The following is a 72,089-nucleotide window of genomic DNA, read 5'->3' on the forward strand; positions in this document are numbered from 1 at the left end:
GGACATAATAATAGCAAGAAAAAAAGGGGAAGTCAAAGTAGGCTGAAACGTTAGTAGGCCTAGGTTAGGCTATAGAGCCTATCCCTCTCAGCTAAAGGAAAATAAATATAGATTGGGCGGCTATAATGACATTTAGCAGGGCGGGTGGGTCTTTGGATATCGGCTATATGTTGTCTTACCTCCTTTAGTAATAGCATTAATCACATTTAGTCATTGGTCTGTTTCTCATTGACCAGGATTGTCTTTCAAAAAACGTTTTGCCTCTTCGGGAGTTTTGAAGTGTCGCAGGGCTTCTTGGTGAAGAATCCTGAGCTCGTTTGGGTATTTGAATCCGGTGAAGATGCCTCGGTCAATGGAGTATTTCTTCACCTCGTCAAACTCTCGGGGCTTTCGGCGTATTCCAGCTGACAGGTCCTGGTGTAAAGTGAGTTTGGCGTTTCCCACTGTGATGGTGTTGGTTTTCGCCGCCTGTAGAACTCGTTCCTTGTCGGTGAATCTCAGGAAACGTGTGGTGATTGGGCGCGATTGTTGTCTGGCTGCTGGTGGGGGCCTCAGTGCTCTGTGAGCTCTCTCGAGTTCTATGGGCCTGTCGGTGGACAGGTGGAGCCACTCGGGAAGTTTGTCTTGCAGGTAGCGGATCAGTGGCATGTATCCCTCTTCTTTTTCGCCCAGATTTAATAGAACACAATTATTCCTTCGCCCCCCGTTTTCCAGGTCCTCTGTTTTCTCTTCCAGATGCTCTATTTTCTTTTTAGCATATGCTATTGTTTCCATGGCATCTGTCAATAAGTTTTCCATGGATAGGATTCGCCCCTCTGCCTCGTCCAGGCGCCCTACGTTTATGGTTATCTTGATGTTGATGTCAGGCAAAGCGTTTTCCAGGATTGTCACCTTGCCCCCTATCGCACTGAGATGAGAGTTAATGGCATCTAATTTAATGTTGAGTTCTGTACGTTGGGATCTCAACTCAGAAAGGATGTCTTCGACAGTGCAAGGTTGGCATTCGTTGGGCCTCGGGAGGGAACAGTTAAAAACACATAGTAATAGAGCAAAAATGGGATTCTCTATCATATGATTTCTTACAATAAAAATCTGTAAAAAGTTATGGCTTTTTCAGGCATTGCAGGATCTTTATATACATCCAGCATACAGACAATGTTAAAACAACAGTTTATTTGTTACATTGAAAATTCCATAGTAATTTTTGGTACTAAAAGCAGTTTTATTTTGCTACAAATTGTAAAACTTGTTTTTGTAGTCTGTGACAGTGGGGATATCTTTCACTGCTGCTGAAGGTATCTGACATCAGAGTACACTGCATCCTCTCTGCTGGTCTTCTTTCTCGCTGTTCTAGAGGAGGACTTCTTCTTGGGGGTGAAACTGACAGCTGCGTAGTTCAACACGTCACTGTCTTGATTCTGAGGGGGGTGGAGCCATGAGAAAATACATTATGATGACAGCATGATCTACTATATAATGTTTCTATTCTCCTGTGGAAGAAAACACTCTACAAAATACATGACTGTTCAGACTGTACACCCACTACAATGACCTGACAGTCAGTGGAACAGAGACAGAAGTTCCATGGAAAAATGAACAACAATCACAAAGATCATAAGGCTTCATCTAGTACAGTGACTTGTTACTTCCAAGAAAGCTTAATAACACAACATGCATAAATAAGCTGAACACTAGCTGTAAGGAAAGTTAAATGGCAGTTTCTTGTAAAAACTAAAAAACATACTATATTTATAAATGTTGACAAATTTACCTGATTGCCCTGGGACGTTGGGACATCAGTCCTCCCTTCATAGAGATTGAAATAGAGGAAGGCCAGCTATTATTTTTTATGACAATCTATCTATTTTTAACCTCATGCAGTTAATTAACAGTGCTTATATGATGGACATTTAATGGATATTTACAGAATGTACATTGCATAGAGATGCATGAAACTTTAGATACATCACCTATAACATCACATACATTAGATATAAAGTAATACCTCTGCTATCTCTGTTCTTGCACAGTGGCCAGACAAGTAGAAGGGTCACTATCCCCAGAAAGATGTTGGAGATGACCAAGGCCAGAACAGTAGGACTCAGATCAAATGGAGAATGATGTTCTGGAACTGTGGAAAGGGTATCAGTGAATTCATATTGTATTCATGAGCACTTAGGAAGATCATCAAACAGTAAAATATAGAATCAAAAGCTGATGGTGATATTGTATAGCTTGTTGAGACAAGATAATGAGGTCATTTGGAGGTAGGCTGTTTGCACGAATATACTGTATTGTTGGGGATATTTACAGATTAAATGGGATTTACCTTGAATGTCCAGCTTGGTCCCGTTCCCAAACAGAATCTCCCCACATGAGGCCACAGCACAGTAGTAAGTCCCAGCATCAGAGAGGCTGAGGTTCCTCTTGGGGAGGTTGTAGACACAGCTCTGTGTAGGAGACCAAGCCTCAGGGCTCTTCTCACACTGATCACTCCTGTTTCCATGGGTGTAAATGATTCCTGGAAGGGATTCTCCTGAGGCATGTCTGAACCAATAGACACTGTGTTCTCCTGCACAGGTCTCAGTGTGTATTGTACAGTTCAGAGTCACAGAGTCTCCTGGCTGGACTGACTCAGACACAGGGTGCTGGAGTACAGATATGTTTCTGGACCCTGATCCTGACAAGAAGATCAATAAACCCATTGAATCTCTAGAATATTACTGTAGACTGTGTTCAAACTCAACATTTTCTAAATAAAAATCTAATCTGATTAAGATATTAACCATATATCTGTATATTTTCACCATATATCTGTAAATGTACCTTTTACTATGAGAATGGCTCCTTCTCCCAACTCCACCTTGTTGCCATAAGAGCTTCCACAGTAGTATGTGCCTGAATCAGAGAGCTGCATGTCTGAGATCTTTAGGTGATTCTTTTCTTGGCCGTTTTCCACTGAGAATCGAGGGTTATCCTTAAACTCATGGTAAAAGGTTGCGTTCCTGTCAAACTTATAGACAGTTGAGAAGAGTTGAAGCTTATCTCCAAAGGGTTGCTTGTACCAGGAGAAATGCATGGCTATGTGGCCTTTATAGAAGCAGTGCACAATCATTGCGTCTCCAACGTTGGCTGATGTGAAACCACTGTCCTGAAGTATGGATGAGGACCCAGTACCAGTTACCACATCTATTAAAGAACATGAACAATACAGTATATTTTCTGTTACTTACCCGAAACACAACTTAGAATATTCAAAGTGTCTGTAAAGTATTACATGTGATATCTCAAGCATCCAAATCAAGGGCGGACATCTCAAAAGCAGAGAAATATAAAAGTTGGACTTACCCATCTCTACAAGAAGTGGAAATATCAGACACAGTGTGATCCTCTTTGAAGTTGTCATCCTCCCTTCAACTTGTCTTGAGTGGAAAAAGTCCACCTATGTAGACAACACTTCAACAATGGAGTTACAGGTGATTGGTCGAACTGGACGCATCATTTTTGTTGACGCTTTATTCAGGAAGGACAATCTTCTTCACATTGTACAGAGTCACAGGCTGGACTGAATCAGACATACAAAGAGTGTATTATATTCTTATCATTATATATTTAGTAAAAATGCTGTATTAATCATTCAAATTTGCCAGCCCTCATTCTTAATCACTACATCTACTGTTGTCTATGTCAAGAGACCCATAGTTGTGAATTTGTTGGGAGCACGCATAGAATGACACTGTCATCCACTAGGGCTTCTGTCACCACACAGTCACTTCACCTCACTAAAAAACATCAATGGAAAAAAGTCTCTCATTCAGAATTTACACTCATTTGGATTGGATGGATTGAATCCATTCTCATGATGTTGTTATTGAGGAGAAAGATTCCTCTAGGCCTATAGGTGATGATAATACTTCACTAAACTGGGTTTTTTGGCTACAGATCTAGAACTACAGATCTAGTTGAAATAACCAAAAAAGTAGCTTATTGTCTTTTTTCACAGATTTCAGTCGACTATGTATAGAACAGCTGCCTCATCAAAAGAGTTGGTTTACTGTTGTTAAAATGGTCAACTTGAAGAGCAAGTAGTATAGTATACAGAATGAGAGAGCTAAGAGTTCTGAGACATCCGGCTGAAAACCACAGAAAGAAAGAAACAGAGAAAGAGAGAGAGAGAGAGGGACAGAGAGAGAAAGAGAAAGAGAGAGCAAGAGAGAGAGAGAAAAATAAAGAAGAGAGAGGGAGACAGAGGAGAGACAGAGAGAGATTGCAGGGAGAAGTAGAGAGAGAGAGATCAGAGAGAGAGAGGAGAGAAAGAGAAGAGCAGAGAAAAAGAGGGGGAGCAGAGGGTCCTGTGTACAAAGCCAACAGGCCCTAACAAAGCTCAGATACATCCTCATCTCGTGTTCATCACAAACCACAGAGTAACTGTAAATATGTTGCTGTGTGTTTGAGGGTGTGTTAGTGGCATGAGAACGGTTTAACACTACAAATTAAAGCTGTAATACGTCACTTTATTTGGCAACCTGACCAAATTCACATAGACATGTGAGTTATAGATATGTCATTCTCATTGCAAGCAAGTCTATGAAGCGGTAGTTCTGTTCTATGTGCGCTATTTCTATGCTTTCCGTTCTTAAAGCAACAATGTGTAACTTTCGTGCGACCCAACAAAATTCACATCGAAATTTGAGTTATAGATCTTTCTTTACTGACATTTTCAACCTGTCCCTGGCCAAGTCTGTAATACCTACATGTTTCAAGCAGAACACCATAGTCCCTGTGCCCAATAACTCCATGTTAACCTGCTTAAATGACTACCAACACGTAGCACTCACGTCTGAGGCCATGAAGTGCTTTGAAAGGCTGGTCATGGCTCACATCAACACCATCTTCCCAGAAATCCTAGAACCACTCGAATTTGCATACCGCTCCAACAGATCCACAGATGACACAATCTCTATTGCACTCAGCATTGCCCTTTCCCACCTGGACAAAAGGAAGACCTACGTGAGAATGCTGTTCATTGACAACAGCTCAGCGTTCAACACCATAGTGCCCTCAAATCTCATCACTAAGCTAAGGACCCTGGGACTAAACACCTCCCTCTGCAACTGGATCCTGGACTTCCTGATGGTCCGCCCCCAGGTGGTAAAGGTAGGCAACAACACATCTGCCTCGCTGATCCTAAACATGGGGGCCACTCAGGGGTGCGTGCTTAGTCCCCTCCTGTACTCCCTGTTCACCCATGACTGCATGGCCAACCATGACTCCAACACCATCATTAAGTTTGCCGACGACACAACAGTGGTAGGCCTGATCACCGACAATGATGAGATAACCTACAGGGAGGAGGTCATAGACCAGGAAGTGTGGTGCCAGGACAACAACCTCTCCCTCAACGTGATCAAGACAAAGGAGATGATCGTGGACTACAGGTAAAGGAGGGCCAAGCATGCCCCCATTCTCATCGACAGGGCTGTAGTGGAGCAGGTTGAGAGCTTCAAGTTCCTTGTTGGTGAAGGGCTTGTGAGTAAGCATTTCACGGTTGTATTTGGCGCATGTGACAAATAAAAATGTATTTGATTTGATTAGTTCTCAATTAACGCAAGTCAAAGAAATGGTAGACCTGTTCTATGGTCTCTATTTCTAAGCTTCCCGTTCTTAAGTCTAGTTTTTGCGTATTTTTCATTGGTTTTGTACACCAGCTTTAAACAGCTGAAAATACAATATTTGGGGTTATTGAAAATATATTTCAAAGGAGTTTAGATGGTACAATGATTCTCTACACATGCATTGATGGCTCTGTCACATAAACTGAAACTAGGTGAACTATTAGAATTTTTGCAACCAGGAAATGGCGTAGTGATTTCTGCATATTGCACCTTTAAAGATTCCTGAGTTTGGTCTAAACAAATACATTCAACTTCCTTTGTCTTGACTGTTGTTAAATGCTTTATTCATCTTGTCACAAGCAAGTCCATTTAAAATGAGTTTGGCAGAGAAGCAATGCACTTAATTCAAGTAGCTATAGTAATTATATGTTACAGTAATACAGATAATAATGTTAATAAAGTGGGAGTTGATAAAAAGAGAATTCAATGGACTGTTTCATTCATCCAGTTCTAATGTCTGATCCCAGCATACACCACTGTCTCCATGTGACCTCTCTGTCTTCTAGACCTGTTCTTCTTGTTGCTCAGATTCAGAGCTACGTAATGGAGACTGTCACCATCTGGGTTCTGTGAGAAACAATTATAAAGGTGGGAGGGGGAAACAATTCCATATGTTATTATTTAACATAAACATTTCCATACATATTTCTATGGTAATACAAAATGTAAGGAATTATACTTACCCCTGCATCTGTAGAAGAGACTGCTGGACATGGTGTCAGAGAGACGGATCCTGAAAAGAAACACCTCAAAGATAAAGATGCAACTCCTTCTTCCCATGCAGATACTGTATACTGTAGACGGTAATGTTAAAGAAGAGCAACTTCTAAAAGGTTGTCACTTACCTCTGCACTGCAGACACTTTCTCTGGTTCATCTTGTACATGACGCAAGCAAGGACAATGATCAGGATTAACAAGAAAGTCAATCCTATACCCAGGCAGTACACCAAGAGAAGAATATCTGCCCTATTGCCTGTGGACATTCAAATATAGATAGAGGACACTCAGAAGAGCAAGTAAATTAATATTCTACACTGTAGATTAGTAAAACATATCAAAAGTTGCAAGCCGTATCACCTACCTTGAATGTCCAGCTTGGTCCCATTCCCAAACAGTATCTCCCCACATGAGGCCACAGCACAGTAGTAAGTCCCAGCATCAGAGAGGCTGAGGTTCCTCTTGGGGAGGTTGTAGACACATCTCTGTGTAGGAGACCCAGCCTCAGTGCTCTTCACACACTGATCACTCTTGTCTCCATGGGTGTAAATTATTCCTGGATGGGATTCTCCTGAGCCATGTCTGAACCAATAGACACTGTGTCCTCCTGCACAGGTCTGAGTGTGAATTGTACAGTTCAGAGCCACAGAGTCTCCTGGCTGGACTGACTCAGACACAGGCTGCTGGAACACAGTCATGTCTCTTGACCATGAACCTGACAAGAGGATTTATAAGTCAGTAAATATGTTCCCAATGTTATGTCCCAAGTTAACATTGTTGAAATCATACACAGTAATTTCTGATTATGGGAATACAGCATAATTAAGCCATTGTATCCAAAACATAAAGTGGGAAAAAACAAAAGATTGTAGTTGTAGAACATAAGATACTATTTCCTTTGTTTGTAGAATGTTTATAAGTCAGTACAACTGTCCCCAATGTTGTGTCCCAAGTTAACATTGTTGAAATCATACACAGTCATATCTGATTATGCAAATACAGCATAATTAAGCCATTGTATCCAAAACATAATGTGGAAAAATCCCTTAACATTATACGTTCAGAAAATGAGTTACTATTTCCTTTGTTTGTAAATTCAGATGTTGTACCTTTCACAGTGAGAATGACTCCTGCTCCAAACTCCACCTGGTTGGCATACGAGTTCCCACAGTAATATGTGGCTGAATCAGAGAGTTGCATGTCTGAGATCTTTAGGTGATTCATTCCTTCACCGCTTTGCACTGAGAAGCGAGTGTTACCCTTAAATTCATGGTAAAATGTTGCATTCTTGTTATACTTGTAAAAGACTGATAAGAGTTGAGGATTGTCACCAATTGTTTGCTTGTACCACATAAGGTACAGTGCCAGGTTGCCTTTATAGAAGCAGTGCAAAGTCACAGTCTCTCCAACATTGGCCATAATAAGATGCATTTCCAAGGATTGTGCAGCAGCTAAAATACACACAGAGACATGATCCATTACTTACACAAGTCCTTAATATACACAAAAAAATACCTATATGAATTGCATCAATTAAGCACCTGAGTCTACATCCCTTAAGCAGAGAAATATCAAAGTTGGACTTACCCATCTCTACAAGAAGTGCCAGTATCAGACACAGTGCCATCATCTTTGACGATGTCCTCTTCACAACCTGTGTGTTGAGTGGAAAAAGTCCACCTACTGTATGTAGACAACACTTCAACTATGGGGTTATTGGTGATTGGTCGAACTGGACGCGTCATTTTTGTTAACACCTTTTTCAGCCAACCATGGTCTTCGTAACTGAAAATCACTCATATAATCCATGCAAAGTGAACCAATGCTTACTGTGTAGGATTTTGTGTAGAGGGTGGGTGAAGCATACACACTTTGTGGTGTCTAGATGATAATTATATATATTTTTTCAACTTTGTATAGTTTGCTATTTAGGCACCAGTTGAATCAAAGATGTCCAATACTGAGGCAATGTTTAAAGAGAATATATGAATATGATTCATTTAATTGGATGAAAAGTATAATATTATCTGGTAAGTATGCAGTACATTTTCAAGCATACATTACACATACATATACCTGTATCCTCTTGTTGTCAACCTCAGTTGTGTGCCTAAGATAGATTTAGCCCCTCCCCATGTACCAGTTACAGGCAGTACTCCTGATGACCTATAGGGATAGAACATATCCTGACATGAAGGGTGAACAGGGGTGGAGCATTACTGTGAGGGTATGTGGAGGAAACACCTACAGAATGAAAGTCAGTCTCATCCCTGTCATTCAGGTACTAACTCAAGTGTAGGCTACTAGTTGAGTTTTTAGTAGGGGTGTACCTCATGGATAGGCCTCTTCACTGTAGCCTAGTATACATTAACAAACAAAAAATAACTCAGTAAACAAATGATTGTAGTTTGAATTAATTTAACCTATGACCTTGTAAGTGACAAGATATAGGCTACATGACATACAGTATATAAGTGGACTGCGTTGCTTATTGTCATGGTTGTGAACAACATTGAAAGAATGAGAGAAAACAGAGTGACACCACATAGACATCCTGCTGAAAACCACATAGAGGCACAGAGTGTGTAAAAGGCCAGCAGGCCTGTCCAAAGCGTAGAGATGGCCTTGTTTTGTGCTCACAGCAGACCGCAGTGTGCAGGTACCTGTGAACATCTCGCTGTGTGAGTGCATGCATGGGTGGGTTTAGCATTTATCAGTAGGTTGGGTAAGCAGAAGCCCTCTGCACACATTATACAGACATACTTTATGTACAGAACACAAGAGAAGGAACAAGTCTATTTTATTCAGTATCAGTTGCTAAAATGTATATTTATTAATGCTATAAGAAGCAACATATACAGGGAATTTCAGAAGAGTATTTAACCAACTGACATCCAACTTTTTAAACAAGGTCACAGGCCATTAATAAAAAAATGCAATATGAAACAACTCAGCAATCTCAACAAATACAAATGTTCAATACATAGTGATGATATTTCTGACTTTTACTGCAAAAGTCCATCGACATTGTCTTAGATTGATGTATTTCCTGGTGGTGTAGATGATGATGAAGATGGTCAGACAGCAGAGGAGAACTCCAGTTCTTATGACAGAGAGAAGGACCAGGATTCTCATCTGTGGATCATCAGAGTGACCACACTCAACATCCAGCTTGATCCCATTCCCAAACAGTATCTCCCCACGTGGCCAAAGCACAGAAGTAAGTCCCAGCATCAGAGAGGCTTACCCATCTCTACAAGAAATGCCAGTATCAGACACAGTGCCATCATCTTTGAAGACGTCCTCTTCACAACCTGTGTGTTGAATGGAAAAAGTCCACCCATGTAGACAACACTTCAACTATGGGGTTATTGGTGATTGGTCGAACTGGACGCGTCATTTTTGTTAACACCTCAGGTGTGTAGAGGGTGCATGTAGAGGGTGGGTGAAGCATACACACTTTGTGGTGTCTTGAGGATGTTTTTTTTGTTTTTATACATTGTATAGTTTGCTATTTAGGCACCAGTTGAATCAAAGATGTCCAATACTGAGGCAGTGTTTAAAGAGAATATATGAATATGATTAATTTAATTGGATGAAAAGTATAATATTATCTGGTAAGTATGCAGTACATTTTCAAGCATACATTACACATACCCGCCCTGTATCCTCTTGTTATTAAACTCAGTTGTGTACCTAAAATAGATTTAGCCCCTCCCCATGTACCAGTTACAGGCAGTACTCCTGATGACCTATAGGGATAGAACATATCCTGACATGAAGGGTGAACAGGGGTGGAGCATTACTGTGAGGGTATGTGGAGGAAACACCTACAGAATGAAAATCAGTCTTATCTCTGTCATGCATGTACTAACTCATGTGTAGGCTGTGTAGTTGAGAGTTTAGTAGGTGTGTAGGCTTCTTCGCTGTAGCCTAGTATACATTGATACAATTTCTACTTTAATCTCTGTAAACAAATGATTGTGGTTTGAATGAATTAAACCTATGATCTTGTAAGTGGCAATACATAGGCTACATGACATACAGTACATATGTGGAATGTGTTGCTTATTGTCATGGTTGTGAACAACATTGAAAGAATGAGAGAAAACAGAGTGACACCACATAGACATCCTGCTGAAAACAACATAGAGACACAGAGTGTGTAAAAGGCCAGCAGGCCTGTCCAAAGCTTAGAGACGGTCTTGTTTTGTGCTCACAGCAGACCGCAGTGTATTATAGATGTATTCTCATAACTCAGGACCCATAGTTGAATAAACCCTGCACAGTTTAGGGTTTGAAAAATGGTTTGTATTCTTTACATACTTTGCACATATAAATGAGCAGCAGGGGTCTGGTGTTTACGGGGAGAGAGAGAGAGAGAGAGAGAGAGAGAGAGAGAGAGAGAGAGAGAGAGAGAGAGAGAGAGAGAGAGAGAGAGAGAGAGAGAGAGAGAGAGAGAGAGAGAGAGAGAGAGAGAGAGAGAGAGAGAGAGAGAGAGAGAGAGAGAGAGAGAGAGAGAGAGAGATTTCATCCCCCAGTGTCAGTTCACCTCAGCAGGTCTCACTTTACACTGAGCTGCTCCTTCCTGTCACTCACACCACAGGAAATGATGCGTACCTTCACTGGCCCCTCCTCTACCTCAGACCTCAATCAGATTCTCCTTATAAGGTGCTTCACGGAATAGGGGGCTGTGATCAGTGCAATGCCAAGACAGGAAATACTAAGGGGGGAATAACATCATGATAAAGGCAATTTTGGTTTAACTCTTTATTTGTCTTTAGAAGTGATCAGTATAATGCAATAGTCTACTGCTGGGTTCTTTGCCCCTCGGGGTCATCCTATAAAAAAATGACCAAATCACTAACAGACACAACAGAGACCTAAGTTAAGAGAGGCCAAAAGAGGCAACTACTCCTCTGCAGCCATTAAACAGTTGTTACTTCACTGGGTCTCAACCCCGCCCTGTGCAATTGGGTCCTGGACTTCCTGACGGGCCGCTCCCAGGTGGTGAAGGTAGGAAACAACATCTCCACTTTGCTGATCCTCAAAACTGGTCCCCACAAATGTATGTGCTCAGCCCACTCCTGTACTCCATGTTCATCCAAGACTGCGTGGCCATGCACGCCTCCATCTCAATCATGAAGTTTGCAGATGACACAACAGTAGTGGGCTTAATTACCAACAACGACGAGACAACCTACAGGGAGGAGGTGGGGGCACTCGGAGTGTGGTGTCAGGAAAACAACCTCTCACTCAACATCAACAAAACAAAGGAGATTATCGTGGACTTCAGGAAACAGCAGAGGGAGCACCCCCCTATTGACATTGACGGGACAGCAGTGGAGAAGGTGAAAAGTTCCTCTGCATACACATCACGGACAAACTGAAATGGTCCACCCACACAGACAGTGTGGTGAAGAATGTGCAACAGTGCCTCTTCAACCTCAGGAAGCTGAATAAATTTGGCTTGTCACCTAAAACCCTCACAAACTTTTACAGATGCACAACTGAGAGCATCCTGTCGGTCTGTATCACCGCCTGGTACGACAACTGCACCCCAACAACCGCAGGGTTGTCCAAAGGGTGGTGCAGTCTGCACATCGCATCACCGGGGGCAAACTACCCGCCCTCCAGGACAACCTACAGCACCCGATGTCACAGGAAGGTCAAAAAGATCATCAAGGACAACAACCACCCGTGCCACTGCCTGTTTACCCCGTTACCATCCAGAGGCCGAGGTCAGTCCAGGTGCATCAAAGCTGGGACCGAAAGACTGAAAAACAGCTTCTATCAGACTGTTAAACAGCCATCACTAACACAGTGAGGCTGCTGCCAACATACAGACTTGAAATCATTGACCTCTTTAATAAATGGATCACTAGTCACTTGCATTACTCATCTCATTGTATTTAATACAATCTATTGCATTTTCTTTATGCCGCTCGGTCATCGCTCATCCTTATATTTATATGTACAGTATATATTCTTATTCCATCCCTTAACTTAGATGTGTGCGTATTAGGTACAGTAGTTGTTGTGAAATTGTTAGATTACTTGTTAGATATTGCTGCACTGTCAAAGCTAGAAGCACAAGCATTTCGCTACACTTGCAATAACATCAGCTGACCATGTGTATGTGGCCAATGAAATTGGATTTGATTTGATGTGATTTGATTTATAATTCCTCATCTCTAACCACACCCTGTACCACTGAGCTGTGTGGCCTAACTACTTTGCAGAAGGCCTAAGGTACAACTAACAAAGTAACACTACAGAGATTGATTTACATTTCAATAGATTTAACTTAACTACACAGATACAATACAGCAAGATTTAAACATGTATTCTAAGATATGGCAAATCAATGTATTCAAAGATATGGACAACTTATTGTCCTCCTCTTCCACTTTATCATCTTGTAGCAGCATACACTACATGGGGGTCCAGCTCCTTCTCTCTTCTCCTCTCCATCATCCTCTTCTTGGATGTGAAATTCAGGGCGGCATAATTCAATAGATCTGGATCGTGGTTTTGTAGATTTGCAAACACCATGACATAACCAACATATGTTATTTCCACGATTTCTGAACTGCTAATATTTCAGTATTTAATCATGCAGTATTTACCTGATCATTGTGTGATTGCCTTTGAAAATCAGGTCCTAAATATGATATAAAAGAGAGACGAGAGAACGTTCCAATGGATCATTCCATTCTAGTGTACACACTGACTCTGATCATCAGTGAACAGTTTGTCATGGGAAAAACATCCACATTTGAAGTGTAGTTCACAGGTCCCATATTATCATGAAATGGGCTTCTACCTGCGTTGTGTCTGTTTGTGTCTCGTCTGATCTTGAGGACCAGGAGGAGGATGACTATCAGTAGAACAGCAGTCACAACACCCAGGATCACAACCAGGGGAAGGAGGTACATGGTTCCATCATCATCCTCTCCTACTAGACAGATAGTTCCATTACAGTGTCCTATTAGATGACATTTTATTAAATCACTTGGTGATCCTTTAATGACAGACTAAAAAAATGTTGCGTTATTGTTTCTTAATTATTCTTTTTTTTTTTTAAATCTACATGAGAAAGAAAGATAAACTCACTCTCTTTAGATGACTCTGGTATTTCCTCACCTCCATTGTGCCCTATAACATTGAGATGAGTAAAAAATAAAGAAATATTTTTTTCTCAAAAATATAATATTAAAAAAAGATGTCCACCAACGGTTTGCCTTTGTTTCATGATAACTCCTGACAAGGCTCTATAAACATGTTCAAATCCAACAAAAGACAGATAAAAAGCTGAACACTTAACCTGAATTCTTTAGAACTGTTGCATTGACAAAGAGCACGTGACTATGTGGATACAATCCACAGAAACACAGGCCACAATCAGTTATTTCAAATTCAGTAATTTTGAGAAAGAAAGTGGTCTTGTTGGTGCTGTTGCTGAACATTTCAAAATGGCTCCTTTGAAACCATTGTGGAGATCAGGTGTTGAATTAATGCCATACATAGACGAGATACACACAGGCTCTGATCCGTTGACTTGCTTGAACCATGCTGTGTGTCCCACAGCCGTTGTAACATTGGAGCACTGCAAGGTGATGGTATCCCCAGTACGGACCTCCATAGTCTGATACTGAGAAACCAAAACAGAGACCAAACCTGAAACACAAAGCACAAAGTCCTACATTAATGATTAGAATCATTGATATCACATTTACATGTTAGAAATCAGGAAGAAGTGATGCACTGAACATTCTGGTTATACTTGATGGATGCAGTCAATCTTACTCTGTCTAAATTATAGATTTAACAGTAGCTTGCTTACTCAATTCATAGTGCAGTAGAGCTGGTAGGAAGGTTCTCACCATTCTGTTTGTAAATCTATTCTGCTCTGTCTGGTTGTGAGTCAGAGAACACCTCGTTATTCACGCTGAGATCACAGTGAGATCAAAAGGGATTTCATTGGTAGGGGGCGTGGCAGTTAGTATTGGACCATGATGTCTATTTGCAGAAAGCAAAATTGACACAGATGTTTTCTGTGGATTGTAAAATCAGAAATGTATCATATTTTTGTTGAATCAAAATGGAAATAGGTGTTTGGGTTCGGTGGGGTTCATATAGGTCAGTGTTTCAGAAAAAAACTGAAATAAAATGTACTAAATCGCTCATAGAACTGGGGTTACGACAGTAACCTTCTGTAGCCACGAGTTGCTGTTGTAATAAACAGAGCGTTTTTTTTATTTTCTTCTTACAAATGTGTGACAAACTATTATGACCCTATCCCTGAAAGATCTTCTGTTTCCCTCTACAATGCCCACAAGCACCAATGACTCATTAGAACAGAGTGGACAAGACCAGGCACGAAATAAGATTGGGGGGAAAAAACATCACCAACGCCGACATTCTTTTCTTTATTTCCCGATGATCTTCTGAACTTCCCAATACATTTCTGATGCTTTTCAGTCACTTCAAACCAGACTTCCTTCAGATTGAAATACTGTCAAAAATACTGTCAACAATTAAAAAATAAACATTGGCAGTTGATTGCATCACTTTTTTTTTACATGATGGGTCTCGTAAGATGTTGGATATCAAAATGAGGTCGTAGGCCAAAAAGGTTTGGGAACAGCTGACATAGGTGTTTCAGTTTGGTGGGGTTCCTAGATGACCGCAAGGCTTCACCCTACAGATGGATAATACATGTTCAAATGAACTATTCACCAGCCTTAACCTTTAACCCCAGGCCTAGCCGAACTCTAACCTAACCCTAGTCCTAGCTGTAACCCTAGCCTAATCCTAACCTTAAAATGACTGAAGCTACAGCTACAAAGGTAGACAGGTCTCTTCAGGTGTTTTTGCGAGAAGGTAGCTGTAGTCCAGTATGATGACTGGAGAATGGCTGAGTGGGTGTGTGGAAAGGAAAGTATGTGGAAAGGTGTGTGGGCATGTGGAAAGGAGTTGGTGTGTTGAAAGTTATCTGCTATAGATTAGACTGTTTTGATTGAGCTATGGGTTTTTTTTTCTTCAGTTTCTTACCACGTAACTACAATACATTGAGCTACCGTGAGAGTTTGGAAGTCTGTTTTGAAACCAGAACATGACTCTGAGTCATATTTCACTTAGTTTTACACATATCCATTTTCATCATCATTGATGATGGTCCTTTTCCCCCAGTCTGAGTTAGTGCCTGGTCAGTCTGTTCTGACATCTGGGAATTGTAGAGGGAAACAGAAGATGCATATGTGTTCCTGGGGTCATAATATTTTGTAGTTTAAAGCATTCCAACGATAGAGCAACATTTGTAGGAAGAAAACTGAAACCACTCTATTTATTACATCCGCATCTAGCATTTGAGTTTGTAAAAGATCCGCCCCTGTTTACATTTTAGCCTAAAATGACATACCCAAATCTAACTGCAGAGTCAAGGTAGAAGACATTATCAGTTATCTTCCAGTAAATAGCTACTAAAACACAGGAGAAATGGACTAAGCAGTCTAGATATGCACATACAGTACAGTACTTAGTGAGATGCAGAATCACACAGAAATCAGAACCATGGACAGCCACATCATATTTAGCTTACGTTGATTGGACTAAATAGTTTTTGGTATATTTTAGTTGTCACGGTATTAGACTAAGCAGAGGTGATCAAATCTTCTCAAATCAAAGTTTATTTGTCACGTGCGCCGAATACAACAGTGAAATGCTTACTTACAGGCTCTAACCAATAGTGCAATAAAGGCATTAGGTGAACAATAGGTAAGTAAAGAAATAAAACAACAGTAAAAAGACAGGCTATATACAGTAGCGAGGCTATAAAAGTAGCGAGGCTACATACAGACACCGGTTAGTCAGGCTGATTGAGGTAGTATGTACATGTAGATATGGTTAAAGTGGCTATGCATATGTAATGAACAGAGAGTAGCAGTAGCATAAAAGAGGGGTTAGCGGGTGGTGAGTGGCGGGACACAATGCAGATATCCCAGTTAGCCAATGTGCGAGAGCACTGGTTGCTCGGCCCAATTGAAGTAGTATGTACATGAATGTATAGTTAAAGTGACTAGGCATATATGATAAACAGAGAGTAGCATCAGCGTGAAAGAGGGGTGGAGTGGGGGGGGCACAATTCAAATAGTCCGGGTAGCCATTTGATTACCTGTTCAGGAGTCTTATGGCTTGGGGGTGAAATGTTGAAGTTGAAATGGTGCTGGAATAGTGGAGGCAGTTCCTGTTTTCATTGCGACTTGCGGTAACTCTCCGTGGTTCCAAATCAATAGTTGTTTAGTGGTCCGAAAATGTGAATTTATGCTGCCAATGTGTCCCCCTATTGTCTCGGCCGTTAGGCTTGTGTATCACGGTCTCAAGGCATATGAATTTACAGGTTAGGTTGTAATATGGCTTGGCTTCCCCAGTGTTTTTACCCACGCACCACTACTGCCTGGTAGGTGTGTAAACCGACACTTCACTTCTTATAAAGCAAAGTGTATATCTATGTGCGGTATGTGGAGTCAGAGAGATTCTCATGTTCTCTCCTGAAAAAAATGTATTTGTATCTCAACGAGACTAAACATAATTAAATGAAGGTTAAATAAAAAATGCACCTCTTCTGTGATAAGAAATAGATGTGTGTTGGTGTTCCTCCATTTCTAATGATGTGATGGAGCCTGACACATATTCAGCTAAACTGCTATTACTTTTAATAATTTTGTATATTTGTATATGTGGTGGCAGAGATGTTCTGTAGACAGAGAATAGAGATGAACGGAGTGTATAAATGAATGGTTTATTATGTTAAAAACACACAGTCATACAGCAAAAATGGGATTCTCTATCAGATGATTTCGTACAAACTGTCAAAAGTTATGGCTATTTAAGGCTGGACAGGATCATTATGGAAATTTAACAAAGACAGTGTTAAAGTTTTCTTTGTTGACTTGTAAATAACTAAGTAATTTATGTTACTAAATAATAAAATGTTGCTTCTTGGAGTCTTTGTGACAGTGGTGATATTTCACTGCTGCTGAAGGTATCTGACATCAGAGTACACTGCATCCTCTCTGCTGGTCTTCTTTCTCGCTGTTCTAGAGGAGGACTTCTTCTTGGGGGTGAAACTGACAGCTGCATAGTTCAACACGTCACTGTCTTGATTCTGAGGGGGGTGGAGCCATGAGGAAATACATTATGATGACAGCATGATCTACTATATAGTGTTTCTATTCTCCTGTGGAAGAAACTCTACAAAAGACATGACTATTCTGACTGTACACCCACTACGATGACCTGACAGTCAGTGGAACAGTGACAGACAGAAGTTTAATGATCGCGAAGATAAGTAGGCTATATCTAGTACAGTGACCTATTACTTCCAAGAAAGCTTATGTTACGCGGAGTGGAACAGGGGAAACCAAGAGCAGACTCAGATGAGGAGACCGGGATGAAGTTACCAAGGCATTTATTGAAACACAGGGGGGAGATGGAGTGCAGGTCAGGGGAAACTCAGTCAGGTTCTGAAACCAGGTGCGGCGGCTGAGGCTGGAGCGAGAGGGGTTGAGACAGGGTAAGCAGGTCTGGGGTGGAATTCAAGGGAGTAGTAGAGTGGGAAATCCAGGACAGAGAAGCAGGATAACGAGATGTGGGACAGGAGACAGGGACCAGAGTCAGAGCGGGCAGAATGAGCAGAGATTACGATCTGGCAGTGTGGAAGTGGCAGGACTGAGTATTTGTAGAGGTCTTGATTATGGAACAGGTTGCAGCTGGTGGGGATCTGCTCTGACTCCAGCATACCTGTCTACGCCAACACAATCACACACACACACACAGAGAGAGAGAGAGAGAGAGAGAGAGAGAGAGAGAGAGAGAGAGAGAGAGAGAGAGAGAGAGAGAGAGAGAGAGAGAGAGAGAGAGAGAGAGAGAGAGAGAGAGAGAGAGAGAGAGAGAGAGAGAGAGTACTGGGGGAGTGGCGGTAGATCAAGGAGACACAGGTTGAGCAGTAGAGGGCGTTGCAGGAGCAGATGTGACAGCTTAGTAACATAAAAAGCACAAATAAGCTGAACATGCATAAATAAGCTGAACACTAGCTGTAAAGAAAGTTAAATGGCAGTTTCTTGAAAATACATAAAATATACTATATTTATGAATGTTGTCAAATTTACCTGATTGCCCTGGGACGTTGGGACACCTGCCCTCCCTTCAAAGAGATAGAAATAGAGGAAGCTTTTATAAGCTATTATTTTATATGACAATCTATCTCTTTTAAACTCATGTAGTTAATTAACAGTGCTTATACGTTGGCATTTAACTGATATTTACAGAATGTACATTGCATAGAGATGCATGAAACTTTAGATACATCACCTATAATATTATATACATTGGATACATTAGATATAACGTAATACCTCTGCTATCTCTATTCAGAGTCTTGCACAGCGCCCAGACAAGTAGAAGGGTCACTATCCCCAGAATGATATTGGAGACGACCAAGGCCAGAACAGTAGGAGTCAGATGAAATGGAGGATGATGCTCTGGAACTGTGGAAAGGGTATCAGTGAATTCATATTGTATTCATGAGCGCTTAGGAAGATCATCAAACTGTAAAGTATGGCATCAAAAGCTGATGGTGATATTGTATAGCTTGTTGAGACAAATGTATGGGATCATTTGGAGGTAGGCTGTTTGCACGAATGTACTGTATTGTTGGGGATATTTACAGATTAAATGAGATTTACCTTGAATGTCCAGCTTGGTCCCGTTCCCAAACAGTATCTCCCCACATGAGGCCACAGCACAGTAGTAAGTTCCAGCATCAGAGAGGCTGAGGTTCCTCTTGGGGAGGTTGTAGACACAGCTCTGTGTAGGAGACCCAGTCTCAGGGCTCTTCCCACACTGATCACTCCTGTCTACATGCGAGTAAAGGATACCTGGAAGGGATTCTCCTGAGCCATGTCTGAACCAATAGACCCTGTGGTCTCCTACATAGGTCTCAGTGTGTATTGTACAGTTCAGTGTCACAGAGTCTCCTGGCTGGACTGACTCAGACACAGGCTGCTGGAGCACAGTCATGTTTCTGGACCCTGATCCTGACAAGAAGTTCAATAAACCCATTGAATCTCTAGAATATTACTGTAGACATTTTCCAATTCAACATCTCATCTGAATAAGATAATACCTCATATTTATACTGCATATATGTCAATTAAGTTATACAAAAATTTACCTTTTACTATGAGAATGGCTCCTTCTCCGAACTCCATCTTGCTTCCATAAGCGCTTCCACAGTAGTATGTGCCTGAATCAGAGAGCTGCATGTCTGAGATCTTTAGGTGATTATTTTCTTGGCCGTTTTCCACTGAGAATCGAGGGTTATCCTTAAACTCATGGTAAAAGGTTGCGTTCCTGTCAAACTTATAGACAGTTGAGAAGAGTTGAAGCTTATCTCCCAAGGGTTGCTTGTACCAGGAGAAATACATGTCCATGTGGTCTTTATAGAAGCAGTGCACAATCACTGTGTCTCCAACGTTGGCTGATATGAGACCACTGTCCTGAAGTACGGATGAGGACCCAGTACCAGTTACCACATCTATTAAGGAACATGAACAATATAGTATATTTGCTGTTACATACCCCAAACACAACGTAGAATATTTTAATTGTCTGTAAAGTATTACATGTGATATCTCATCCAAATCAAGGGCGGACATCTCAAAAGCAGAGAAATATAAAAGTTGGACTTACCCATCTCTACAAGAAGTGGAAATATCAGACACAGTGTGAACCTCTTTGCAGTTGTCATCCTCCTCACAACTTGTCTTGAGTGGAAAAAGTCCACCAATGTAGACAGCACTTGAGCAATGGAGTTACAGGTGATTGGTCGAACTGGACCCATCATTTTTGTTGACGCCTTATTCCGTTATGACAATCTTCTTCACATTGTACAGAGTCTCCTGGCTGGACTGAATCAGACACAGAAAGATTTTATTATAGGTATATTCTTATCCTTATATATACAGGACAAATTTAGGTATAATCATTCAAGTTTGGAATCCCTTATTCTTTATCACTACAGATACTGTTGTCTACGTCAAGAGTCTGATAGTTGTGAACTTCACCTCACTTAAAAATATCTATGGAAAACAATCTCTAATTCAGGACATTCAGTTGGACTGAAATCTGTGAAAAAACACTAAGGTATTTATTCGGTAATTTCACCTAGAGCTGTAGTTCTTAGTCAAACACAACACAGTTTTAACAGTGAAGAAAACAGTCATGGGAAGGGATTCTATCCCTCCTCAATAAGGGATTCTATCCCTCCTCAATAAGGGATTCTATCCCTCCTCAATAAGGGATTCTATCCCTCCTCAATAAGGGATTCTATCCCTCCTCAATAAGGGATTCTATCCCTCCTCAATAAGGGATTCTATCCCTCCTCAATAAGGGATTCTATCCCTCCTCAATAAGGGATTCTATCCCTCCTCAATAAGGGATTCTATCCCTTCCCATGATTTTGTTATTGAGGAGGCAGATTCCTCTAGGCCTATAGGTGATGATAATACTTTACAGTTAAAACGGTGTTGTGTTTGACTAAGAACTACAGCTCTAGGTGAAATTATCGAATAAATACCTTATTGTGTTTTTTCACAGATTTCAGTCAGCTATGTTTAGGTTAGCTGCCTCATCAAAAGAGTTGGTTTATTGTTGTTAAATGGTCAAATTGAAGAGCAAGTAGTATAGCCTACAGTATCGGAGAGCTAAGAGTTCTGAGACATCCGGCTGAAAACCACAGAGAGAGAGAGAGAGAGAGAGAGAGAGAGAGAGAGAGAGAGAGAGAGAGAGAGAGAGAGAGAGAGAGAGAGAGAGAGAGAGTAGAGGGTCCTGTGTGCAAAACTAGTAGGCTCTAACAAAGCGCAGATACATCCTCATCTTGTGTTCATCACAGACTGAAGAGAATGTAAATAGGTTGCTGTGAGTTTGAGGGCATGTTAGTGGCACGAGAAGAGATTAAAAAAACGGTTTAACACTACAAATTAAAGCAGCAATATGTAACTTTTTGGGCGACCTGACCAAATTCCCATAGAAATGTGAGTTATAGATCTTTCCTTCTCATTGAAAGCAAGTCTAAGAAGCAGTAGATCTATTCTAGGCGCTCTAGTTCTAAGCTTCCTGTTCTTAAGTTTAGTTTTTGCATCTTTTACTTTCAGTTTTGTACACTAGTTTATAACAGCTGAAAATACAATATTATTGCTTATTGAAAAGATATTTCACAGCGGTTTAGATGGTACAATGATTCTCTACATATTGGTTGTTTTGTCACATAAACTGAAATTAGGTGTACTATTGGAATTCTAGCAACCAGGAAATGGCATAGCGATTTCTGCATATTGCACCTTTAAAGATCCTGAGTTTGGCCTAAATCAATACATTCAACTTCCTTTGTCTTGACTGCTGTTAAATGCTTTATTCATCTTACCACAAGCAAGTCCATTTAAAATGAGTTTGGCAGAGAAGCAATGCACTTAATTCAAGTAGCTACAGTAATTATACGTTACAGTAATACAGATAATAATGTTAATAGAGTGGGAGTTGATAAAAAGAGAATTCATTGGACTGTTTCATTTATCCAGTTCTACTGTCTGATCCCAGCATACACCACTGTCTCCATGTGACCTCTCTGTCTTCTAGACCTGTTCTTCTTGTTGCTCAGATTCAGAGCTACGTAATGGAGACTGTCTCCATCTGGGTCCTGTGAGAAACAATTATAAAAGTGGGAGGGGGAAATAATAACATGTGTTATTATTTAACATAAACATTTCCATACATATTTCTATGGTAATACAAAATGTAAGGAATTCTACTTACCCCTGCATCTGTAGAAGAGACTGCTGGACATGATGTCAGAGAGACGGATCCTGAAAAGAAACACCTCAAAGATAAAGATGCAACTCCTTCTTCCCATGCAGATACATCTGTAGACAGTAATGTTAAAGAAGAGCAACTTCTAAAAGGTTGTCCCTTACCTCTGCACTGCAGACACTTCATCTGATTCATCTTGTACATGATGCAAGCAAGGACAATGATCAGGATTAACAAGAAAGTCAATTCTACACCCAGGCAGTATACCAAGATAAGAGGGTCTGCCCTTTGGCCTGTGGACATTCAAACATTGATAAAGGACCTTCAGAACAGCAAGGCAATGTATATTCCACACAGTAGAGCAGTAAAATATAATTAAGATACAAGCCGTATCATTTACCTTGAATGTCCAGCTTGGTCCCATTCCCAAACAGTATCTCACCACATGAGGCCACAGCACATTAGTCCCAGCATCAGAGAGGCTGAGGTTCCTCTTGGGGAGGTTGTAGACACATCTCTGTGTAGGAGCCTCAGGTTTCTTCTCACACTGATCACTCCTGTCTCCATGGGTGTAAATGATTCCTGGAAGGGATTCTCCTGAGCCATGCCTGTGGACATTCAAACATTGATAAAGGACCTTCAGAACAGCAAGGCAATGTATATTCCACACAGTAGAGCAGTAAAATATAATTAAGATACAAGCCGTATCATTTACCTTGAATGTCCAGCTTGGTCCCATTCCCAAACAGTATCTCACCACATGAGGCCACAGCACATTAGTCCCAGCATCAGAGAGGCTGAGGTTCCTCTTGGGGAGGTTGTAGACACATCTCTGTGTAGGAGCCTCAGGTTTCTTCTCACACTGATCACTCCTGTCTCCATGGGTGTAAATGATTCCTGGAAGGGATTCTCCTGAGCCATGTCTGAATAGACACTGTGTTCTCCTACACAGGTCTGAGTGGGTATTGTACAGTTCAGAGTCACAGAATCTCCTGGCTGGACTGTCTCAAACACAGGCTGCTGGAGCACAGACATTTTTCTGTACCCTGAACCTGACAAGAATGTTAATAAGTCAGTACAACTGTCCCCAATGTTGTGTCCCAAGTTAACATTGTTTAAATCATACACAGTCATATCTGATCATTCAAATACAGCATAATTAAGCCATTGTATCCAAAACGTAATGTGGAAAAATCCCTTAACATTATAAGTTCAGAAAATTAGTTACTATTTCTTTTGTTTGTAAATTCAGATGTTGTACCTTTCACAGTGAGAATGACTCCTGCTCCAAACTCCACCTGGTTGGCATAAGTGTTCCCACAGTAATATGTGGCTGAATCAGAGAGCTGCATGTCTGAGATCTTTAGGTGATTCATTCCTTCACCGCTTTGCACTGAGAAGCGAGTGTTACCCTTAAATTCATGGTAAAATGTTGCATTCTTGTTATACTTGTAAAAGACTGATAAGAGTTGAGGATTGTCACCAATTGTTTGCTTGTACCACATAAGGTAAAGTGCCAGGTTGCCTTTATAGAAGCAGTGCAAAGTCACAGTCTCTCCAACATTGGCCATAATAAGATGCATTTCCAAGGATTGTCCAGCAGCTAAAATACACACAGAAACATGATCCATTACTTACACAAGTCCTTTATATACCCCAAAAAATAATTGATGAATTGCATCAATTAAGTACCTGAGTCTACATCCCTTAAGCAGAGAAATATCAAAGTTGGACTTACCCATCTCTACAAGAAGTGCCAGTATCAGACACAGTGCATGCAGATTCACTCACACCTGCCTGCTGCCATTCCTGAGCAAGCTCTGTACTGGTGGTGCCCCGATCCCGCAGCTGAATCAACTTTAGGAAACGGTCCTGGTGCTTGCTGGACTTTCTTGGGCGCCTTCTTCACAACAATTGAACCGCTCTCCTTGAAGTTCTTGATGATCCGATAAATGGTTTGATTTAGGTGCAATCTTACTGGTAGCAATATCCTTGCCTGTGAAGCCCTTTTGTGCAAAGCAATTGATTCCAAGCTTCCAGTCTGTTATTCGATCTCAATCAGCATGACAGAGTGGTCTCCAGCCTCGTCTTCGTCAACATCTGTGTTAACGAGAGAATCACTGAAATTATGTAAGCTGGTCCTTTTGTGTCAGGGCTGAAATGCAGTGGAAATGTTTTTGGGGATTCAGTTCATTTGCATGGCAAAAAGGGACTTTGCAATTAATTGCAATTCATCTGATCACTCTTCATAACATTCTGGAGTATATGCAAATTGCCATCATACAAACTGAGGCAGCAGACTTGGTGAAAATTAATATTTGTGTCATTCTCAAAACTTTTGGCCACAACTGTACAGTGAACAGGGGTGAAGCATTACTGTGAGTATGTGGAGGAAACACCTACAGAATTAAAGTCAGTCTCATCCCTGTCATTCAGGTACTAACTCAAATGTAGGCTACTAGTTGAGAGTTTAGTAGGGGTGTACCTCGGTGGTTAGGCCTCTTCACTGTAGCCTAGTATACATTGATACAATTTCTTCTTTAAACTCTGTAAACAAATTATTGTAGTTTGAATGAATTAAACCTATGATATTGTAAGTGACAATATATAGGCTACATGACATACAGTATACAGTATATCTAAGTGGACTGTGTTGCTTATTGTCATGGTTGTGAACAACATTGAAAGAATGAGAGAAAACAGAGTGACACCACATAGACATCCTGCTGAAAACCACATAGAGGCCCTGGACTGTGTAAAAGGCCAGCAGGCCTGTCCAAAGCGTAGAGACCGACTTGTTTTGTGTTCACAGCAGACCACAGAGTGCAGGTACCTGTGAACATCTCGCTGTGTGGGTGCATGCATGGGGGGGTTTAGCATTTATCAGTAGGTTGGGTCTGCAGAAGCCCTCTGCACACATTCATACAGACATACTTTATGTACAGAACACAAGGGGAAGGAACAAGTCTATTTTAGTCAGTATCAGTTGTTTAATGGACATTTATTGATGCTAAAAGTAGCAACATATGCAGGGATTTCAGAAGAGCAATTTAGTCTACTGACATACACTACCAGTCAAAGGTTTGCACACACGCACTCATTCAAGGGTTTTTCTTTGTTTTACTATTTTCTACATTGTAGAATAATAGTGAACACATAAAACATTGGAATAACACATATGGAATCATATAGTAACCAAAATAGTTTAGATTCTTCAAAGTAGCCACCCTTTGCCTTGATGACAGCTTTTCACACTATTGGCATACTCTCAACCAGCTTCACCTGGAATGATATTCCAACTGTCTTGAAGGAGTTCCCACATATGTTGAGCACTTGTTGGCTGCTTTTCCTTCACTCTGCAGTTCTTATGAATGTCCAGCTTGGTCCTGTTCCCAAACAGTATCTCCCCACAGCACAGTAGTAAGTCCCAGCATCAGATCTTCTTGGGGAAGTTGTAGACACAGCTCTGTGTAGGAGACCCAGCCTCAGAGCTCTTCTCACACTGATTACTCCTGTCTCCATGGGTGTAAATGATTCCTGAGCAGGATTCTCCTGAGCCATGTCTGAACCAATAGACACTGTGTTCTCCTACACCGGTCTCAGTGTGTATTGTACAGTTCAGAGTCACAGAGTCTCCTGGCTGCTGTACAATAGACATACTCTTGGACTCTAAATCTGAAAAGAGTGACATATTAATATCATGGTCTATAAATTGTATTGTCCTGCTAGATTTATTACAATTACAATACACAATTTATAATGTGTATTTAGAATATCATGGATGAAAAATTAATATCCAAAATATAGAACTAAGTTAGGTTACCTTTGACTTTGTCCATTTAAATAGCAGCAGAGTAGTATGTAGCTGAGTCCCCTAACTGACTTTTCTAGTTAAATAAAGGTTAAATAAAAATAAATAAACTGTGTCTTGGATATGGTCAGGTTAAAGCTGTCAACCCCTCTCTTCACACTCAGACGTTTAGTCCCAGTGAAGTCCTTGGTAAAGTTATATAACTTTCCCATTTGTTTGAGAATTAGAAACATCATCAACAGTGACACCATCTTTGAATATATCATCTTGAGTGGAGAAAGTCTACCCAAGTGTACAACACTTCAACAAAGGGCTAGTGGGTGATTGGTTGAACAGGACCCAATCTTCTTTGTTGACTTCTCATTCAGTCGACCATGGTCTTGTGGTCTATTGCACCATACAGAGTCACACAGTCTACTGGCTGGACTCACTGAGACACAGGAAGCTGTAGAATGCAAGTAACTGTCTTGAAGGTTTTACTTGTTTGGTGTGTGCTAGCAGAATCAGAATTAGTTAGGTAACATAGATAAATAAGATGTTTTATCGTCTGACCCCGTCTGACCCCTTCTGTCTCAGCCTCCAGTATTTATGCTGCAGTAGTTTATGTGTCAAGGGGGGCAAGGGTCAGTTTGTTATATCTGGAGTACTTCTCCTATCCTATTCGGTGTCCTGTGTGAATTTAAGTGTGCTCGCTCTAATTCTCTCTTTCTTTCTCTCTCTCGGAGGACCTGAGCCCTAGGACCATGCCTTAGGACTACCTGACATGATGACTCCTTGCTGTCCCCAGTCCACCTGGCCGTGCTGCTGCTCCAGTTTCAACTGTTCTGCCTTATTATTATTGGACCATGCTGGTCATTTATGAACATTTGAGCATCTTGGCCATGTTCTGTTATAATCTCCACCCGGCACAGCCAGAAGAGGACTGGCCACCCCACATAGCCTGGTTCCTCTCTAGGTTTCTTCCTAGGTTTTGGCCTTTCTAGGGAGTTTTTCCTAGCCACCGTGCTTCTACACCTGCATTGCTTGCTGTTTGGGGTTTTAGGCTGGGTTTCTGTACAGCACTTTGAGATATCAGCTGATGTACGAAGGGCTGTATAAATAAATTTGATTTGATTTGATTTGATTTATCTTATTTATTGTCATTAGAATGTCTTATTTTTGAATAATACTGTTGGCAGTTTGCAGTTATCCCTTCTCTGCTAGGGCTCAGATACTTGGGGCCCTGAGAGGGGAGAGGTCAGATTAGTCTTATCTGTGAATGTGTCTGTAACTATTCCTAAACCATGTGAAGGGATGGCGTGATTAATGGGGAACCAGTTAGTTGGCTCCACTCTGTGTGCCAGTCACTCCCCTCCGTGAGCTTGTCCAGGTGGGGTTGTGTTTAAGATGGGAGTATCTATAATTGACAATTGATATATGCTGTTGGATGAGGTAATGTATTGGTCCTAAGTGGTACCAAGAATGAGATAGGAACTTCCTTTAGGAGACCATGTGAGTTGAGATGGGTGTGTCTTGGCTATAAATGATACTAAGAACTGTTTTGCAAGCACTCTCAGGGAATTTATTTATAGACACTGAATTGATCTGAGAGTCACAGGGCTATGGTGAAGCTCATATATAATTAAAGATGGAACTTTATAATATACTCTGACTTGTGTGTGGTTTGCTCTCTCATGATTTGGTAATACAGGACATTTCCACGAGATTTGGCGACGAGGAAGGGATGTGAATCTTCACTCGGTGACCGTTCCTGACAATCTAGGTAAACAAATCGTGCACGAGGGATCCCTCAAACTTGGAATCTTAGGGAAACCACACTTCGGGAACGAAGCAGATGGACCAACCTTTGATCTGAGAGGAAGCGAGCTGAGTGGATACCACATCTCGTACTGAGTTTTTTTCCAAGAAAGAGGTGAGCGAACCACACACGCTTGAAGTCGAGTTTACGTATACTCTGAGTGTGAATTCCTTTGTAAGGAGGACACCTTGGAGGCGTATACAGGGCATAGTCAGACCAGAGTAATCTGAGAGTTTGTGGACTCAAAGAGTTTTCCATCAAACTAATTATCATTGCGTGATGTAGTAAAGTAATTGAAATACGTTGCATAAGTAAACATAATCTACTTTTATTAAAAGGCGCAAGATCTGTTTCCTAGTCAATAAATGTCGATTTTATTCTTTGATTGCTAATCTATTCATTTGGCATGTGAGAATCATAGCCGGAGTAACTTTTAGACCTTTAAACTAGGTCTATTTTTCTGGGAATTGCCGATAGTGACGTGTCCAGATTTTACGAATACAGACAATTGTAAACTGGGTTTATTTTTGGAGAATCTTAGTCATTCACATAGCATTGGTGGTATAGTGGTGAGCATAGCTGCCTTCCAAGCTGGAGGCCCGGGTTCGGTTCCCAGCCAATGCGCTAACTAAAATCGGAGTATTTGATTGTAATTAAACTATTTGTATGTTTTGCCTGGAAAGTTATGTTCGCTAGTGTTTGTATAAGATATACATTTAACGTTTTAATAGATTGTTTAGGTTGATAGACTAATTCATTAGAAATAATAGCGAAGTGAATTTTGATGCAAGAAGGTGTCTGTTGCCTAAATTATCTGCTGGAATGATGTATTGAGAATTGAGTCATATTTAAATTACTGTATCAATAGAGGAGACAGTTACCTAAGTTAAAGAAATTCTAAATAGTAACGGAGAGGTAATGGCGATAGGGTGGTGCCCACCGAAATGTTTTTCATTCTTATAGATTGACTGACACATGTTATAATTTTGGCACTGTGTGTGTTATTTTTAAAATCTTGGACATTTCATAAGTGGGAAGAGGAAAGAGAAGAGAAAGTTGTAAAGTTTGGTTTTAAATCTTACGATAGAGGTAAGGAAAAACGTTGAAATGAGAGGGGTTATATTTTTTTGCCCACTGGGAAAAAAATAAATAGGATATGTTGAGCTGAAAGTGATTCAGGTGTGAATAAGGAAACATTGTGATAATGTATTCTGATGGTTATTGATTCTTGGTTTGATTGTTTAGGTAACACCAGTGAATTTGAGCAGGAAAGTTCCTGTAGTCTAACATCATAATCGGTTTCCATTATGTGGAACAATGTCAGGTCATTAAAGTTGACTGCAGTTTGACTAGTTTTTATTTTTACAGGGTCAGTGCATCATTAATCACAGTTGTGTGTGTCTAATGGCAGGATATTCCAGACATGGGAAGCTCTCACACTGAAAGCAGATTGACTAAAGGTACTTTTCCTTAAGGGAGCCTGGACATTTAGAATCTTGAATACAAGATTGGAGTCAGTGTATAGAATAAGATTTTTTCCAACTCAGGACCTTATGCTTTCTATAGCTATTGGGTTTCCTAACAAGTAGTTTGAGAACCTGTTGGCAGAAGACTGAATGGGTATTAATGTTGAAAAGCAAGCTTGGGCCAAACTAGTAAGGTAGTATGTTAAGTGGGGGAGTATCATAGATTTTAATTATAGTTTTGTTACCTCTATAGTCAAAAACAATTGCATATGTTTTGGGACATTAGCTAGGTTGAATTCGGTTATTTGTGCTTTTCCCCTGATACATAGACATCTGTCTCAGGGGCATCAGTTGTTGTTTTTTTAGAAACATGCAGACTGTGTTTAATTTTATTGAGATGTAAACATGAGTCTCTGAGCAATTTTGTCATCTGAACCATTATAGTAGTGAGTTCTTGTGTAGTTTGTTGTTTGTTATTTGCATGAATTTATCACTGTATCATCTGCATACATTGGAACTTCAGACCCTGTACAGACAGAAGGAAGATCATTAATGTACGAAATGATTTAGATAGCTGATTAAAGGGGTTTGTTTATTTGTTTACTGTTTATTGTTTATTTCAGGAGTTGATTTAACTTAATTCAACATTGTATTATCTGATGTGTTTGAGGAGGATTCCTTCTTCCGGGACGGATGGAAGTTATCTAAAGTATGTAAGTTGAAGGAGCCATGGGAGAACACGTTTACATTTTTATTAATGGTATCAGGATAATTGTATCTAAGGGTAGCATTTTCACTTAAGCATACATATACATTGATGTTGATTAAAATGTAAATGTAATGATTTTTTTTATCATTAGGTTTGGTTTATAGTTCACTTTTGAGTTTCTGAATTGATGTAGTATAATGAATACTAACAAAGTGTTTTGTGTTTTTTCTGGGAAAATGAGTGTTTCATTGTCTCTCTTTGAAATGTTTCCTGGGACTATAATCTTGGGAGTGAGATTGAGGCCATAAACTACCAAAGTGAAAAGGGCCTGGAAGTTTTTGTTTTTTCATTAAGTTTTGCAAATACACACACATAAAACATTTGTTATGACTATTTGTTGGTGTTTTTAAGATACTATGTTTGATTTGTTTTTTATTTCCTTTGTGTTTGGTGAGTTTTCCATTTGTTTTAGTGCAAAGGTATCTTAAAGGGGCATGCACGCACATGAGTTTTAATTAAACACGTTACTTCTTTTGATAAAGGAATGTTCTGGGAACCTGAGATACAACAAGTAGGAAATATTTGATTATTTTTATAATTTGTCTAATATAGTAAAATAGACTTCTTTGAAGGGTTTTGTATGACCTCTATAATGACCTTCCGTTGTGGCTTGATCACCCTCATTGGAAAGCCATTTGGATAATGAATTTATGGTCATTTGTAATACTGAGTTCAAGATAATTTGTGTAATTTATAAATATGTTTGAGTTTGTAGTTCTTAGCCATATTTGTAATTTGGACCACTGTGAAGAAGGAGAGGGCATTGCTTTTAACTAAGGGTATGCTGCTTTAAGTCTATTTTCCTATGACCATAGGGGTTAACTCAGTTTTTTGCTCTGTGGAGTTTTTTCAGTTTAGTGATTTTAACTTGATTAGGTTATTGGAAAAAAAAAAAAAATATCCAGTAGTAGTTTTGTTTTTTACATTACTCTCATGGAGAGATATGTGTAAAAAAATGGGGGAGGATTCAGTTTTTTGAGGTTTTGAATTGAAGTTTATACACCTTGAGTGATATGTGAAGGAGTGTATTGTATTGTATTGTTGTGTTTGTTTTGTTCTATTCCCGAGGGGTATAGGTCTAACTTCTTGATCCTTGGCTCTACGATGGAGTTGACAGTGAGATGGGGAGTATAAACCAATTTGAAAGAATAGTTTCAATAGAATGTGTTGATATTCTCTTTGAAATATGTTTAGACATGTGTATTAAGAATAATTGGTAAAAGTAAACACTCTCAGGGAATTCATTTATAGACACTGAATTGATCTGAGAGTCACAGGGCTATGGTGAAGCTCATATATAATTAAAGATGGGACTTTATAATATACTCTGACTTGTGTGTGGTTTGCTCTCTCATGATTTGGTAATACAGGAAATTCCCACGACAGGTGGTTTGTGGTTTTCTCACCTCTTTGGAGAACCCTGGTTCAAAATATTAGACTATTTTGTTTTTCACCTCTCTGGAGAAACCTGGGTAAAAAATAGTAGGCTATTTGTTTTCTCACCTGTCTGGACAGCCCTGGGTCAAAATAGTAGGCTATTTGTTTTCTCACCTGTCTGGATAGCCCTGGGTCAAAATAGTAGGCTATTTGTTTTCTCACCTGTCTGGACAGCCCTGGGTCAAAAAAGTAGGCTATTTGTTTTCTCACCTGTCTGGACAGCCCTGGGTCAAAATAGTAGGCTATTTGTTTTCTCACCTGTCTGGACAGCCCTGGGTCAAAATAGTAGGCTATTTGTTTTCTCACCTGTCTGGACAGCCCTGGGTCAAAATAGTAGGTTATTTGTTTTCTCACCTGTCTGGACAGCCCTGGGTCAAAAAAGTAGGCTATTTGTTTTCTCACCTGTCTGGACAGCCCTGGGTCAAAATAGTAGGCTATTTGTTTTCTCACCTGTCTGGACAGCCCTGGGTCAAAATAGTAGGCTATTTGTTTTCTCACCTGTCTGGACAGCCCTGGGTCAAAATAGTAGGCTATTTGTTTTTTTCACCCTTACTTTAGTTACACTCTATTACATTTTTCTCCATTGTAGAAGACAAGCAAAACCAAATGTACCTATAGTATTTGAAGGAAAACTATTATTATTTTGAACAGACCAATCAACAGTTACTGTACTCCAGGAGGGCTTCTATACATTGAACATGTCTTGTCTAGCTGTTAAGAGCATTGGGACAGTAACTGAAAGGTTGCTGCTTCGAATCCCCTCACCGAGGATGTGCCCTTGCGCAAGGCCCTTAACCCTACTCAATCCGGTAAATTGCTCTGGATAAGAGCATCTTCTAAATTACTAACATGTAAATGTATAAGGGTGACCAGGGGTAGAACAGTGGAAGTGTATCTTGGATAAACACCTACAGAATTAAACAAGTCATGTCAGTCTCATTCTTTGTATGTCAGTCTCATTGCCTATCATTCACAGAAACATGCATTAACTTTAGTGTAACACCTGTGAGTGCATCACTGATTGGACTCACCAGCCTAATATAACCAATACACATGACACGCTTTATCCACCCTGTATCACTCCACTCCATGATTATCGAAAACTTCAACAAGCATTTCTCAACGGCTGGCCATGCCTTCCGCCTCGCTACTCCAACCTCGGCCAACAGCTCCACTCCCCCCGCAGCTACTCGCCCAAGCCTCTCCAGGTTCTCCTTTACCCAAATCCAGATAGCAGATGTTCTGAAAGAGCTGCAAAACTTAGACCCGTACAAATCAGCTGGGCTTGACAATCTGGACCCTCTATTTCTGAAACTATCGCCATTGTGGCAACCCCTATTACCAGCCTGTTCAACCTCTCTTTCATATTGTCTGAGATCCCCAAGGATTGGAAAGCTGCCACAGTCATCCCCCTCTTCAAAGGGGGAGACACCCTGGACCCAAACTGTTACAGACCTATATCCATCCTGCCCTGCCTATCTAAGGTCTTCGAAAGCCAAGTCAACAAACAGGTCACTGACCATCTCGAATCCCACCGTACCTTCTCCGCTGTGCAATCTGGTTTCCGAGCCGGTCACGGGTGCACCTCAGCCACGCTTAAGGTACTAAACGATATCATAACCGCCATCGATAAAAGACAGTACTGTGCAGCCGTCTTCATCGACCTTGCCAAGGCTTTCGACTCTGTCAATCACCATATTCTTATCGGCAGACTCAGTAGCCTCGGTTTTTCTGATGACTGCCTTGCCTGGTTCAGTGTGTCAAATCGGAGGGCATGCTGTCCGGTCCTCTGGCAGTCTCTATGGGGGTGCTACAGGGTTCAATTCTCGGCCCGACTCTTTTCTCTGTATATATCAATGATGTTGCTCTTGCTGCGGGCGATTCCCTGATCCACCTCTACGCAGACGACACCATTCTATATACTTCCGGCCCGTCCTTGGACACTGTGCTATCTAACCTCCAAACGAGCTTCAATGCCATACAACACTCCTTCCGTGGCCTCCAACTGCTCTTAAACGCTAGTAAAACCAAATGCATGCTTTTCAACCGTTCGCTGCCTGCACCCGCACGCCTGACCAGCATCACCACCCTGGATGGTTCCGACCTTGAATATGTGGAAATCTATAAGTACCTAGGTGTCTGGCTAGACTGTAAACTCTCCTTCCAGACTCATATCAAACATCTCCAATCGAAAATCAAATCTAGAGTCGGCTTTCTATTCCGCAACAAAGCCTCCTTCACTCACGCCGCCAAACTTACCCTAGTAAAACTGACTATCCTACCGATCCTCGACTTCGGCGATGTCATCTACAAAATTGCTTCCAACACTCAACTCAGCAAACTGGATGCAGTTATTCACAGTGCCATCCGTTTTGTCACTAAAGCACCTTATACCACCCACCACTGCGACCTGTATGCTCTAGTCGGCTGGCCCTCGCTACATATTCGTCGCCAGACCCACAGGCTCCAGGTCATCTACAAGTCCATGCTAGGTAAAGCTCCACCTTATCTCAGTTCACTGGTCACGATGGCAACACCCACCCATAACACGCGCTCCAGCAGGTGTATCTCACTGATCATCCCTAAAGCCAACACCTCATTTGGGCGCCTTTCGTTCCAGTTCTCTGCTGCCTGTGACTGGAACGAATTGCAAAAATCGCTGAAGTTGGAGACTTTAATCTCCCTCACCAACTTCAAACATCTGCTATCTGAGCAGCTAACCGATAGTTGCAGCTGTACATAGTCTATCGGTAAATAGCCCACCCATTTTTACCTACCTCATTCCCATACTGTTTTTATTTATTTACTTTTCTGCTCTTTTGCACACCAATATCTCTATCTGATCATTTATCACTCCAGTGTTAATCTGCAAAATTGTAATTATTCGCCTACCTACTCATGCCTTTTGCACACAATGTATATAGACTCTCTTTTTTTCTATTGTGTTATTGACTTGTTAATTGTTTACTCCATGTGTAACTCTGTGTTGTCGGTTCACACTGCTATGCTTTATCTTGGCCAGGTCGCAGTTGCAAATGAGAACATGTTCTCAACTAGCCTACCTGGTTAAATAAAGGTAAAAAAAATAATAATAATCACGGTCTGGTTAGTGTGGTTCTCATAAGAGGCAATCTATCAGGAGGATCCTCCTCTATTGGTCTCCTTACAGAGAACCCTGCAGTAGTGTACTGTTCCTAGGCCGTCATTGAAAATAAGAATTTGTTCTTAACTGACTTGCCTGGTTAAATAAAGGTAAAATAAATATATATATATATAGAATAGATGGTTCTGTATTACACATGACACACAGATGCTAAACTTGGAGAGTTCATTAGCTGTTATTTGTGGTTTGTAACTGATTTCAGAAAGCTAGTAAATTTATAAAAATCTGGTTTGCTGTGACTGCAAGCTGTCAGTAGAAACATGAACAACAATAACAAATGTGAAAACAACTGACTGACACCAGAATAGACATCCTGCTGAAAACCACAGAGACACAGAGAGCAGGTAGGAGGGTCCTGTGTGTACAAGGCCAACAGGCCTGACCAAAGAATAGATATAGCCTCGTACTTAGAGTAGACCTCAAGTACCTGTGAACTTGTTAGCTGTGTGGGGGGGGGGTGTGAGTGTCATGCTATCAACTCATCTAAAACAAGGTAAAGACATTTCATTGGAGATATTACTTTAAAACAATAGGTTGTGTGCCTTACTTATGCAAGGACTCCCTGGAACTCAATTACAAAACTACACCCTCAAACAAATGAGTCATTGTCTTCATCATACAGTTCTCTACTGCCTGTTTCATTTTGAGTGATTGTTGCTCCTTGTTACTAAGCTACACTTTATTATAACTATGTTGAGGTTAGTAGTCATGATCCAGGGATGATGACTGTTTGGCCTGTTTGGTGGCTGCTATTTAAAGATGCTGGAAATGATTTCTAACATGTTATATATGTGTAATAAGCATTTAATAACTATATTACCTTGTTATAGATTCTTCATAGCCGCGTATAGTATTTTCTGGAATTTAATTGACTGCTATTCCGGCTAGACACATGAACTATCACAGAAAAGCACGCTGGTAATGATACTTCATCAAATTCGTGGACATTTTGAGCCCTTCTACAAGTTGCTGCCAACTCTACTGTTGAGACAGTTATGGGGACTTCCACGTTCACTGCTGCTCCCTGTTGAAAACGAAACGGATTGCAGTTCTGCAAGTTGCACTTATACATATTCACATTTTGTCCATGGTTTGTGAAAACTTCTGTTACAAAGTGAACATTGTCACATTTGAAATCAGTCTCTTAACCATATCAATTCTGTTCAGGGTATATTTAGCTAAGAAGTACATTTTTAGTTCAGTCTTTTGTTATGGAGAGAGAGAGAGTTGGGCTCTAAGTGACATGGATGTTGGTGGTTTTGAGGGTGTGTGAAAAGAGAGTGTGGTGAGGACTGACGGTCATTGCTGGGGGTTAGAGTTGAGTTTACGTGAGTGGATAATCTATTCAGGGCAGTCAGAACACCACAGAGATCTGAGATACAGGATACAGCTAAAAGAAGGCAGTTTGAGAGGCTCAAACACCAGCAATAGATACATATTTACAGTTATTTTACAACCAACCAACCTTTTTTACATGAGCATAGGCTTGATATGGTTGTTGCACACTGAATCTGTGGGTGAAAGCGTTAAGGACAGAGAAAATATGAATGAAAATCAAACAATTCCTCTCTATGAAAGTAGTTGAATGTTTTATTTGATCAAAATGGAACAACAGTATCAATGTAAGTAATTGTAACTTACAATGAAAAAGCCACAATCAAACATACAGTGTAGAAAACACAGAATCAATGCAAATTAATAAAGAGGACAGGTTGACATTGTGTGTCCATGTTTTTGTATCTCACACTAGAGAACACAGTGTCTGTCTCCATGGCGCTCCTCTGTCTCCCGGCATTTGGTTTCTTGTGGACGACGTTCAGAGCGGCGTAATGGAGAGTAACAGGCTCTTGATCCTGAGAGGAATAACAAGTATTAAAATCCAAATATTTGGTATTATACTAAATATTGCGATATAGTGAAACAATTCTCAAAAAAAAATACATTGATTCAGCAACAGCTAAACAAGTGTTAGATCAGGTTACCTGGTTATCATGACTGGGGACTGCAGGAGTACTTGCATGACGGTGGGTTCCTTTTAATCAAACACATTAATCAATATAATCGTTATCATAATACAATGAAGAGCGTTTATGACCAATTTTGACCAAAACATTTCAACTAATGTAACTGTACCAACAATTGAGAAGCATACTGGATCTTGCATAATATTGTCGCTTACCTATACACTTGCTCATCTTGTACAAAACACAAGTAAGGACAATGATGAGGAGGACACACAGACCCAACGCTACGCCAAGGCAATACATGAACAGAAGATGGTCCTCCTTACAACCATCTGTGAAATGTCAAATAGGGATGGAGACACTGAGACACTGAGGGATAAAGCTATGACAATGTTAGAGACACCAACAAGACTCGGCCTGATCTGATTCATATTTTATTCTCTCATATACAAAGATATCTGAGTGATGTAGGAAAACAAAAGTATCCGAACTTTGATTATATAGATTATTATAAAACAGAATGTCAGACGTATCACCTACCTTGAATGTCCAGCTTGGTCCCATTGCCAAACATTATCTCCCCACATGAGGCCACAGCACAGTAGTAAGTCCCAGCATCAGAGGGTGTGAAGTTCCTCTTGGGGAGCTTGTAGACACATCTCTGTGTAGGAGACCCAGCCTCAGGGCTCTTCTCACACTGATCACTCCTGTCTCCATGGGTGTAAATTATTCCTGGACGGGATTCTCCTGAGCCATGTCTGAACCAATAGACACTGTGTCCTCCTGCACAGGTCTCAGTGTGTATTGTACAGTTCAGAGCCACAGAGCCTCCTGGCTGGACTGACTCAGACACAGGCTGCTGGAGCACAGACATGATGTTGGACTGTTGGAGTCTGAAGAGAGTGAGTAACTAATGTAAAACTAAGATGTTGATGAAAAACATGAAAAGCCATGTATTCATCAGCAGCATTTGATGAAGCAGCTGTACAAACGTACCAACATACAGGGACACACATTTTGAAATTAAAGAAGCAAATGTTTAGTTACCTTTGACAATTAATACAGTTCCCTCTCCATATGTGAGCTCATAGATGACTCTAGTGGAACAAAAGTACGTAGCTGAGTCCCCTGGCTCTGTCTTGGATATGGTCAAGTTACAGCTGTAGTCTCCTCTCCTCACACCCAAACGTTTGGTCTCAGTAAAGTCCTTGATAAAGTTGTTGGAATAATAATTCTCTTGGCCAACATAAAGAGATGATGCCATGTGAAGGGGTTTCTGTCCAAAACTCTGCTTGAACCAATGAAAGCTGTTCACCGACACATTAGAACAAAAGAAAGTGAGAGTCACAGAGCCTCCCAGCTCAGTAACCATCACAGGGGTTGGTTGGATTATGTTTGGTTTGGTGAAAGCACAAACTGTCAAAGAAAACAAACAAAATGGATCAAAGACAAAGACATGGATAAACCATTTCTACCCGTTACAGACAGAACATCCACTTCACTCATATTCAAACGACATACTTCAAATTATTTAAAAAGGAGCTCAATTAAAATGTCTTACTCTTACCCAAGTTGATGTAAAACATAAATACTTCTCTATTCATCATTGTAGCATTACTCCCTTCTGCACTGTATAGTGTGTGGGTCTGACAGTGGGGCACTTTATATGCACCCTACATATGATGGCACTTTACATGTACCATTCATGCAGTAGGAGGGAACTTTGAAACTAGAGATTTTATTGGCCAACTACAATCTTAGTGTGTCCTCTGGCTTACCATAGTCTGAGCTTCCTGGGAGTTACTTTTTAAGAAGACATTACAAAGTAACTCAGAGTTACTGGATCAACCAGTCGAATATTTGCTTGATACAACTGTTTGTTTTTTGAGAGAAATGAAACATTTACTGAAATGGTTTCTCTTTTGATGTTTGGACAGAAAACAGTAATTGATCTCTAGTGCTGCTAATACTACCGACTCCAACCCAGCCCAGCCCAAAGGCTAAAATAATCATTCATAATGCACATTTACCCACCACTGCATAAAAAAAAACCTGCACAGTTTAGGGTTTGGAAAATGATATTAGCTTGTGGTTTGTATTCTTGACATTGTACATCTAACTGAGAGGCAGGGGTCTGGTGTTTACCATCCAGATGAAGAGAGGTATGTAAAGAGCCCCCCCCCCCCCCCCCCCCCCCCCCCCCTCCCACCTTCACCCAGGCATTTACTCTTACACACAAATATTTTCCCCATACTATCTGTCGGCAGATGGAAAAAAATCTGGCGAGACATATTGAGAGAGAATAAGGGACATTTCATCCCCCAGTGTTAGTCTATGAGAGATGCAGTGATGTTCACCTCAGCAGGTCTCACTCTACACTGAGCTGCTCCTTGCTGGCACTCACACCACAGGAAGTGATGCGTACCCTCACTGGCCCCTCATCTAACAGATCTGAATCCTCCTTGAAAGGTACTTCTCGGGAATAGGGGGTTGTGATCAGTGCAAAGCCAAGCCAGTAAAAACCAATTGGCAAATAACATCATGACAGAGGCAACTTTGGTTTAACTCTTTATTTGTATTTTTTTGAAGTGATCAGTATAATGCAATTCTCTACTGCTGGGTACTTTGACCCTCAGGGTCACCCTATAAAAAAATCACTGATACACAAAACAGAGAACTAAACTAAGAAAGGCCAAAAGAGGCAACTACTCCTCCGCAGCCATTAAACAGTTGTGTTTTATCTTCTAACTTCAATTCTTTCACCAGACCATGTACCACTTAGATGTGTGGCCTAACTGAGTTGGAGACGTCTATGGTAGGGTTACGCGCAATGCTGTCGGGGGTACACCAAATAAAAATGTGTTTCAATTTTTTTTTAAATAATTCAACAAAATCGTAGCCTCGTTTCACTGCCAAAAATAAAATTAAACCATCTAGTGTTCAGCAAAATAACAACACAAGGTCAAATACAGGTAGCCTAGTCAAATAATTAACATCCAATCACATTAACGTTTTATTGATTTATTTCACCTTTATTTAACCAGGTAGGCCAGTTGAGAACAAGTTCTCATTTACAACTGCGACCTGACCAAGATAAAGCAAAGCAGTGTGACAAAAACAACAACACAGAGTTACACATAAACAAACGTACAGTCAATAGCACAATAGTGTACAGTGTGTGCAAATGTAGAAGAGTAGGGAGGTAAGGCAATAAATAGGCCATGGAGGCAAAATAATTACAATTTAGCATTTACTGTACTCTCTCACGGGAAACCTTCACTCTTGAGCAGACATTTAGAAACGAAACATGACAATTTGAACAATAAGCCACAGGAGTTTTTTGAGCGAGAATAAAGACTATTTTCGAGTAGTAAAACATGTATAAAAGCAACCGATACCATTAATAAGAAGGGGCTGGAAGAGTCTTGTATGGTGAGCTACCAGTGGCTAGGACAGGCAAGCCACATACTATTGTGGAGGACTTAATTCTTCCTGCTGCCACATATATGGCTGGGACAATGCTGGGGGAAAAGGCCCAAAAAACTATACAGACAATGATTTCATCAAACAACACTGTTTCACAACACAGTGACATGGCAGGAGACGTTGTGAAATAATTACTGCTTTGCATACAAGCCAGTGAATTCTATGCGTTACAGCTGGATGAGTCAACAGACGTGGCGGGCCTGGCACAGCTCCTGGTATATGTCCATTACGTTTATGGGGGGTGTGAACTGACACTGCACTTCTTACAAAGAGAGCATCTATTGTAAATCGTATACATATATATCTATGCGGTATATGGAGTCAAAGAGATTCTCATGGTCTGTGAGAACCAGGTCTCTCCTGAAAAATCCATTTGTATGTCATCTAGACTAAACATAGCTAAATAAATGTTCAAATAAAAGGCTCTGCTACTCCTTTTCATGACATTGTATATGTGGTCGCAGAGATTTACTGTAGACAGAGAATAGAGATGTACAGAATGTAAAAATGTACAGTTTATTATGTTAAAAACACATAGTAATAGAGCAAAAATGGGATTCTCTATCATATGATTTCTTACAATAAAAAGCTGTAAAAAGTTATGGCTATTTAAGGCGTTACAGGATCTTTATATACATCTAGCATACAGACAATGTTAAAACAACAGTTTATTTGTTACATTGAAAATTCCATAGTAATTGTTGGTACTAAAAGCAGTTTTATTATGCTACAAATTGTAAAACTTATTTTTGTAGTCTGTGACAGTGGGGATATCTTTCACTGCTGCTGAAGGTATCTGAAATCAGAGTACACTGCATCCTCTCTGCTGGTCTTCTCTCTCACTCTTCTAGAGGAGGACTTCTTCTTGGGGGTGAAACTGACAGCTGCATAGTTCAACACGTCACTGTCTTGATTCTGAGGGGGGTGGAGCCATGAGAAAATACATTATGATGACAGCATGATCTACTATATAATGTTTCTATTCTCCTGTGGAAGAAAACACTCGACAAAATACATGACTGTTCAGACCGTACACCCACTACAATGACCTGACAGTCAGTGGAACAGAGACAGAAGTTCCATGGAAAAATGAACAACAATCACAAAGATTAGAAGGCTACATCTAGTACAGTGACTGTACAGTTACTTATTACTTCCAAGAAAGCTTAATAACACAAAATGCATAAATAAGCTGAATACTAGCTGTAAGGAAAGTGAAATGGCTGGTTTCTTATAAAAACTGAAAATATACTATATTTATAAATGTTGACAAATTTACCTGATTGCCCTGGGACGTTGGGACATCAGTCCTTCCTTCAAAGAGACTGAAATAGAGGAATGCCAGCTATTATTTTGTATGACAATCCCATCTCTTTTTAACCCCATGTAGATAATTAACAATGCTTATATGATGGACATTTACAGAATGTACATTGCATAGAGATGCATGAAACTTTAGATACATCAGTTGTAACATCACATGCATTGGATACATTAGATATAAAGTAATACCTCTGCTATCTCTGTTCTGAGACTTGCACAGCGCCCAGACAAGTAGAAGGGTCACTATCCCCAGAACGATGTTGGAGATGATCAAGGCCAGAACAGTAGGATTCGGATCAAATTGAGAATTTTTTTCACTTTTCACCTTTTTTAACCAGGTAGGCTAGTTGAGAACAAGTTCTCATGTACAATTGCGACCTGGCCAAGATAAAGCAAAGCAGTTCGACACATACAACAACACAGAGTTACACATGGAGTAAAACAAATATACAGTCAATAATACAGTAGAAACAAGTCTATATACAATGTGAGCAAGTGAGGAGAGATAAGGGAGGTAAAGGCAAAAAAGGCCATGGTGGCGAAGTAAATACAATATAGCAAGTAAAACACTGGAATGGTAGATTTGCAGTGGGAAAATGTGCAAAGTAGAAATAAAAATTATGGGATGCAAAGGAGCAAAGTAAATAAATAAATAAAATAAAATAAAATAAATACAGTAGGGAAAGAGGTAGTTGTTTGGGCTAAATTATAGGTGGACTATGTACAGGTGCAGTAATCTGTGAGCTGCTCTGACAGCTGGTGCTTAAAGCTAGTGAGGGAGATAAGTGTTTCCAGTTTCAGAGATTTTTGTAGTTCGTTCCAGTCATTGGCAGCAGAGAACTGGAAGGAGAGGCGGTCAAAGAAAGAATTGGTTTTGGGGGTGACCAGAGAGATATAAATGCTGGAGCGCGTGCTACAGGCAGGTGATGCTATGGTGACCAGCGAGCTGAGATAAGGGGGACTTAACCTAGCAGGACCTTGTAGATGACATGGAGCCAGTGGGTTTGGCGACGAGTATGAAGCGAGGCCCAGCCAACAAGAGCGTACAGGTCGCAATGGTGGGTAGTATATGGGGCTTTGGTGACAAAACGGATGTCACTGTGATAGACTGCATCCAATTTGTTGAGTAGGGTATTGGAGGCTATTTTGTAAATGACATCGCCGAAGTCGAGGATTGGTAGGATGGTCAGTTTTACAAGGGTATGTTTGGCAGCATGAGTGAAGGATGCTTTGTTGCGAAATAGGAAGCCAATTCTAGATTTAACTTTGGATTGGAGATGTTTGATGTGGGTCTGGAAGGAGAGTTTACAGTCTAACCAGACACCTAGGTATTTGTAGTTGTCCACGTATTCTAAGAATCATGCTCTGAAACTGTGGAAAGGGAATCAGTGAATTCATATCGTATCATCATCAAACAGTAAAATATGGAATCAAAAGCTAATGGTGATATTGTATAGTTTTTTGAGACAAATGAATGAGATCATTTGGAAGTAGGCCATTTGCACGAATATACAGTAATGTTGGGGATATTTACATATTAAATGGGATTTATCTTGAATGTCCAGGATGGTCCCGTTGCCAAAGAGTATCTCCCCACATGGGGCCACAGCACAGTAGTAAGTCCCAGCATCAGAGAGGCTGAGGTTCCTCTTGGGGAGATTGTAGACACAGCTCTGTGTAGGAGACCCAGCCTCAGGGCTCTTCTCACACTGATCACTCCTGTCTCCATGGGTGTAGAATCCTGGAAGGGATTCTCCTGAGCCATGTCTGAACCTATAGACAGTGTGGTCTCCCATACAAGCCTCAGTGTGTATTGTACAGTTCAGAGTCACAGAGTCTCCTGGACTGACTCAGACACAGGCTGCTGGAGCACAGTCATGTTTCTGGACCCTGAATCTGACAAGAAGATCAATAAACCTATTGAATCCCTAGAATATTACTGTAGACTGTGTTCAAACTCAACGTTTTCCAAATAAAAATCTAATCTGATTAAGATATTAACTCATATTTTCACAATATATCTGGTAATATACCTTTTACTAAGATAATGCGTCTCCAGCTTCTACATCTATTAAATGCTTTATTCATCTTATCACAAGCAAGTCCATTTAAAATGAGTTTGGCAGAGAAGTAATGCACTTAATTCAAGTAGCTACATTAATTAAGAGACTACATTTTCCAAGTGTCCGCCTGGTGTCCTGCCTCGAAATTGGTGCGCAACGCCAGGTGCAAGTATTTTTCCATTTGATAGAGAGGAGAAAACAGGCTTCCACGAACGATATATCATCGAAGAGATATGTGAAAAACACCTGGAGGATTGATTCTAAACAACGTTTGCCATGTTTTCAGTCGATATTATGGAGTTAATTTGGAAAAAAGTTCGCGTTTTGAGGACTGAATTTTCGGGTTTTTTTGGTAGCCAAATGTGATGTACAAAACGGAGCTATTTCTAATACACAAATAATCATTTTGGAAAAACTGAGCATTTGCTATCTAACTGAGAGTCTCCTCATTGAAAACATCCGAAGAGTGCTCGGGGAGGTGTTTAGGGGTTTCCGTAGGTGCTACTACGGTGGAAAGTCCAGACCAGATATCCACCATGCGCATTCTCCCCGAATATGCCATTTGGCTCTCGCCTTCTTCAAAAAGAAGGCGACTCACTTACCACCCCATCGACTGGGGATTGTGCGATAAATCTCCTGGTAGACGCTGCACTTCCCAGGAGTTACATGTATCCTCTGTCACAGGCAGACAGAGGATATGGAATATATGGCTATGGAAACATATGTCTCCGAATCCCTGCGTCAGGGGTACATTCGGTCCTCCACTTCCCCCGCCTCCTTGAGTTTCTTTTTTTGTGAAGAAGAAGGAGGGAGGTCTATACTGTGAGGTACAGTTACCCACTACCTCTTATCGCCAAGGCGATTGAGTCAATGCACGAGGTGCGCTACTTCACCAAACTTGATCTCAGGAGTGCTTACTACCTGGTGCATATCTGGGAGGGAGACGACTGGAAGACGGCGTTCAGTATGACCTCAGGGCATTATGAGTACCTTGTCATGCCGTACGGGTTGATGAATGCTCCATCAGTCTTCCAAGCCTTTGTAGACAAGATTTTCAGGACCTGCATGGGCAGGGTGTAGTGGTGTATATTGATGACATTCTGATATACTCTGTTACACGCGCCAAGCATGTGTCCCTGGGGCGCAAGGTGCTTGGTCGACTGTGGAGCATGACCTGTACGCTAAGGCTGAGAAATGTCTGTTCTTCCATCAGTCCGTCTCCTTCCTAGGGTACCGCATTTCGACCTCAGAGATGGAGATGGAGAGTGACCTCATCTAAGCCGTGCGTAATTGGCTGACTCCCACCACGGTGAAGAAGGTGCAGTGGTTTCTAGGGTTACTCCCGGAGATTTATCCGGGGTTTTGGTCAGGTAGCGGCTCCTATTACCTCACTGCTGAAGGGGGGACCGGTACGTTTGCAGTGGTCGGTTGAGGCGGACCGGGCCTTTGGTCACCTTAGGGCTCTGTTTACCTTGGCCCCCGTGCTGGCCCATCCGTATCCCTCTTTGGCATTCATAGTGGAGGTGGACGCGTCCGAGGCTGGGATTGGAGCCGTGCTCTCTCACTGCTCGGGTACACCACCGAAGCTCAGCCCCTGTGCCTCCTTCTCGGGGAAGCTCAGCCCGGCGGAGGAAACTATGACGTGGGGGACCGGAAGCTGTTGGCTTTGAAGGCGTGGAGACATTGGCTTGAGGGGGCTAAACATACTTTTCTCATCTGGGCTGACCACCGCAATCTGGAGTACATCCGGGTGGTGAGGAGACTGAACCCTCGCCAGGCAAGGTGGGCCATGTTTTTCACCCGTTTTGTTTTCACCCTTTCTTACAGACCAGGCTCCCAGAATGTGAAGGCAGACGCACTGTCCCGGCTGTATGACACAGAGGAGTAGCCCATGGGTCCCACCCCAATACTCCCGGCCTCCTGCCTGGTTGCGCCGGTAGTGTGGGAGCTGGACGCAGGCATTGCAGAGCCCGCTCCCCTCTAGTGTCCCGCTGGGCGTCTGTACGTTCCGTCTGCTGTCCGTGACGGGCTGATCTATTGGGCCCACACGTCACCCTCCTCTGGTCATCCAGGCATCGGTCGGACGGTGCCCTGTCTGAGTGGGAAGTACTGGTGGCCCACTTTGGCTAAGGACGTGAGAGTTTATGTTTCCCCTTGCTCTTTGTGAGCCCAGTGTAAGGCTTCTAGGCACCTGTCCAGAGGTAAGTTACACCCCTTACCCGTTCCACAGCCCATCCGGATCCCTCTTTGGCGTTCATAGTGGTGGTGGACGCATCCGAGGCTGGGATAGGAGCCATGCTCTCTCAGCACTCGGGTACTCACCCAAAGCTCCGCCCCTGTGCCTTCTTCTCGTAGAAGCTCAGCCATGCGGAGCGAAACTATGATGTGGGGGACCGGGAGCTGTCGTCAAGGCCTTGAAGGTGTGGAGACATTGGCTTGAGGGGGCTAAACACCCTTTTCTCATTTGGGCTGACCACCGCAATCTGGAGTACATCCGGGCGGCGAGGAGACTGAACCCTCGCCAGGCAAGGTGGGCCATGTTTCTCACCCGTTTTGTATTTATCCTTTCATACAAACCAGGTTCTAAAAATGTTAAGGCAGACGCATTGTCCCGGCAGTATGACACTCTCATGACATTGGCCTGGGGGGTAGGTTTATGACAGTCATAAATACCTCTTTCCCCCTTTTTCCTCTCTCTACCCTACTGATGTTACATTTGCAAACCCCTTGATTAACATAGAGACTCTGGGAACATCAGAAGGTGGGGGGAAATTAACTATATTCTGGTAATCCGACTAATGGAACATATGCGGTGGTACTTAATATGATGTCAGTTCGGTTGTCATCTGAGACATTCTCATCAATGATCAGATGACATAAACTCTACAGTGGAAAGTCTACACATCAGAGTTATCGGATTCACATGGAATTTTTGTTCAATTTAAATGTTTGAATATGAAATTATTTGTGATGGGATGAAATGTGATTTTAGCTTCTAAAATGTGAGATTTGGGTTTTCATCCTAGCTCCTAGCTCAATCAGTGGCCCGCCCCTGTGAAGGGACATGGGCTATAAAACTTTTCAAACACGCCCTCCTCTCCCTTCCTGTATAAGCCCTTGACAACAATATAACTTCCTGTTCCGAGGATGTAGAACAACGGTCCGATGTCAGAATGGTTCAGATAATAACTACAGAATGAAGCCAACATCAGCGTGAGTTTTGGGTTGTGAATGGTATGAACTATGAACTCTTATTCACTACAGAAGTGATATCTCCTAGCCGTTAAGTTAGCAACAGCAAATGCAAACGAGGGTTAGGAAGGAACAGACAGAGTATCCCGTCTATCACCCAACAACGTTACTACAACGTATCCAATTGACAACCAGAGACATTCTTCAAAGGACTCGGTTGGGCAACATGGTCTTCCATCTACCACCAACCTACCGAAGCGCAGCTCAGAGTAAATATTTATTGCATTTTCCTTTTCCAAATGGGCGGTAATTTAGAATGCATAAGATACTGTATTTACGATAGCACAGCTTCTCCCTGTGTCCCTCAGTCTTCCCGCGCTTTCACTCAAACCCAGCCCTTTTCCTTTGTGTAACAAGCTGTCATATCTGTTCCGCCCGCTAGTGACATTTTCCTTTATGACGTCATTTGTAATCAAGTTATGATTTAATTATGTGTATGTGTCATTCTGTGTGATTAGTTAGGTATTTAGTAAATAAATAATTAAACCCAATTTTGTATTGCTGATTCAACTTGTTAGCCAGGGTTCGTGCAGACAACCAAAAATTTACAACTTTCAGATGAGACTGAATTAAGATGACGATTAACATTGACTGCTATTGATGTCATATATTACTAGGTCTTTAAGAGGTTATTCGGAAGATAACTGCTCTATAAATATTATTTCGTGGTGCCCGACTGTTGGGAAAATTATGATTAAATGACTGAACAAATCATTTTAAATTGAACTGTATATAAGTGAAACTTATACTCTGTTTTATTATATCCGATTAACAATTTGAGTTCATAAGAAGGGATTGTGAGACACGGACAAGGAGTAATTAAAGTTAATGAACACCATTCCAACTGGGAAGAAAGGAATGGTCTGTGGATTAAGTAAACAGATAATGTAGTTAACCTATGGTTGAACCGACGAAACTGAGCTCTGGGGTTTTTAGATAAGGAAGTGAGTGCATTCCTAGGTTTTCTGTTAATTAGAACTGTCAGCTAAGTGGTGATCGATAATTTTGGGGGGTCAAAAGTTAATTCAGTTATGTTGTGTGACCTGTGAGTGTGTTAGTAAGTTAGAATGAACTATTAACCTCACTTTGTCCCGGTCGAGAGGAGGGGATTCTGTTAAGCAATGAAATGACGTCATGTTATTGTATATAAACTGTTGCTCGTGGTAAAGTGGGAGCACGCTCCGAGAATAAATTCTGTTACCTATTATTGAAATGGCTGGTCTCCGTCTATTTTATGCAAACAAGAATCTTACAAATTCTCATAAAATATATTAAGGGTTTTCAATTAATGAAAACACATTGGCATAATTCAATTTCAGTAACACCGACTCTCTAGTTATTAGCATTTACATGATTAGCTCAATCAGGTGATATCAATTATGGAGAAATTATTTTCTAGAATAGCATGTCATATCACTTAATCCGGCATAGCCAAAGACACGACAACACAGAGGAGGGGCCCATGGATCCCACTCCCTTACTCCCGGCCTCTTGCCTGGTGGCACCGGTAGTGTGGGAGCTGGACACGGACATTGAGCAGGCGTTGCGTACAGAGCCCGCTCCCCTTCAGTGTCTGGCTGGGCGTATGTACGTTCCGTCTGCTGCCGTCATCCTGGTATCGGTCGGACGGTGCTCTGTCTTAGTGAGAAGTACTGGTGGCCCACTTTAGCTAAGGACGTGAGGGTTTATATTACCTCCTGCTCAGTGTGCGCTCAGTGCAAGGCTCCTAGACACCTGCCCAGAGGTAAGCTACAACCCTTACCCGTTCCACAACGGCCATGGTCGCACCTGTCAGTGGATTTCCTGACTGATCTTCCTCCTTCACAGGAAAACACCACTATCCTGGTCGTTGTGGATTGTTTCTCTAAGTCCTGTCGTCTCCTCCCTCTGCCCGGTCTCCCTACGGCCCAACAGACTGCAGAGGCCTTGTTTACACATGTCTTCCGGCACTATGAGGTGCCTGAGGATATAGTGTCTGATCGAGGTCCACAGTTCACTTCAAGGGTCTGGAGGGCGTTCCTGGAACATCTGGGGGTCTCGGTTAGCCTTACCTCAGGTTTTCACCCTGAGAGTAGCGGGCAGGTGGAGAGAGTAAACCAGGATGTGGGTATGTTTCTGAGGTCCTATTTCCAGGACCGGCCGGGGGAGTGGGCAGCGTTCGTGCCCTTGGCAGAGATGGCCTAGAACTCGTTCCACCACTCCTCCACAAACCTCCCCATTATTCCAGTGTGTATTGGGGTATCAGCCTGTTCTGGCTCCTTAGCATCAGGGTTAGGGTTAGGGTCCTGCGGAGGACGACTGATAAAAGATACAAGTGTTATTCACAGAATTAAAGAGACTTTTCCTTAATAACACAAAAAGCACAAATAAGCTGAATAACAGCTCTAAGGAAAGTTAATTGTAAAAACTGAAAATATTCTGTATTTAAAAATGTTGACAAATTTACCTGATTGCCCTTGGACGTTGGGACATCAGTCCTCCCTTCAAAGAGATTGAAATAGAGGAAGCTATTATAAGCTGTCATTTTGTATGACAATCCATTTCTTTTTAACCTCATGTAGTTAACCTCTCTAGGGTATGTGGGACGCTAGCGTCCCATCTGTCCAACATCCAGTGAGGTTGCAGAGCGCCAAATTCAACTACAGAAATGCTCATTATAAAAATTCAGAAAACAAAACATATTTTACATAGGTTTAAAGATTAACTTCTTGTTAAACCAACCACAGTGCTTTTCGGCGAAAGCATACCTAGCCCAGAACATAGCCCAGTTGACAAATTATTACAAACAGTAACCAGCCAAGCAGAAGCGTTACAAAACTCAGAAATAGAGACAAAATTAATCCCTTACCTTTGATGATCTTCATATGGTGGCAATCAGAAGACATTCATTTACTCAATAAATGTTCCTTTTGTTTGATGAAGTCTCTTTATATCCAAAAACCTCTGTTTTGTTAGCGCGTTTTCTTCAGTAATCCACAGGCACAAACTCAGTCAAAACAATCAGACAAAAAATCCAAATTGTTTCCGTAAAGTCCATAGAAACATGTCAAACGATGTTTATATTCAATCCTCAGGTTGTTTTTTAGCCTAAATGATCTATAATATTTCAACCGGACAATAACGTCCTCAATATAAAAGGTAAACAAGAAATGCACATGCGCCTGAAAAAACTCTGCGACACGACATGTTAGGGTCGACTCGTTCAGACTGGTCTTACTCCCTCATTTAAAAGAATACAAGCCTGAAACGATTTCTAAAGACTATTGACATCTAGTGGAAGGCATAGGAACTGTAAATAGAGTCCTAAGTCAATAGATACTGTAATGGCATTGAATAGAAAACTATTGCTTCCTGAATGGCTTTTTTTCAGGTTTTCACCTGCTAAATCAGTTATGTTATACTCACAGACCAGTTATATGCATATCATATCTTCTGGGCCCGAGTAGCAGGCCGTTTAATATGGGCATGCTTTTCATCCAAAATGCTGCCCCCTACCCTAGAGATGTTAAACCCCCCCCCCCGCAACAGCCAGTGAAAGTGCAGGGCGCCAAATTCAAAACAACAAAAATCTCATTCAAATTCCTCAAGCATTCAAGTATTTTACACCATTTTAAAGATTAAGTTTAAGAAATTCCAGAGTGTTTTCTATCCAAATCTAGTTTTTACGGCGGAGTAGCAGGCAGCTTAATTTGGGCACGTTTTTCATCCAAGCTACCCAATACTGCCCCCTACCCCAAAGAAGTGAATTAACAATGCATATATGTTGGGCATCTAACTGATATTTACAGAATGTACATTGCATAGAGATGAAACTTTAGATACATTAGTTGTGACTTTAGATACATTGCATACATTAGATATAAAGTAATATCTCTGCTATCTCTGTTCTGAGTCTTGCACAGCGCCCAGACAAGAAGGGTCACTATCCCCAGAACGATGTTGGAGATGACCAAGGCCAGAACAGTAGGACTCAGATCAAATGGAGGATGATGCTCTGGAACTGTGGAAAGGGTATCAGTGAATTCATATTATATTCATGAGCGCTTAGGAAGGTCATCAAACAGTATGTAATCAAAAGCTGATGGTGATATTGAATAGCTTTATGAGACAAATGTATGGGATCATTTGGAGGTAGGCCATTTGCATGAATATACAGTATATTTTGGGGATACTTACATATTAATTGGGAATTACCTTGAATGTCCAGCTTGGTTCCGTTCCCAAACAGTATCTCCCCACATGAGGCCACAGCACAGTAGTAAGTCCCAGCATCAGAGAGGCTGAGGTTCCTCTTGGAGAGGTTGTAGACACAGCTCTGTGTAGGAGACCCAGCCTCAGGGCTCTTCTCACACTGATCACTCCTGTCTCCATGGGTGGAAATGATTCCTGGATGGGATTCTCCTGAGCCATGTCTGAACCAATAGACACTGTGTTCTCCTGCACAGGTCTCAGTGTGTATTGTCTCCTGGCTGGACTGACTCAGACACAGGCTGCCGGACAACAGTATTACTATTCAACTCTTCACCTTTGAAATGAAATGTAACTGATTTATCGTAAAAATATATATATTTTTTATATCATGTCACATATTATATTTCAGCATGTCATTATTCAGCGTATGACTTCAAGCTTTGTTCCCTTCTTACAAGTAATTGCATTACCTTTAAGCTTCAAGGTGGTTCCAGGTCCAACCTCTATGACGTTTAAGTGCAAAACTACACAGTAGTATATTCCAATGTCCTCTTGCTTTGTTGAAGACATATTTAGGTGAAATATCCCAACTTTTATCAATCCACCAAAACGGCCATTTATATAGTCACCAAAATAATGTGCATGTTTGGTAACGATCTCTGCCTTTGCCACACACTGCAGTTTCTTGCCAGTGGTCATCTTGTACCACACCATGTGATCAACATTACTGGTTACATGGCATTCAACTGTCACGTTGTCCCCCAACTTTGCAGCTAGGAATGGAGCAGGCTGAGAAATCTCAGATGATTTAGTCACATCTGAAACAAAATCAGGTATTTCCATTGAGACAATATACCAAACACATATTATTGAACCCAGATTGAAAGTAGACTTTCTTAGGAAATGTGTCACTTACATGAGTTGCAGAGAATAAGAAAGACCAATCAACCATCTTGTCCTCACCCCTAGCTTTTCTGGATCAGGGGTGATTCGTAGTGTGCAACTTGTAAAAAGACATTGAATCACACATCTGTGGTCTGATTGGTTAGATCGAGGTGGGGTCTGATTGGTCTATTAAATGTGTTCAGCTGAACACCTGATTGGCTGTTCAGTTGGTCATATGTGGAACAGAAACAGTCCTTCTATGAAGATTGAATCAGTGTCACTTTGCGAGACTGGATACAAGAAAATACAACCTGAAAATATGATGTTTGGATCAGATGGTAACCCATGTTGTGAGTAAGGAAACTCAAACCTACTTAGGAACTTCCCAGTCTTCACTTTGACTTTACAGTTCAACTTCAGGATAAAAATTGTTGACAGTTTAACATATCTAAACGTCAACGTATAACATGTGATGAAAATACACTTGGATGTAACAACAAACTCATAAATTAAGCAGTGATTTTTGATCAGCAACATTTATTCAGTTAAGAGGTCATTAGCATATTTAAGACATTGGAGAAACAATGAAAGCCTACTCATCAAATATTCTAATACAAATTGCTTCTCCAGGTTACAAGTAGAGCTATTTCCTATTTTATTTAGCTATTATTTACATACTAAAAGCAGTTGTTTTACCAGTCGTCACAAGGCCTTCAAAGTTATTTATATTGTATATGGATGTGGTTTCCGTTTAATATGGTGAGGTTCTTCCCATATCTCACTCCTGCTGAAGGTACCTGACCTCAGAGTACTCTGCATCCTCTCTGCTGGTCTGGGCTCTCTCTCTTCTGGAGGAGGGGCTTTTCTTGGTGGTGAAACTCACAGCTGCATAGTTTACCACGTCACTGTCTTGGTTCTGTGTGAGAGAGGTGGAGCCATAACAAGACATTATACTGGTCACATCTCCTAGATAAACCCTTTTGAGATGGAGGAAAAAGTGATACAACAAAGAGTTTACCTGATTGACTGATGGGGTTGGTGATCTATCAAGTTGCATCTTCAAATTAAAAACAAGTAGATAAAAACGTGTTACATATACAAGCTATCTCGCTGAAACAATCAATATGGTTTGGACAAAAAAATTATAATTATAGTCAATGAAAAATTCCACAACAGCAAGTATATTACTGTAACTAGTCATATGCTGGAAACATGCAAAACAACAGCAAGTATGTTAGTGGAACTAGTCATATGCTGGAAACATGCAAAACAACAACAAGGATATTAGTGTAACTACTCATATGCAGACCTCTCTCATATTATTAAGTGGGAGAACTTGCACAATTGGTGGCTGACTAAATACTTTTTTGCCCCACTGTAGGAAGAACCTGTAATGTATGTTTAACAGTTATAAGATTAGTAAATTGACCTAGATGTTACTTACAAGCTTTCCAGATGAAAAGAAAGATGAAGAGTTGGTCCATCTGGCTTGTTCCTTCAAGTGATGATATTGACCTGTGTGAAATGCAGTCTCTCTACAGAAGAGAAAGGGAACTTGTGTTTGCTTTCATTGGTTGATCTCAGGTACCGTCTGATCTGGATGGTCAGATTTGATTGGCTGGCCAGTAGGTCATGAATGCAACAAACACTGTCCATTCATGTTGTTGTACAGCTTGAACATGTGTTGCACAACTTTATCACATTGCAGGTTTGAATATGACTATGTTCATTTTATTTTTGAAACTGAATGTGACTAGTGTGGATTCATCCTTTATTAGACCTAAATACAGCTCATACTGTCTACAATACTATGTACTACAGCCAACCACCTGAGGGCTTGTCCACCAGAACGTATAAGACATAACCACAAACATCAATGGATCACTTCACTTCATCAGTTGTTCTTGCCGTTGTTGTCCATGGGAGTCATACAGTAGTTGTGACCTTGTTGGCCACATTTTATGACCCTGTCATCCTCGAGGGCTTCTATGACCACCACACATCACTTCGTTACACAGAGAAACATCTACAGAAAACATGGTAATAGTCTTATCTCATATACAATTTATTCTCCAAAGTATGGACGGAAAGGAACCTCACCCATCACATGATATAAATATGATATTTGCTTAGCCAGCAATATCTCATCTACATTTTATTCTCCAATGTATGGACAGATAAAAGCCCTCCCATGATATAAATATGAGGAGGCTCTTTCTTCTTGTCCCAGATGATGATGATACTTTACATCACACTTAAAACTGTCATGTGTGTTAGGCAAAGTACCTCAGATGTCTTGGTCAAATGACCGAATAGAAAGTTCATCTGAATATATATACAGATAACAAGCTGCATCATGAAAATAGTGGTCTACTGTTGCTCAAATGGGCAACTTGAAGAGCAAGTATAGAGTATGTGAAACAACTGACTGACACCACTGAGACATCCTGCTGGAAACCACATAGAGAGAGAGAGAGAGAGAGAGAGAGAGAGAGAGAGAGGTTCGGTAGGTCCTGTGCAGAAGCCCCACATGCCTCACCAAAGTACATCTAGCTACAACCTCGTGTTTTGTTCATAGCAGACCACAGACTACCTGTAAATAGGTTGCTGTGTATGTGAGTTTGTGTGTGGCATGCAATCAGTAGTCTTAACAAAAAAAAACAAAAAAACTAACACTATAACAGAATGAGGCCTAATTATGGCCTGCCCTTCTTCTGTGGTATTGGCTATTGTGCAACTTTCACTATGAGTAGTTCTGTTGCAAGAAGCCTAAATCATTTACCATAGCATGATGTGGAACTGCTAGACTTTGACCTACACATTTGTGTTGAGAGACCCTTGAAAGTCTGTTTCACACTAAGGGGTGTGAACAATACAGGGCCCTAAGGGACAATGTAGAGAGTAGTGTGGGTGCAGGTCAGTCTTCCTGTGTTAAATGTCTATAAGAGGTTAGTTTCCATCAGTGGAAAGTTACTGCAACACTTCCACCTTCACCACAAGGCTTTGTAAACAGACCATAATGTCTGAGACAGTTAAGAGCATCCGTCTGTACAATGTGCCACATCATCATAGTATGCAGTGGGTTAAATTTATTCAAATTCAAACAGTTGGAAACGCAATCAACTAGTTCACTGTTGCTAAAATGGTCACAACAAATACAATAAATTAAAAAAAATCCGTCGCTGTGCCCTTGAGCAAGGAACTTAACCCGAATTGCTCCCGGTGTGCTGTACAATGGTGACCCTGGCTGTGAACCCACTCCCTGCTGGTGTCTCAGGGGGGATTCGGGTTAGCAACAAACAAACAAAAACATTTTCATTACACACTTGTGTACCAAGACAAATATAAGCACCACCTCTAATTATTATTATTATTATTATTATTTTATTTTTTTAAAGTTTGTCAGAGAAGCAATGGATTCAATTTTTTCAACATTGAATAACAAAAAAGCTATGACCACTGTTTTCATCACATTTGACTGCTTATGTGTTCATAGATAGTTAATGAAGCTATAACTAGTTAATAAAAAGTTATCTAGTATAAAATGATCATTGGTTCATTCATCCAGTTCTACTGTCTGATCCCAGCATACACCACTGTCTCCATGTGACCTCTCTGTCTTCTAGACCTGTTCTTCTTGTTGCTCAGATTCAGAGCTACGTAATGGAGACTGTCTCCATCTTGGTCCTGTGAAGCACAAAATACCATTGTTGACATTCAATTAGTTAAGTTGGTTAAAGACAAGCTTCACAATAGACTTCAGACAATATACAAGTATTTCTGCTTACCCCTGCATCTGACCTGGTAACTGCAGGACCTCTGGTCTGAGAGACGAGTCCTAAAATGAATGGCAAAAAAGATTAGGATACTTCCTCTTCTTCTACTACTGAAACAGCAACAAATGGTGACATCAATGAATAGCAAGGGATAGTAACTTACCTCTGCACTGCACACATGTTGTGTTGTTCATCTTGTACATGATGCAAACCAGGACAATGATCAAGGTGAACGTGACACCCAATACTACACCCAGGCAGGACACCAAGAGAAGAGGATCTGCTCTATGGTCTGTTGATATTCAAACAGTAATAGAAGAAACCCAGAATAGCAAGTAAATGTATGTTCTACATAGTAGACTATACAGTAGATATAAAATAAAATAGAAACTGTATCACCTACCGTCAATGACCAACTTGGTCCCGTTCCCAAAGAGTATCTCCCCACATGAGGCCACAGCACAGTAGTAAGTCCCAGCATCAGAGAGGCTGAGGTTCCTCTTGGGGAGGTTGTAGACACAGCTCTGTGTAGGAGACCCAGCCTCAGGGCTCTTCTCACACTGATCACTCCTGTCTCCATGGGTGTAAATGATTCCTGGAAGGGATTCTCCTGAGCCATGTCTGAACCAATAGACACTGTGTTCTCCTGCACAGGTCTCAGTGTGAATTGTACAGTTCAGAGTCACAGAGCCTCCTGGCTGGACTGACTCAGACACAGGCTGCTGGAGCACAGACATGCTGTTGGACTCTGAGTCTGAAGAGAGCGAGTAACTAATGTAAGACTAAGTGGGTGAAAAAAAAGCCATGTATTCATCACTAGCATTTGATGAAGCAGCTGTACAAACATACCAACATACAGGGACACACATTTTGAAATTAAAGAAGCAAATGTTTAGTTACCTTTGACAAATAAAACAGTTCCCTCTCCAAATGTTTGCTCATAGATGTCTGTAGTGGAACAAAAGTATGTAGCTGAGTCCCCTGGCTCTGTCTTGGATATGGTCAAGTTACAGCTGTAGTCTCCTCTCCTCACACCCAAACGTTTGGTCTCAGTAAAGTCCTTGATAAAGTTGTTGGAATAATAACTCTCTTGGCCAACATAAAGAGATGATGCCATGTGGAGGGGTTCATGTCCAAAACTCTGCTTGAACCAAATAAATCTGGTCACCGACTCATCCGGACAATAGCAAGTGAGAGTCACAGTGTCTCCCAGCTCAGTAACCATCACAGGGGTTGGTTGGATTATGTTTGGTTTGGTAAAAGCACAAACTGTCAAAGTAAACAAACAAAATGGATCAAAAACAGAAACATGGATAAACCATTTTTACCCGTTACAGACAGAACATCCACTTCACCTATCATATTCAAACTACATACTATAAATGTAGGAACTCAATTAAAATGTCTTACTCTTACCCAAGTTGATGTAAAACATAAATACTTCTCTATTCATCATTGTAGCATTACTCCCTTCTGCACTGTATAGTGTGTGGGTCTGACAGTGGGGCACTTTATATGCACCTAATATAGGACGGCACTTTACATGTACGTTTCATGCAGTAGGAGGGAACACTGAAACGAGAGAGTTTATTGGCCGACTACAATCTTAGAAGTGTGTCCTCTGGCTTACCATAGCTTGAGCTTCCTGGGAATGACATTTAAGACATTATAAAGCAATTCAGAGTTACTGGCTCAAGGCAATCATATGTTGGCTCGATTTTTAAAAATGTATTTAACCTTTATTTATCTTGGCAAGTCAGTTAAGAAAAAATTATCATGTACAATAACGGTCTACAATACAGCTGTTTATTTTCTGAGAGAAACTACATATATATACTGAAAGGATTTCTCTTTTCATGTTTGGACAGGAAACTATATATATTTAGTGAAATATCTCTAGTGCTGCTAATACTACCAACTCCAACCCAACTCAGGCCAAGGGTTAAAGTGATCCATAATGTACCATTGCATTAAAGCTGCATTTCTGGCTCTTGGTTTTCATCATAAGCCCACAACATTAAATACTAATAGTAGTTGTTAAAAGAAACTACAGTCCATCATTATTTTAAGACATGAAGGTCAGTCAATAATACGTTTCTTCAAGTGCAGTCGCAAAACTATCAAGCTCTATGATGAAACTGGCTCTCATGAGGACCGCCACAGGAATGTAAGACCCAGAGTTACCTCTGCTGCAGAGGACAAGTTCATTAGAGTTACCAGCCTCAGAGAAATTGCAGCCCAAATAAATGCTTCACAGAGTTCAAGTAACAGACACACCTCAACATCAACTGTTCAGGGGAGACTGTGTCAATCAGGCCTTCGTGGTCAAATTTCTGCAAAGAAACCATTACTGAAGGACACCAATAAGAAGAAGAGAGACTTGCTTGGGCCAAAAACATGAACAATGGACATTAGACCGGTGAAAATCTGTCCTTTGGTCTGGAGTCCAAGTTGGAGATTTTTGGTTCTAACTGCCGTATCTTTGTGAGACACAGAGTAGGTGAACTGATGATCTCTGCATGTGTGGTTCCCACCATGAAGCATGGAGGAGGAGGTGTTATGGTGCTTTGCTGGTCACACTGTCTGTGATTTATTTAGAAATCAAGGCACACTTAAACAGCATGGCTTCCATAGCATTCTGCAGCGATACGCCATCCCATCTGGTTTGTTCTTAGAGGGACTATCATTTGTTTTTCAACAGGACAATGACCCAACACAACTCCAAACTGTGTAAATGCTATTTTACCAAGAAGGAGAGTGATGGAGTGCTGCATCAGATGACATGGCCTCCACAATCCCCCGACCTCAACCAAATTGAGATATTTTGGGATGAGTTGGACTGCATAGTGAAGGAAAAGCAGCCAATAAGTGCTCAGCATATGTGGGAAGTTCTTCAAGACTGTTAGAAAATAATTCCAGGTGAAGCTGGTTGAGAGAATGCTAGGAGTGTGCAAAGCTGTCATCAAGGCAAAGGGTGGCTACTCAAATATAGAATATATTTTGTTTTGTTTAACACTTTTTTGGTTACTACAAGATTGCATATGTGTTATTTCATAGTTTTGATGTCTTCACCATTGTTCTACAATGTAGAAAATAGTAAAAATAAAGAAAAACCCTTGAATGAGTAGGTGTTCTAAAACTTTTGACCGGTAGTGTATACAGATGAGACGAGTAATGCAAGATATGTAATCATTATTAAAGTGGCAATACTAAAGTGACTAGTGATCCACTTTTATTTTTTATTTTTTATTTCACCTTTATTTAACCAGGTAGGCTAGTTGAGAACAAGTTCTCATTTGCAACTGCGACCTGGCCAAGATAAAGCACAGCAGTGTGAACAGACAACACAGAGTTACACATGGAGTAAACAATTAACATGTCAATAACACAGTAGAAAAAAAAGAGAGTCTATATACATTGTGTGCAAAAGGCATGAGGAGGTAGGCGAATAATTACAATTTTGCAGATTAACACTGGAGTGATAAATGATCAGATGGTCATTTACAGGTAGAGATATTGGTATGCAAAAGAGCAGAAAAGTAAATAAATAAAAACAGTATGGGGATGAGGTAGGTAAAATTGGGTGGGCTATTTACCGATAGACTATGTACAGCTGCAGCGATCGGTTAGCTGCTCAGATAGCAGATGTTTGAAGTTGGTGAGGGAGATAAAAGTCTCCAACTTCAGCGATTTTTGCAATTCGTTCCAGTCACAGGCAGCAGAGAACTGAAATGAAAGGCGGCCAAATGAGGTGTTGGCTTTAGGGATGATCAGTGAGATACACCTGCTGGAGCGCGTGCTACGGGTGGGTGTTGCCATCGTGACCAGTGAACTGAGATAAGGCGGAGCTTTACCTAGCATGGACTTGTAGATGACCTGGAGCCAGTGGGTCTGGCGACGAATATGTAGCGAAGGCCAGCCGACTAGAGCATACAGGTCGCAGTGGTGGGTGGTATAAGGTGCTTTAGTAACAAAACGGATGGCACTGTGATAAACTGCATCCAGTTTGCTGAGTAGAGTGCTGGAAGCAATTTTGTAGATGACATCGCCGAAGTCGAGGATCGGTAGGATAGTCAGTTTTACTAGGGTAAGTTTGGCGGCGTGAGTGAAGGAGGCTTTGTTGCGGAATAGAAAGCCGACTATAGATTTGATTTTGCATGCAGTGTCTCGGGTGGTTGTTATCCTTGATGATATTTGTCCTTCCTGTGACATTGGGTGCTGTAGGTCTCCTGGAGGGCATGTAGTTTGTCAGCGGTAATGCGTTGTGCATACCGTACCACTCTTTGGAGAGCATTACGATTGTGGGCGGTGCAGTTGTCGTACTAGGCGGTGATACAGCCCGACAAGATGCTCTCAAATGTGCATCTGTAAAGGTTTGTGAGGGTTTTAGGTGACAAGCCAAATTTCGTCAGCCTCCTGTGACAATAATGAAAGCAGAATCCCCTTGGGAGATAATACGGTCGGCATTTCATTGTGAGGAATTCTAGGTCAGGTGAACAAAGGGATTTGAGTTCCTGTATGTTGTTACAATTACACAATGAGTCGTTAATCATGAAACATACACCCCCGCCTTCTTCTTCCCGGAGAGATGTTTATTCCCGTCGGGCGCGATGTACAAAGAATCCAGGTGGCTGGAATCAGTTAAAATGCCCTGGATGGTTCGGAAAAAGGATTCCGCTTCGGGAAAGTCGTATTTCTGGTCGTAGTGCTGGTAATTTGACGTCGCTCTGATATCCAATAGTTCTTCCCAGCTGTATGCAATAACACTTAAGAGTTTCTGGGCTAACAACGTAAGAAATAGTACATAAAAAAACTAAATACTGCAAAGTTTCCTAGGGACAAGAAGCGAGGCAGCCCTCTCTGTCAGTGCCATCCTGTAGAGATCTTCTTTATGGTTCTTAAATGTTTTCAACTCGAGATCCAAATGAGAAATTGACCCTAAATAAATGACCCTAAATAAAAATAAATAGTGTGTGATTATAGATCTATTCTCATAACTCAGGACCGATAGTTTAAGAATGCACATTTATGCACATTTTAAGGTTGGGAAAATGCTTTTGGCTTTGCATATCTAACTGACTGGCACTGGTCTGGTGTTTACCGTCCAGATGAACAGATGAAGAGAGGTGTGAAAAGAGCCATCTTTTCGGTCTCAAAGCCATCTTTTGGCTGGTTGACTGGAAATCTGATGAGACATACTGAGAGAGAGAGAGAGAGAGAGAGAGAGAGAGAGAGAGAGAGAGAGAGAGAGAGAGAGAGAGAGCATAAGGGACATTTCATCCCCCAGTGTTAGTCTATGAGAGACCCAGTGATGTTCACCTCAGCAGGTCTCACTCTACACTGAGCTGCTCCTTCCTGTCACTCACACCACAGGAAGTGATGCGTACACTTACTGGCACCTCCTCTACCTCAGACCCCAATCATATTCTCCTTATAAGGTGCTTCTCGGAATAGGGGGCTGTGACCAGTGCAAAGCCAAGACAGGAAATACTAAGGGGGGAATAACATCATGACAAAGGCAATTTTGGTCCTCTCTAATCGCACCCTGAACCACTGAGCTGTGTGGCCTAACTGAGTTCGAGAGGGCTACAGTGGCCCTGAGGTACAACTCACAAACACCGCAGAGATATTTACTGATTTACATTTCAATACATTTTATTTAACTACACATACCATATAGAATGATTTAAACATGTATTCAAAGATATGGACAACACATTTTCCTCCTCTTCCATCCTCCTCCACTTTGTCATCTTGTAGCAGCATACACTTAATGGGTTCTGACTTCTAAACTTTAAAGATTGTTAATTATCAGGTATCCTGTGGAAAGGAGAAGGGCAACAGTCTGGTTGCTACACCAAAAGTTAATGGTCATCTGTAGGAGGAATGTATATGGTGGAGTCAACTAAGGTTGGATATGAGCCAGGGGTTTGAAATGTTACTGATTGAGGAAAAGGCAATCAGGTGGTTGCGGTCACTGATAAAGGTGGAGAACTGTGGATTAGTGAGGAATGGGGGTCGAGGTCAGGTCAAGTCACATTACGGGAGAAGGAACAGTTTATTACCCACATCACTTAACTTCCTGCCTGACAATAAAGATGTCATGTTTCGAGGGAAGGAGGAGACTTCACCAAAATTGGGGTATGTATACTTGTGCTGGTGTGAACATGTCTTTGTCTCTTCAGCTGTCTGACCCATTAGGTGATAAACTTGGTTTGAGCTTTAACAATCGTCCGTGAGTTTTTAACTGTTTTTAACTGTTAATTTAGAACCTAACACACTATACAGGGGGTCCAGCTCCTTCTCTCTTCTCCTCTCCATCTTCCTCTTCTTGGAGGTGAAATTCAGGGAACCATAATTCAATGCATCGGGATCTTGGTTCTGGTTTGCAAACACCATGACAGACTACATTTTCACAGTTACTGAAATGCTTATATGTCAGTATTTAATGATAAAGTATTTGCCTGATCATTTTGTGGTTGTCTTTGAGAATTAGGCCCTGAATATGATGTAAAAAAAGACAAGAGGACGGATTAATGGATCATTCCATTCTAGTGAACACACTGACTCTTCCGATCGTCAGTGTACAGTATGTCATGGGCAAAACATCTACATTAAAGGTGTAGTTGACAGGACCAATATTATCATGAAATGTGTTGTGTCTGTTTGCGTCTCATCTGATCTTGAGGACCAGGATGAGGATGACTATCAGTAGAACAGCAGTCACAACACCCAGGATCACAACCAGGGGAAGAAGGTACATGGTTATATCTTTATGCGCTCCTACTAGACTGATAGTTCCATTACAATGTCCTGTTAGATTACATTTTATTAAATCACTTGGTGATCCTTTAATGACAGACCTAAACCTTTTGTCATGTAGATAGTTTTTCATCTACATGACTCTCTTTAGATTACTCTGGTGTTTCCTCACCTCCGTTGTGCCCTATAGCATTGTGATTAGTAATAATAGAGAAGTATTTATTTTTCAAAATTATAATGCAAAAAAAACTGTCATCAATGGTTTGCCTTTGTTTCATGATAACTCCTGATTAGGTTGATACACATTTTCAAATGTATCAAAAGCCAGATAAATAGTTGAAAACGTACCTTTAATTTTTAGATATGTTGCATTGACAAAGCACATCTGGCTATGTGGATACAATCCACAGAAATACAGGCCACAGTCACCTATTTCAACATTTGTGATTTTGAGGAAGTTAGTGGTGTTGTTGCTGAACATTCCAAAATGGCTCCTTTGAAAACCATTGTGAAGATCAGGTGTTGAAGCCGCACTGTACATAGACGAGATACACACAGGCTCTGATCCGTTGACTTGCTTGAACCATGCTGTGTGTCCCGCAGCCATTGTAAGATTGGAGCACTGCAAGGTGATGGTATCCCCAGTACGGACCTCCATAGTTTGAGACTGAGAAACCAAAGCAGAGACCAAATCTGAAACACAGAGAAGGAAGTTAATGACTATAATCGCTGTTATCACATGTACATGTTAGAAATCAGGAAGAAGGGCCTCCCAAGTGGTGCAGTGGTTTAAGGCTTGGCATAGCCGCCGTGCTAGCTGTGCCACTAGAGATTCTGGGTTTGAGTCCAGCCTGTCACAGCCGGCCGCGACCGGGAGACCCAAGGGGCGACAAACAATTGGCCCAGCGTCGTCTGGGTTAGGGGAGGGTTTGGCTGGCAGGGATGTCCTTGTCCCATCGCACACTAGCGACTCCAGTGGCAGGCTGGGGGTAGTACACGCTGATATGGTCGCCAAGTACACAGTGTTTCCTCCGACACATTGGTGCGGCTGGCTTCCGGGTTAAGTGGGCATTGTGTCAAGAAGCAGTGTGGCTTGATTGGGTTGTGTTTCGGAGGACGCATGGCTCTCGACCTTCGCCTCTCCCGAGTTCGTATGGGAGTTGCAGCAATGAGACAAGACTGCAACTACCAATTGGATACCACGAAAACGGGGTAATAAATTATTTCAAAAAATGAATCAGGAAGAAGTGCTGCACTGAACATTCTGGTTATACTTGATGGATGCAGTCAATCTTACTCTCAGTCTCCATGATAGATTCAACAGTAGCTTACTTACTCAATCCATAGAGCAGTAGAGCTGGTAGGAAGGTTCTCACCATTCTGTGTGGTTGTGAATCAGAGAACACCTCTTTATTCACATTGAGATCACAGTGAAATCAAAAGGGATTTCATTGGTTGGGGGCGTGGTAGTTAGTATTGGACCACAATGTCTATTTACAGAAAGCAGAATTGACACAGACATTTTATGTGGGGTGTAAAACAGAAGTGTAGCATATTTGCGTTGAATCAAAATGGAGATTGGTGTTAGGGTTCGGTTGGGTTCATATAGATCAGTGGTTGCGATCCCATGTGGTGTCCCCTGATTCAAAAATGGGGTCATGAGAAAAAAATCTGAAGTAAAACTTACAAAATCACTCTTAGCTGTTAGTTGCAGTTGTAATAAACATTGTGGTTTCTGTTGTCTCTGTCTTTTGAACAGTTTAAGTTACAAAATATTATGACCCTATCCCTGAAAGATAAGACTCTAAGGAACACGTGTGTGTCTTCTGTTTCCCTCTACAATGACCACAAGCACTCAGGACTCATTATAACAGAGTGGACAAGACCAGGCACTAAATAAGATTAGGGGGGGCATGATCAATGATGACATTCTTTTCTACACAAAAACTTTATTACCTGGTGATATTCTCTACTTCCCAATACCTTTCTGATGCATTTCAATCACTTCAAACCACACTTCCTTCAAGATTGAAGTTCTGTCAGAAGTACTTCAGACTGACTTGGCCGTTGATTACAGTAAACATTACAAGTAAACATTAGCCATTGATTACATTACACTTTGAATATGGTGGGGTCTTGAAAAATGTTGGATTTCAAAATTGGGTCACAGGGCCAAAAAAGTATGGGAGCAACAGATTTAGGTGTTTGGGTTTGGTGGGGCTCATAGAGGACCACAAGGCTACACACAACAGATGGATTATACAGTACCAGTCAAAGGTTTGGACACACCTACTCATTCAATGTTTTTTCTTTATTTTTGTACTATTTTCTACATTGTAGAATAGTAGAGAAGACATCAATACTATGAAGCAAAACTTATGGAATAATGTAGTAACCGAAAAAGTGTTCAACAAATCAAAATATATTTTATATTTTATATTCTTCAAAGTAGCCACCATTTGCCTTGATGACAGCTTTGCACACTCTTGGCATTCTCTCAACCAACTTGACCTGGAATGCTTTTCCAGCAGTCTTGAAGGAGTTCCCACATATGCTGAGTACTTGTTGGCTGCTTTTCCTTCACTCTGCCGTCCAACTCATCCCAAACCATCTGAATTGGGTTGAGGTTGGGTGATTGTGGAGGCCAGGTCATCTGATGCAGCACTCCATCACTCTAGTTCTTGGTCAAATAGTCCTTACACAGCCTGGAGGTGTGTTGGGTCATTGTCCTGTTGAAAAACAAATGTTAGTCCTGCTTAGCGCAAACCAGATGGGATAGCGTATCGCTACAGAATGCTGTGGTGCCATGCTGATTAAGTGTGCCTTGAATTCTAACTAAATCACAGACAGTGTCACCAGCAAAGCACCCCCACACATCACACTTCCTCTTCCATGCTTCACGGTGGGAACCACACATGTGGAGATCATCCGTTCAGCTACTCTGCGTCTCACAAAGACACGGTGGTTGGAACCAAAAATCTCAAATTTGGACTCATCAGACCAGGACTCATCAGACAGATTTCCACCGGTGTAATATCCAGTGCTCGTATTTCTTGGCCCAAGCTAGACTCTTCTTCTTATTGGTGTTGTAAGAATATTTTGAAGATAAATACACAACGCAGAGGATGAGAGATCAATAGAGTACTAACGATCAATGGAAATAGTGTTTTTTTTGTAATATCAATGGGTCAGACATGGGAGGAATTTCAGTCCGGGACTCATGGCTACATGGCAAGTTCTCATTGGTCCAAATTGTTTATACATTGAACCTGAAACAGGATACTTGGCCATTGGCCCAGTTTTATTGCAAATGAATTCTAATTGGTCGACAACAGGCTTGGGCTGGGTTAAAAAGCTACATCCTGTCCCTTTGTTCTGTGGAGAGAATCACAGTGTAACGGTCGTCGTATGAAGGAGAAGAGGAGGACCAAGGTGCAGCGTGATATGTGTCCATATTTATTACGGAACACGGAAATAACAAAACTAACAAAGAGAATGACCGAAAACAGTTCTGGCTGGTGCAGACACACAACAGAAAACAGAAAATAATCACCCACGAAACACAATAGAAAACAGGCTACCTAAATATGGTTCTCAATCAGGGACAACGATTGACAGCTGCCTCTGATTGAGAACCATACCAGGCCAAACACAGAAATAGCAAATCATAGAAGAACTAACATAGACAATCCACCCAACGCACACCCTGACCATACTAAAACAAAGACATAACAAAAGAACTAAGGTCAGAATGTGACACACAGGAGAGAATCACTGAAGATAATAACTGAGGACAGGGGAGAATGAACATCTTCCTCCTCACATTGATTTGTTCTCTTTTGAATAAACCTATTTTCCTCCCCCTGATTTGCTTTGGGGTCTGTGTTATTGAAGAGTAACATCAACTGCTAACAGTGTCCTTTAGAAGTGGTTTCTTTGCAGCAATTCGAACATGAAGGCCTGATACACGCAGTCTCCGCTGAACAGTTGATGTTGAGATGTGTCTGTTACTTGAACTCCATGAAGCATTTATTTGGGCTGCAATCTGAGGTGCAGTTAACTCTAATGAACTTATCCTCTGCAGCAGAGGTAACTCTGGGTCTTCCTTTCCTGTGGCAGTCATCTTGAAAGCCAGTTTCATCATAGTGATTGATGGTTTTTGCGACTGCGCTTGAAGAAATGTTTGATATGTTCCGTATTGACTGACCTTCATGTCTTAAAGTAATGAAGGACTGTCATTTCACTTTGCTTATTTGAGCTGTTCATGCCGTAATATGGACTTGGTCTTTTACAAAATAGGGATATCTTCTGTATACCACCCATACCTTGTCACAACACAACTTATCGGCTCAAACGCATTAAGAAGGAAAGAAATTCCACAAATTAACTTTTAACATGGAACACCTCTTAATTGAAATGCATTCCAGGTGCATCTCATGAAGCTGGTTGAGAGAATGCCAAGAGTGTGCAAAGCTGTCATCAAGGTGAAGGGTGGCTACTTTTAGGAATCTCAAATATTAAATATATTTTTTATCACGTTTCAGGAGAAGACCCAGATGCAGACAGTGTTGTCATGACTTTGGCCTGGGGGTAGGTTTATGACAGACATAAATACCTCTTCCCCCTTTTTTCCTCTCTCTACCCTACTGATGTAACATTTGAAAACCCCTTGGTTAACATAGAGATTCTGGGAACATCAGAAGGTGGGGGGAAATTAACTATATTCTGGTAATCCGACCAACTGAACATATGTCTGAGACATTCTCATCAATGACATTATGACATAAACTCTACAGTGGAAAGTCTGCACATTGTAGTTATCGGAGTCACATGGAATTGTTGTTAAATTTAAATGTTTGAATATAAAATTATTGGTGAAGAGATTACGTGTAATTTTAGCTTCCAAATGAGAGATTTGGGTTTTCATAAGGTTAGTGCTCTGCTCAATCAGTGGCCTGCCCCTGTGAAGAGACATGGGTTATAAAACTTTTCAGACACACCCTTCTCGCTCCACTATATATAGCCTTGTCGAAAATGTAACCTCCTGTTCCAAGTACGTGAGGTCTGCAGCCTCTGCGTTAAAAGGACTAACATGTCAACTACAGAACTAAGCCAACCTCAGCGTGAGCTTTGGTTGCGAAATGGTATGAACTTTGAACTCTTATTCACTACAGAAGTGATACCTCCTAGCCGTCGAGTTAGCAACAGCAGCTGCAAACGTGGTCCAGCAAAGAACAGACAGAGTATCCCGTCTACCACACAATGACATTACTACAACGTATCCAATTGACCACCAGAGACATTCTTCAAAGGACAAAGGGCTCGGTTTGGCAACACGGCCTTCCATCTACCACCAACCTACCGAAGCGCAGCTCAGAGTAAATATTTATTGCATTTTCCTTTTCCAAATGGGCGGTAATTTAGAATGCATAAGATACTGTATTTACGACAGCACAGCTTCTCCCTGTGTCCCTCAGTCTTCCCACTCTTTCACTCAAACCCAGCCCTTTTTCTTTTGTGTAACCAGCTGTCATATCTGTTCCTCCCGCTAGGGACGTTTTCCCTTATGACGTAATTTGTAATTAAGGTATAGTTCATTCTGTGTATATGTAATTCTGTGTGATTAGTTAGGTATTTAGTAAATAAATAATTAAACTCAATTTTGTATTGCTGATTCAACTTGTTAGCCAGGGTTCGTGAAGAATTTACAACTTTCAGATGAGACTGAATTGAGGTGACGATTAATATTGACTGCTACTGATGTAAAATATTACTAGGTCTTTAAGAGTTTATTCAGAAGATAACAGCTCTATAAATACTTTATCGTGGTGCCCCGACTCTCTAGTTAATTACATTTACATGATTAGCTCAATCAGATAATATTAATTATGGAGGAAGGATTTTATAGAATAGCATGTCATATCACTTAATCCGGCATAGCCAAAGACACGACAGTGTTGAAGCCCTAACCTCAGCCCTAACCCTAGTCCTAGCCGTAACCCTAACCTAACCCTAGCCTGACTGTAGATACAGCTACAAAGGTAGTCAAGTCTTTTCAGAGACAGGCGTTATTGCGAGAAGGGTAGTTGCAGTCCAGTATGGTGACTGGAGAATGGTCGAGTGGGTGTGTCGAAAGGAAAGTAGTGGGCATGTGGAAAGGAGTTAGTGTGTCAAAAAGCACTCTGATATAAGTTAGACTGTTTTGATTGAGCTGTGTTTTTTTTATTTCAGGTCCTAACCATGCAGCTACGATACATTGAGCTACCATAACGCAAGAGTACATCTTTTTTTCGTACATTTGTTTTGTACATCTGTTTTGAAGTCCATGCAAGGTCGTCTGAGTCGTATTTCTCTGTTAGTTTTACACAAAGAATTGTACATTTTGAATTATAAAACTGACAACTGTTATTTTTTATTAGAAGTACTGGTGATGGGTGTACTGTTGCTTCATGTGTTCTACATGTGTGCTTACTGTGACTGTCCCCCAGATATTGGCTACTACATTAGGTAGCTACTTCCCACTCCGTTGCTGGACATTGGTGCTTGACAAACGGGAGCAAAGGGCACTGTGTCCTGGTGTTGTTGCCGTTCATACCCTCCCCATTGAGTAGTATAGTGTATGTACTGTATGTATCACATTTAGATGGTTTTCAATATTGATGATTGTGTATGCTGCTATCCTAATTGAAAAAAGATAATGGGATGGTAAAAAATTGGCACGTTAGCTACCGCTGGCGACACAACCATGATACAGCTCCCCAGTAAGAAGCACCTCGGGTCAGTGCACTGGTCACCAGCTTATCGACTCACCATTCAGCCAAATTGTCACGTCCTGACCTTAATTCCTTTTTTATCTCTATTTTAGTTGGGTCAGGGTGTGAGTTGGGGTGGGCATTCTATGTTTGTTCTGTGTGTTATAGTTCTATGTGTTTGGCCTGGTATGGTCATCAGATGAAGAAGATCGTTACACAAATCAGCCACACAAAATGGTCTTGAGTGGCAACAAATCTGCCAAATTAGCTGATTCACTTTCCATACACCCACTCCTTTCGACAAACCCACTCGCCCATACTCCTGTCACCATATTGGGCTTCAGCTACCCATACTTGTCTTTAGATCATGATCATAGCATGAAGATCTGTCTGGGTGTCAGAGCTACTAACCCGGGGGTTCCCAAACTTTTTTGCCCGCGACCCTATTTTGATGTTAAACATTCTTTGCGACCCCACCATGTAAAAAAAGTTATGTAATCAATGACCAATGTTTACTTTTATAATTGGAGCTATGACAGTCTATTACAAATCAGTCTAACAGTACTTTTGACAGTTTTCAATCTGAAGGAAGTTATGAAAATGAAACTGAAACTGAAGTGCATCAGAAAGGTATTGGGAAGTTCAGAAGATCACCAGGCAATAATTCTGATGACGTTCGAGGGAAACAGAAGATACATATGTGTTCCTGAGAGTATTATCCTTCATTAATGGGGTCATAATATTTTGTAGTTTAAACCATTCCAAATATAGAGCCAAATTTGTAGATAGAAAACTGAAACAGCTCTATTTATTAGAACCCCATCTAGCGGCTGCTGGAGGTTACTGACGTAACCCCGGTTATTTGAACCAAGCGCAATTGTTTTTATTTTATTTCAGAGTTTTTCTTGCAACCCCATTTTACAGCCAGGCGATCCCAAATCAGGTGACCCCTATTTTGGGAAACGCTTTACTAACCAATAATATCAGGTCATCACTGGCTCCAGTGTTGTAGTTCCTATCACCTCACACTGTGGTTGATGCACTTGTCACCTTTCTAATGTCAGTTAGAAACAAACTGCAGGAAATGGGAATTAGCTGACCCCTATAGACGTCTTTTCACGTTTGAGTCAAACTCTGATGCTACACTATACTGCGGTTGAAGCGACCGATCACATATAAGGCATGTAATTATTACTGTTCTATTTCAGTTCACTTGAAAAGATTGTTCATTAATGTATAAAATATTTTAGATAGTGTAAGAATCTAAAACATATAAGAATGTTAATCATCATCTGATTACTGAGGACTTTATTAACTTCAGAGTTCACTGTTAGAAGCAGGACTGATGATACAGTAGGTGTCCTCTTCCTTCTCTCTGCTGGTCTCAGAACAGCCAATCAGGCCTAGGGACCATCATTCCAGCCATTTAAGACAGCCAGTCCCCTGCGTCTCACTCTAAGCTGACAAACAGAACGACTAGTGTATACCAGTGGCAGTCAGTGCCGTTTAAGTTTTTAAAATATACAGTGGGGAGAACAAGCATTTGATACACTGCCGATTTTGCAGGTTTTCCTACTTACAAAGCATGTAGAGGTCTGTAATTTTTATCATAGGTACACTTCAACTGTGAGAGACGGAATCCAGAATCCAAAAATCCAGAAAATCACATTGTATAATTTTTAAGTAATTCATTTGTATTTTATTGCATGACATAAGTATTTGATACATCAGAAAAGCAGAACTTGGCTAGTTGGCTAGCCTCCCGGTTAAAAATAATAATTACCTGAAATCCGTTAGCTAATTTTCAGAGGTAAAAAGTTGGATATTAAATGATGTGTGGTCTGTCGCGCAGTCAAATTTTACAATATACAGTGTCCCAGAGTGTATATATATTACTTTTTTGAAAACTCTCAAAACTTAACTTACATAAATTGCAATGAAAATCAGTGGTCAGTTAGAAGGGTGTCTTTAGTTGCAAAACTTAACGTTATTTTCCAGGCTATTTAAATGTTGAACTCGAGGTGATTTAATCCTCAAACCGTTAGAGTGTCCGAAGTTAGGAGATGTCCAATGTTAGGGGAAAATTTGCTACAATAATGTAGCACAGTGTGTGCAATTAATAGCAAGTAGTTCAGCTGTTACACTGGGCCCCTGTGGTAAAACGTGTAATGACTTGAAGAGTTCCAGGGTTGCATAAGAAATAAATGAATTTGTTCCAAACTGATCAACTATTGTCTTTCTCTATCTTTGAGTCAACTACTGACCACATTGCAGTGCTAGCTAGCTGTAGCTTATGCTTTCAGTACTAGATTCATTCTCTGATCCTTTCATTGGTTGGACAACATGTAATTTCATGATGCAAGAGCTCTGATAGGTTGGTGGGTGTCCTCCGGATGTTGTCGTAATTACTGTGTAAGTCTATGGAAGTGGGTGAGAACCATGAGCCTCCAATGTACCCAGAGAGAGAAGCTAGGTGTCCTCCGGCTACACCATAGTGCTGCCCTACAGAGTGCTGCTGAGACTACTGTAGAACTTCATTGCAAAACAGTGCGTTTTAATCAATTATTTGGTGACATGAGAATATAATATAATATAATTGTATCTAAAAAGGCTAACTTTTTAAATATTTCACAATTATTATTATTTGTTATTCACTGAGTAGGATGGTCCTCCCCTTCCTCCTCCAAAGAGCCTCAACTGGTATACACATGATGGGGATCTATCTACATAGGACAACGACAAAACTCCGTCTGGCCATCTCTCAGTTATTTGCAGCAGGTAGAGTCAGCTGTAATAGTGCAAACTTACTATTGAAACGTAGGATCATGCCTATGTATTTAAGATGGAAATATATGTTTTTCAACACTTTACTTTGCAACTATTTTCAGTATAGTACCTGAACAGGCATGAACTAGATTGAGATTGAGG

General features: G+C 41.0%; 3 protein-coding genes and 3 pseudogenes across 3 annotated transcripts; all 6 read right to left on the minus strand.

The window, feature by feature from the left end:
* Positions 1 to 1,213: 1,213 nt before the first annotated feature.
* On the minus strand, positions 1,214 to 8,041 carry LOC139379207 (uncharacterized). Its single transcript, XM_071122020.1, has 11 exons — positions 7,981 to 8,041; positions 7,503 to 7,844; positions 6,758 to 7,108; positions 6,521 to 6,649; positions 6,359 to 6,408; positions 3,349 to 3,442; positions 2,827 to 3,189; positions 2,330 to 2,680; positions 2,006 to 2,131; positions 1,772 to 1,806; positions 1,214 to 1,418 (listed from the first exon to the last, which is right to left on the minus strand). The coding sequence occupies exons 1-11, from the start codon at positions 8,021 to 8,023 to the stop codon at positions 1,281 to 1,283; spliced, it is 2,022 nt and encodes a 673-aa protein (XP_070978121.1). The 5' UTR covers positions 8,024 to 8,041; the 3' UTR covers positions 1,214 to 1,280.
* A 9,384-nt stretch (positions 8,042 to 17,425) lies between these two features.
* Positions 17,426 to 20,206, minus strand: LOC139379431 (immunoglobulin kappa light chain-like). Its single transcript, XM_071122244.1, has 6 exons — positions 20,149 to 20,206; positions 19,631 to 19,993; positions 19,143 to 19,493; positions 18,813 to 18,944; positions 18,567 to 18,601; positions 17,426 to 17,563 (listed from the first exon to the last, which is right to left on the minus strand). The coding sequence occupies exons 1-6, from the start codon at positions 20,204 to 20,206 to the stop codon at positions 17,426 to 17,428; spliced, it is 1,077 nt and encodes a 358-aa protein (XP_070978345.1).
* A 1,830-nt stretch (positions 20,207 to 22,036) lies between these two features.
* LOC139379208 (uncharacterized) lies at positions 22,037 to 24,005 on the minus strand (annotated as a pseudogene).
* A 12,270-nt stretch (positions 24,006 to 36,275) lies between these two features.
* LOC139378948 (uncharacterized) lies at positions 36,276 to 37,558 on the minus strand. Its single transcript, XM_071121581.1, has 4 exons — positions 37,212 to 37,558; positions 36,887 to 37,003; positions 36,690 to 36,739; positions 36,276 to 36,560 (listed from the first exon to the last, which is right to left on the minus strand). Exons 1-4 carry the CDS (start codon positions 37,543 to 37,545, stop codon positions 36,393 to 36,395), a joined length of 669 nt encoding a protein of 222 aa, XP_070977682.1. The 5' UTR covers positions 37,546 to 37,558; the 3' UTR covers positions 36,276 to 36,392.
* A 3,376-nt stretch (positions 37,559 to 40,934) lies between these two features.
* On the minus strand, positions 40,935 to 43,568 carry LOC139379209 (uncharacterized; annotated as a pseudogene).
* Positions 43,569 to 55,441: 11,873 nt separating this feature from the next.
* Positions 55,442 to 57,082, minus strand: LOC139379210 (uncharacterized; annotated as a pseudogene).
* Between the last annotated feature and the right edge of the window lie 15,007 nt (positions 57,083 to 72,089).

This window comes from Oncorhynchus clarkii, chromosome 21 (assembly GCF_045791955.1).
Source record: "Oncorhynchus clarkii lewisi isolate Uvic-CL-2024 chromosome 21, UVic_Ocla_1.0, whole genome shotgun sequence".
In the NCBI taxonomy this organism is placed as follows: domain Eukaryota; kingdom Metazoa; phylum Chordata; class Actinopteri; order Salmoniformes; family Salmonidae; genus Oncorhynchus; species Oncorhynchus clarkii.

What these genes read in the sequence shown, in the direction of transcription:
- LOC139379207 (XM_071122020.1), bottom strand. Translation starts at nt 8,023, where the DNA reads ATGATGGCACTGTGTCTGATACTGGCACTTCTTGTAGAGATGG. An exon ending in AGTCATTCTCACTGTGAAAG is followed by an intron (nt 7,109 to 7,502) that starts GTACAACATCTG and finishes TCCTCTTGTCAG; the next exon opens with GTTCATGGTCAAGAGACATG. An exon ending in TCTCTTCTACAGATGCAGGG is followed by an intron (nt 3,443 to 6,358) that starts GTAAGTATAATT and finishes TTGTCTACATAG; the next exon opens with GTGGACTTTTTCCACTCAAG.
- LOC139378948 (XM_071121581.1), bottom strand. Translation starts at nt 37,545, where the DNA reads ATGTCTGTGCTCCAGCAGCCTGTGTCTGAGTCAGTCCAGCCAGGAGGC. An exon ending in GACCAAGCTGGACATTCAAG is followed by an intron (nt 37,004 to 37,211) that starts GTAGGTGATACG and finishes GACATTTCACAG; the next exon opens with ATGGTTGTAAGGAGGACCAT. An exon ending in TCCCCAGTCATGATAACCAG is followed by an intron (nt 36,561 to 36,689) that starts GTAACCTGATCT and finishes TATTCCTCTCAG; the next exon opens with GATCAAGAGCCTGTTACTCT.
- LOC139379431 (XM_071122244.1), bottom strand. Translation starts at nt 20,206, where the DNA reads ATGACAACTGCAAAGAGGTTCACACTGTGTCTGATATTTCCACTTCTT. An exon ending in TCCACTTCTTGTAGAGATGG is followed by an intron (nt 19,994 to 20,148) that starts GTAAGTCCAACT and finishes GTTCCTTAATAG; the next exon opens with ATGTGGTAACTGGTACTGGG. An exon ending in TCTGAATAGAGATAGCAGAG is followed by an intron (nt 18,602 to 18,812) that starts GTATTACGTTAT and finishes ATCTCTTTGAAG; the next exon opens with GGAGGGCAGGTGTCCCAACG.